The following is a 72089-nucleotide window of genomic DNA, read 5'->3' as shown; positions in this document are numbered from 1 at the left end:
GAATTCCAGTCACCCATTACTATTAAATTTTGGTCTCCCTTCACTATCTGAATAATTTCTTTTATTTCATCATACATTTCTTCAATTTCTTCATCATCTGCAGAGCTAGTTGGCATATAAACTTGTACTACTGTAGTAGGTGTGGGCTTCGTATCTATCTTGGCCACAATAATGCGTTCACTATGCTGTTTGTAGTAGCTTACCCGCATTCCTATTTTCCTATTCATAATTAAACCTACTCCTGCATTACCCCTATTTGATTTTGTGTTTATAACCCTGTAGTCACCTGACCAGAAGTCTTGTTCCTCCTGCCACCAGACTTCACTAATTCCCACTATATCTAACTTTAACCTATCTATTTCCCTTTTTAAATTTTCTAACCTACCTGTCCGGTTAAGGGATCTGACATTCCACGCTCCGACCCGTAGAACGCCAGTTTTCTTTCTCCTGATAACGATATCCTCTTGAGTAGTCCCCGCCCGGAGATCCGAATGGGGGACTATTTTACCTCCGGAATATTTTACCCAAGAGGATGCCATCATCATTTAATCATACAGTAAAGCTGCATGTCCTCGGGAAATATTACGGCTGTAGTTTCCCCTTGCTTTCAGCCGTTCGCAGTACCAGCACAGCAAGGCCGTTTTGGTTAATGTTGCAAGGCCAGATCAGTCAATCATCCAGACTGTTGCCCCTGCAACTACTGAAAAGGCTGCTGCCCCTCTTCAGGAACCACACGTTTGTCTGGCCTCTCAACAGATACCCCTCCGTTGTGGTTGCACCTACGGTACGGCCATCTGTATCGCTGAGGCACGCAAGCCTCCCCACCAACGGCAAGGTCCATGGTTCATGGGGGGGGGAAGAAACATGTACATTACCATTATTTCCACGACGATTCTGATGGTGTAATCAGGTGTATCTTTATTAGTTTAATGTTTAGTATCTGACAATGAATTATACAAGTAATACCCAGAAACGAATTTCCAAAATCTAACCAGCTCATCCGGTTTTGTCGATCGGCGTGTCTTTAGAAAGCTATTACTGTAGACAAAAAGTGGTACAAATGTAGGAATTTAACTTGAATATCGACCGCGTCAGGCCATAAGTACTTCACAGTTAGATGAAAACTCGGTAGCAGCATCCTTATAAACATGTTTATTCATCTATGTTTTTGTTTATATCCCATATATACTATGCATGAAGCAGTTGGTTAAATATTTACTGTGTTTTAGAAAGGACGGAGACTTTCGGCTACTACCCTACCTTTTGCTTGCTATTCCTAGGATATATGTTTATTTGATTTGTTTATTTATTTAATAATGTGTGTTAGAGCCTGTTTATGGTCCAGCCGTAGGAATATTTATTTAATTTAAAGTTGTTTAAAAGTAAATCCAGTATTTCGAATGTGTTTCAAAATGTTTGTGAGTGTACTTTGGCTTGGAGGCATGGAGCGAGCGGTCTAGTCAATCACAGCGCTCGTTACTAAGGGAGGCGAATACCGAAGTGAATGGAGGGGAGTCTGAGACAATACGGCGCAAGAGACGGACAGTCGTGAGAGAGACTTGGAGAGTGTGTAGCGGTTTGCGTGTAATCATGGGTGATAGAAATACTTCGGAGTGCCGAATTGTGAACTTGTGAGATTTCGGTGCTTACTACAGTGAAGACGTAGTATGCGTTTAGAAGTGAATATCTCGCGAACTATGTTGTTGCTCATAACTGATTACATGAAGTAGGAATCGATTGTTTCCCCGTTATTCAACTTATGTTTCATTTAATTGCTGGACCATCGACATCAATATGTGTTTGCATAAATATTCCGAATTCTCAAAAGTACTTCTACTATCACACTCATCATCTAAAGTCGTTAAGACAGAACCTGCAGATTTTATTAATTTGCAGAATTTCTACATTACATTCGCAATTGCAAGGTGATAGAACCTTCGACCATTCAATTCATGTGCCTATTCATATTGTATAATATAGACTCAGCAGTATTTGGCTTGTAATGTGGCAACTATGTACCCAGCCCCTAGACAACGAAACCAGCCAAAACATTTAATATTTCAACACAGAGTCAGAGAGTGCGTAGTTAAGGGCCACCATTCATTATATACGAAAGCCTGCAACAAATCAACACTGACAAAGACAGATGAAGTATACATGCCGACGTCTCAAGCCGAAGGCGAAGTGGTAGAGGAAGTATATGAGGTTATTAAAGGGGTAAGTCAGTGCACAAAGGGAGATGAAAAATGTAATAGTCATGGGGGATTGGAAATTGAAAGCCAAGTAAAGCAGAAAGGATGTTACAATGCCCCATCAGGATTTCAAAAATCGTTGGACGAAGTGGCAACACAGCGATTGTTCACCACGGTATGTAGCATGTATAAGACTGGAGATATGCCATCAGACTTTCGGAGAAACACCTTCCACGCAATTCCCAGGATAACAATAGCCGACAAGTGCGAGAATTATAACAAAATCTGCTTATATATTGAGATTAACCGAAGAGAGACGAAAGTAATGACAATCAATTTAGGAATTCCGCTAACTAGGCAGCTAAAAAATGATTCAAATGGCTCTAAGCACTATGGGACTTAACTTCTGAGGTCGTCAGTCCCCTAACTAACCTAAGGACATCACACACATCCATGCCCGAGGCAGGATTCGAACCTGCGACCATAGTGGTCTTGCGGTTCAGGACTGCAGCTAAATACCCATGACGGACGCAGAATGGGGGACATAAAAACAAGGCTAGCATTGGCACAATAGGCATAAAGATATTCATGGGGAAGAGAAGTGTACTAGTATCAAACATAAGCCTCCATTTGAGGAAGAAATATCTGAGAATATGCCCTTGAAGTTCAGCAATATACGGCAGTGTGACATGGTCTGTGGGAAGACAGAATAGTACCTAAGCATTTGTGATGTGGTGCTACTGCATTATGCTGAAAATTACATGGACTAATAACATAAGCAGTATGCGGTTCTCCGAAGAATAGGCGAGGAAGGGAATATACAGAAAACAAAACGAATATACGAGAAACACTGGCATAAAAAAGGTGCAGGTTGATACGACATATGTTTATACATCAGGGAGTAACTTCCATGGCACTACAGACAGCTCTAGAGGGTGATGGGGACTGGCATGCATCCAGAAATCAACTGAGGAGATACGTTTCAATTACTGCTCAAGGATGAAAAGTTTGGCACAGGTAAGAAATTTGTGGTCCAGTCAAATCTATCAGATGACTGATGACTCAAAAAAAAAATTCACAACCTATCACAATAAACTAAGATATGAAAACCTTGATGAATTCGCTAGCTTAATTTTTTGATATGAAGGTAGACGTGGACGGGCAAACAATATTGTCCTCAAGTCAACGTACATTTTTGTTCTTTATAAATGAACTTAAACAGATCTAGAATAAATGCAGCCACGTTGTTTTCGATTTTCTAACACTTACTTCTCCTTTCGCAAATCTTCATTACCTACGTCTCATTGTTGCGCGCCGGGGAACATCGAACCTTAGACCAGTGTCGTAGCTTACATTAGTCCTGTGTACACTTGTGCCGACTTTGAGTACGCCTCTTTATTGTGGCGCATCCACGTGCAAGTCCCCTGCGGCCCTAGTACGTGTAATTGTAGTTGTATGAGAGATAGATGATCCACACGTGGCACCATGGTTCCGCTACCCCTGCGTACCATGGGTGTAGCGACAGCAGCACCGCGTTCCACCTGGCTGATATGCCGAACGAATATGTAGATGAGAGATTCGAATCAAACGCGGCGTTGCCATACACAAACTTCCATACGTATGTGAAGAAAACCTGCGGCCTTTATTAAAATAAAATGTTCGGAAAAAGTTTTTCATGAAATGTTAAAAAATCTCGTTTACTAGTAAAATGTGTTTTCCTCACTGACAAGTTGGTATATATTTTGTAGACGCCTTTCGCTATTTATGTGAAACAGATGCTCAGTGGATTTATCTGAAACCAGGGGATCCGTGCGAAATTTTCGCACTTTTAAAGTTTCAAATAATGAGAGAACTTGGAATAATTGCAGCTGTCGGAAAAACTTTAATTCTGGGAATGAAGAATAAACATATTTAAAAATGAACTGAGCGACATGAAATAATATTTATAAATTTTATGATACATCCTTGTATTTACATTTCCATGTGTTCCAAAACATGTTTTGCATTCAAGATATTTATCCCGGCATCTACGGAAGGCAGAAACCTGTGTCTGGCAGTAGGGCTACATAAACTATAACTAGACAGTTTTTTTTTTCATTTACGGTAAGCACGTTAGGCCGCAGAAGCAGTAAGTAATTCAGAATTCCAGACGACAGTGAAAAATAGGTTTATCGTTTCGGAACGTATATTCGTTTAGTAAAGTTACCTTGTGCCACGGAAATAGACAATGGACTACTGCAATGGTTATGGCTATTATCTATATCAATCTATATACAAATTATGTTACACCGTGCATATATTAACAACGCAGTAAATAAAAGAAATTACGTTCGATGATATTTTATGGACGTATCTCCATCCAGACGAACATCTGAAAATGGCGTACAGTTAATATGTGTTGAGAGAAAGGGATGTTTACCTGAGAAATAATAATGTGAATGGTAGCACACGGTTCTTTATTTACGTATGTTGTTTAAAACAGTTTCAGTCCTAACATTTTTACTGTATTTACAATTTCTGGATCACTTCTTAATTCCACTCAGTTACGAAAATTTGACAATCCACGAGTCGGAACAATGTGTGTCGATACGTTGTCAACTATTTCTCTGCTATGTTTTGTGATATCCCTCTACTTGTCATTGTGAGTAGCATTACTAAAGCATGATAGGGTAGTGGGAGAGCTCTGTTATGGTGACAGAGAAGGGATTCGTTGCTAGGTATTGGATTTTGCTACAGTACTGTAAGGAAAGGTGTAACAGTAAGGGGGTTACATGTGTAGTCGACTGGGTTAGGGAAACAGTTATTCAGAGAGGATTAGGGAAGACTGAGGGGAGTGATACTATGTGTCATTATTGCGATGTTAACTCTTTGAGATAAAGTTCCACTAGTTTTCTCCTGAGTCATACTGTGAGTGATTATAAGAAGATCACTGACCGTTAAAATGAGTTTTATTTTCTGCTTTGGTGTTGAGTATACAATATTTCTCTTGTCAAGTCTGAAGGTGGCTTCTGGTCTTCTTTATCTACATCATCTTATGGCATAACTTTACGGAAGGATTCCCACCATCAATTGGAACTACAACTGCTAAGAACTTTTTATGATCAAGAAGGTCTCAAACTCTAGTTTCACTGTTCACAGAATCACTTTCCGACATTCGGTTCACACACTCATTATTATCTTTCTGGCAGTCACAATCACAGTTATGTTACACAATCAACAGTTCTGCATGCCAAAAGCTGAAGATTTATATCTCCTTATTTCAGTAATTATGTAGTTTGTGTCCATAGCTCAAACCTTGGATCCTGTGTGTACCCCACGAAACAACCGAAAAAACAGGCCATGAAGGCCCCACGGCACCGATCGGCCGCCGTGTGATCCTCAGCCCACAGGCGTCAGTGGAAGCGAATATGGAGGAGCATGTGGTCAGCACACCGCTTTCTCGGCCGTATTTCAGCTCCCGAGACCGAAGCCGCTACATGTCAATCAAGTAGCTCCTCAGTTTTCCTCACAGGGGTTGAGTGCACCCCGCTTGACAAAAGCGCTCGGCAGACCGGATGGTCACCCATCCAAGTGCTAGCTTAGCCCGATAGCGCGTAACTTTGGTGATCTTACGGGAAGCGGTAATACAACTGGGGCATGGCCGTTGGCTGTTTCATAAATATCACTCTTAAATATTATTGAGTAATGGTCTTCCAAGTATCTTTACGGTTTCTCCTCATTAGGAAGCTAGGAAAATTATAACTTGTAAATTCTTTACACTATTCACTTTCTTTCAGAGTCTACTACACTGCGAAGTGCTGAGCGCTCAATCAACCTTGAAACATCACAAGACGTATAACACATAATAACCGTAAACAGTTTGATTTTACAGTTCACGAAAACGTAAAATGAAGTTACGATGATGAAAATAATTTCCTCCAAAGCTCTACCTTCAAACCATTTTGTTGATAATTCAGTATGTTTAAAATTTAGGACGAATTATGAATGTAAGTATGGTTGTTTGTTGACGGTAAGGCGTAACGTAATAGTGTGAAATGAATATTATAGTTCAACGAGAGCCGATTAAGAAGGGATGAAATCGTATCTGCAGAGAGGGACAAACTAACTACGACATTTGGAACCGCTGCCTCGATGGGAGTTTGCTGATGTGCTGCAACACCCAACGACAGAAACTGGCGATTGGTTTCTCTGCTGGTTCAGGCTCACAAATTTTCAGACTACACTTCGGAGCGCTGATTAGTGGGGAACTGCCCCAGGAAAGCGACCCCAGGATTTCGTAAGACGTCAAAAGCGTTTATTCGCCTATTACGAACTATTAGGATGTTGAAGGACAAAACGTGTTCGATTTGAACCTATTTTAAAGGACTATTACACCCATTAAAGTAAAAGATCGCAAATGAGGGTAAAGTTATTGGGAGTCGTCCAACATAGAAACAAAGGGATGCCAAGTCCCTGCTCTGTAGTGACAGATACAAAGTTACTTCTATTATTTACTATTGTTACAAAATATTTACTACAAACGACCATCGTACAATAACTACACGTATTTCAAAACGAAAAGGCTTTGTACCGAGTCACTCCAAAAAGTTTCCAGTAAGGATAAATGAAAAGTAGAGAAAAGTTAAGATGATGGCTTTAGTGTTCCCCCCCCCCCCCCCAACTCCCCTCACACCTCACACCATAAACACACTCCCGCTTGAGTCCAACGCTCAGAACGTACATACAATTATGTGAAACCGTTATGAAAGTCTTTTTTAGGATATTGCTTAACTCGCACATCACATGGCCTTCATCGTAGCTTATGTCATCAAGACGTTGGTCCTTGATGTAAAATCCAGGGCACTATCGTATTTTGGTAACTTAGTATTGGAAACAGCAAGTATCGACACACTACTGATTTTTTCCAGAAAAGAAATGTCCGCGCTTTGTATTTCAGGCAACTCGCGTAGAGTATCCACGCACAGTTGTCTTTCTTGTTGGTTGGTTGATTTGGGGGAGGTGACTAAACAGCGAGGTCATCGATCCCAACGGGTTAGGAAAGGATGGGGAACGAAATCAGCAGTGTCCTTTCAAAGAAACAATCTTGGCATTTGCCTGAAGTAGTTAGGGAAATCATGGAAAACATAAATCAGGATGACTGAATGTGGGTTTGAGCCGTATTCCTCTCGAATTTGGGTCCAGAATGCTAACCACTGCGCCACCTCGCTCGGTGTGATTTGTCTGACAAGAGGAGGCCACGACGTTGGTATTACATATTTATTTCAAACTTTGTATACCTTCAATAGGACATTAAAACAACATAATGTGGAGGCAGTAAGGTTCAATACTTAAGCAGTTCCTAGAAAATCTCAAGAGAAGTTTTACGTGTATATTATGTAGCTAATGTTTGTTTGCGTAGCTGGTGCACGTCACAGCTCATGATGATGAAGTGGTAAATCGATACTTAAGTCATACAACAAATAACTGGGAAAATAATAGTTTTGTGATTAGTGGGTATGACAAGACATCCTGTGAAACTTTGCTCAATGTCTTCTCTGAAAACTACCTGGAACAGATAGTTAAGAACCTACCTCATGATGGAAATATATTGGATCTAATGGCGACAAATAGACAGGACCTCTTTGAGGATGTGCACATCAAAACTTATATGGGTGACCATGATGCGGTTGTGGCAACGATAATTACCAAAAATCAAAGGATTTTTAAAAAGCTGAAAGATCTATATATATGTTCAGTCAGCAACATAAAAAGTCAGTAAAACTCCGGCTCGATAGCTCAGGGCCAATTGTCCTCTGTAATAAAAAAAAGCGAGTAAAGGGATTAGTGATCAACGTGGATGGATGTCATGAGACGTCCACACAGACCAAGTGAAACGAACAGTACAGAAAAAAATTAAAAAATAAGAAATAAAAAAGTGGTTGACCTTCGAGCTTCTTAAAACGAACGTATATGAGGTGACGGTTCTGTTCCCACTCTAACATAACTTTCATTTTATGTTTTTCTCATCTCTGGTCGTATTATTTAATTTATATGACATTTTAAAAAACACGTATATTTGCATGAAGTTGTTGTGAATTTTAGTATATGGCTACCTAATATTTTAACTAAATTTATTTATTAGAACAAACACATTTATGCCAAGCCGGGTAGCCGCGTGGTCTAGGCCGCTTTGTCGCGGTTCCCACCCCGTCGGTGGTTTCAGTCCAGTCCTCTCTCGGTCATGGCCATGTGTGTTGTCCTTGCCGTTACTTTAAGTTAGAGTAAGTAATGTGTAAGCCTAGGGATCGATGATCTCAGCGGTATGATCTCATAGGAACTTACCACCAATCTCCAATTTCTAAACATATTTATAAGTATCGACAAGTACAAGGTTAAACGCATCAAACTTTCCCAAAAATGAATGCTGGTGCCGATTTAAGAAATCCCTTATACATGCAATCTGGTAAGGTAGCCGGAACTACTTTGCATCTCGACGCGAAGCTGCAGACGCAGAGGAAGGCCACACTTGGCAGTTAACCTGCTTAGCGATGAGACGTTGCTAATGTAGCAAGAACGTATAGTGTCTTAAGAATTTCTTTTGTATCACAAAATTTACCGTTGTACTACAAAAATGAAGGTGAACGGTGACTACCCTGTTCTTCAACTAATGCAGATAACAAATGTCATAACGATTCGCCTGATGCACGACTCCCTTGCGAAGTGCGAACGCTAACCACCTAACCAGACGAACTTCTTAAAGCTGGCGCCTTCGCACAGATACATCATTTACGTAACAGACGCGTACAACTTCTGTTGTGATTTTCTCGGAATTGTACATTATGTCTTTTTAATGGCCTACTAAAGATGTACAGAGCAGGAAATAAATTCGTGATATTCGTGGCCTCCACTTGTAAGAGTTAACGAGTGGGAGGCGATCTTTGTACGCATTTTCTTCTTCATAACATGCTGGATAATGTCTTCAACACTCGATTTAGAGTGTTGCTCCACTGTGATTTGTGAAACGGTACCTTGACACACTATTGCCACGCGGCCACTACTTAGCACTTCCTGCCCAGTGCTGAATGATCGAATGCACATCTGTTGTTCACAATTGTTAGTTCAAGCTGCAAACATAGTTACTGCACATCTGTTGTTTACAGTTGTTAGTTCAAGATGCCACCATAGGTACCGCACATCTGTTGTTTACAGTTGTTAGTTCAAGCTGTCACCGTAGTTACTGCGCTACGTCACTTATACAAGGAATTAAATAAGTTGTGGAACGTTTGGACTGTCGATGTATGTATTTTTCAGCATATGGCCGTAAATGTGTTCCTTACTCTTGATGCAGGACAGACATAGAACCAGCGTTGGGTTTTTTTAAGTTTTTTTTTTAAATTAACTGTTCTTTCTTTATTAGTTACATGGTAAGACTACTGAATCACCAGAAAGTATTGCGAAAGCATTAAAGCTAGTTTTGTAAGTATAATCAGCTTTTAAGTTCAAGTTAGACCTACAAGGTAGTAGGAGCTGTGGTTCGACTGACTGCTTATATCTAAAGGGGATAGCAGTTAGGAAAAGAAGGCAGACATCCCAATACAGTGACATAAAATTAATGCTCGAGTAAAAAAATCATATTCGGTCTTTATTTTCTCGGCTTTAGGCATTCTCCCTTCAGTCGATACAATTAATTAAAATCACATGAAACCATTACCTTCAATTTGTTTTTATATTTACAGTGTCATTCTTTCTTATGCTCGTGTTTTGACGAGTATGTCATCAGAACAAAAGGCTACACAGCCTCGTGCTGCGATGTTTGATGTGTGTTGTAATAAATGAGGGCGCCGAGTGAAGAGACAAGAGCATGTGAAACTGACGGCAACAGCTTAATGACAGGAGCAAGGCACATGACAGCGGCCCACACAGTAACACTGACGCAGCGCAGAGACAAAAGATGACCGCGTCCCGTCCCACGCATATTCAGCAGCCGGCGAAAGGATCGCGCAGCGGGAGGCCTTTGCAAGCAGGGCTGGCGGCCACCCCCGTGCGGTGAATGGGGGTTATCGCTGGGGTGACAGGGCGGTGGGAAACACGGGAAAGAGCTGGCCTCCAACCGAGTTTTCAAATGAAAAATCAGTAACCCGAAATGGAGTTAATCCTCTATCACTTTTGTATAAAGCTTTGTCGGACTTCTTGCCGCGTCAATACAGAGTTACACCTCGAGTTTCCGACGGTTACCTCTACTGTCTTCGGCCGGACCAACAGACTGTAAAAAACTGCTGCTATCGTGACCTCATATTGCCCTTAGAAGGCTACTTACTGATTGGCAATAACGCAATGCTGTCTCAGATGATGTTAACAACAGCGCTCTAGGCGCCACCACCTCCATAGTAGCGTGTACATTGTCTCTCTGCTTAGAGTGCTTGCTTCCATGCACCTTTGATGTTCCATCCGCTGTAACCGTTGAAGTTCTTTCGGACATTTTTAGTTTCACAGTTTCTTTAATTGCAGAATCCCAGTAGGTGATGCTTCGGACAAAGATTTTGTTTCATCAAACAGTATTTTGAATTTGTTTGCGAGGTTGTACTCGGCAACTGCAGATTTCTCCAATTCTCTATTTTCAATATTCTGTCGGTGTTCTAAATAGCGGTAAGAAGCAGTTCGATTAAACTGACCGATATAATTGCTTCCGCACAAACGATGTATGTTATAAATACCAAGGATCTTGAGACCAAGATGCTCTTTAACAAGGCGTACCACATCCTTCATCATCTTAGTGGCTCCGAAAGTTGATCTTATACCTCACCTTCTCAGAGCTGTTCCCGTTTTGTAGGATGTAGCACCGCAGAAAGGAAGGAATAGAACCGGTGGATAGTCACGTGAATTGTCAACATTTTCACGTGAACTGTAACCATTCTTTTGGAATAAGTACTTCACATGATTAATTTCGAAATCCCTACCGTTCACAACGCTTCCGACCGCTGTGCAGAACATCAATGACACATTAAAATTCTAAACTAGAGACAACTACAGTCACTGAGCACAGCCTCACAGACGAACAAAATATTGTATGACGAAATAGAAGTTCCATTGTCCCAGGCTCGTACATATTGAGGGTCTGTAATTAAAGAAGTTCTGGAAATAAGAATTCTAACATTCTGCGTGGTGTCTGTTTGTTCTATATCGTGTCTCCCTACCATTTTCGTGCAACGACGCTCTGAGCGTGTTTTTTAGGGAATTGACTAGTTTGAACCTGGGACATGTTGCTGGTAAGGAGACGCCAGACCACACATGACATGTAGAGTTCAGAAGAGTTCAGTGAGACTAGGGATGATATAACCAAATACTTAATGATTTCAGCGTCAGCTCCACTGCACTCCCTGTAAAATAATCTTAATACTAACTAAATTTAGTGGAAGGAGTTCAATGCTTTCCTATTTTTAGTTAGCTGGTGAAATAACGTCGGAAAAGCAGCTAAGTTTACCATTGTAAATTTTATTCTACTCACAAAACATTGTTTATAAATTGCACTACTGATAAAAGGAAATGTTGTAATGCATCATGGTAAAAACCAACTGCGTTCAACAAAAGCGTGAACGAATATTCCCTGAATGGGTTTCCACGTTCTACAATGGATCGAAGGATGACCTATGCCATGTCACATCTATAATCTAGATTTAAATTAAGTTTCACAAAAGGGAAAACTATCAAAATGGTCTACAGTGACCCTCAATAATCTTTAATTACTTATCTAACTTGTCGTAAATTACAATGGCTGATGTGGCTTCTCAATAACTATAGAATAGAAAAATCATCGTGTTTCAGATTTTTACTTGAAGTGGCAAATGTGAAAACCATGAGCTTTAATTGACGATCGACACTAGTATTTCGCAAAAAGGAGGTGTAACAGATGAGACTTCTGCAGTTCTGAGTGAATCTTTATGCGCTGTTATGCCGCATCGCGTGCTTTCATTACCTTGTCGGTGTTCGTCAGGGGGCGGCGGACAGCACAGCTCCGCTCACCTCGCCGTCTCGGAAGCAACTCTCACCTAAATTCTCGTTACTACAAGTTTCCGAATTGTGTTTTCATCTGACAAACCAGGGTCTCAATGTTAACCTTAAGCTCCGCCTACAAAAAATTCTGTCCATCCAATGAGGACCATTATACTTTTTGTGGTGGGGCAATGTTTTTAAGGTTCGCAACATAACAGAAACGCGAAAAAGTCTCACGCTAAAACTTGCTGCTGGTGTGGTCCTTTTAGTATAATCGTAAGATGTATACTGTTCTTCTGGAGGGCTCTATCTTTTACCATGGGCTGGGGGGTGGTCCTGACGTAACAGAGACGCGAAAAAGTCCCACATTAAAACTTGCGGCTTGGGTGGCCCTTTTAGTATTATCGTAAGATCTATACTGTTCTTCTGGATGGCTCAAGCTTTTAACGTGTGCTGGGGGTGGTCCTAGCGGTTAACTGGCGACGTGGGTGTCCGTCCCTTATCGTAGGACCTTCTAGCTTAACATTGTTCTGCTCTCGGCTTCTGTTTTCGTTTCTCCCCTCGGAAGTGCGTCTGTCTCACAGTGGGAAGATGTTACTTGCATTTAGGCATTCTTGTGTTAGTCTGTGGTATTCCATTTGCTCACTCGTTACTCGTATTACTTTGGTTAATTTAATGTCACGATTTATTCGGAGCTATGTGACATACTACTGGATTTGATTATCATGTTAGGTTTTTCATGGAAGGTGTTGGATTTGCCAGACACCCTACAGAATGTGCAAGAAGTTGCTAGCTCTCGACAAAGAGAAGAGGCAGAGCCAATAGCCACAACGTACATTCTACTAAGGGAACGGTGGCGCCACCAGCGTAGAAGTCGACACCTTCTGTGGCAGCATTACGTAATTGTCGACCAATCAGAAGCCGCCTATGGGATTTATAAGGCCACCACAGGAGCAGTTTTGACAGTCAGTTGCTCCTCATAAAAACGATGAACACAACCATTCAAAGCTAAGGGCTTTAACCTGAACTAACGCGGCAAGAAGTCGGAGAATGTTTCGTACAACAATGCTGTCGCAGAAGACATCTTTCCCACTGTTAGTCTGTTATCTTTTCTTCATCATACATTTTCCTAGTTGGATATGATTAATTCAGAAAGAGCAAGCAACATGTACTAACTGCTCCAGATGCTGTGCAGAGTGGCTCGTATAAAGCCAGATCCTTACGACCACCTATTTCATATATTGTTGGTACACCTTAGAAACATAATAAAGCAGCAGCTATGCTTGACATGAATTCTCTAACACGCTTGAGATATTTGGTGATACGTTTCAGCAGATTTTTACTGACTGGTGACAGAATTACTGTAAATTATGCCCCAGTTGTTTGATAGCACGATGCTGGAGCCTGATGACAACCCACATGTGTTTCATAGTATTGAGATCAAGGGAAATTGTTGACCAAGGTAACAACGTGAGTTTACTATCACGTTTCCCTAACTACATCAGCAGAATCCTGGGCTTCTAACAAGGGCAAATATCCTACTGGAAGATGCCATGGCCATTGGGGAAGACATTAAATACGTGATCTGCAGTGATGTTCATGCAGTCTTCAAGCTGCGCTTGGTTCCTGCCACAGATCCAATGGAAACCCAGGTGTATATACTTTAAAGGAAAATACTTTCCTCACCTGTGCCCATGGTGCAGTGCATGTTACGAACTTCCACTCACTTGGATGATAGCGTATCCGTATCGAAGAATACCTGGTGTAGTAAGAAACGTGATTTTGTGGGCAGATGACACATTTCCGTAGATTTATAGCCCAGTGTCGATGATCGTGTCTCCACTCCAATCGTAATTGACAACAAGGAATCTCTTAGAAGTAGCTACGGCGGAGCCCCATGCTCAACAACGTACTCGAAACCGTCTTGTGCCTGCACCATGTCGTCTTCAAATCTCCTGCAGATCCTTCACAGGATGGACAAGCTTCCGATCCCTTACTGTGATATCAGGACCGTGCTGAGGTAGATACGCCGATTCCCGTTAGATTACCTAAGTTTAGCACCGCTGGGCGTGGGCAATACTTGGATGGGTGACAGTCCGGATGTGATGAGCGCTGTTGATAGTTTTCCCTTTGCCTTTACTGCACAGGGCCGGAGATATGGTGACATTATATCACCGATAACCAGTCATTGTGTGTGTCCTGGGCTTATTTCGAAATCTCTACACAGTGTCTCTAAAACTGAGGGCATGGGATGCTATTGAAGGTGTTCCGTCCAATGGATGGGCAGGTTAATTCCTTAGCAGTCTCCGAGAACAGAAGCTATGGTCCACACTGGGTTCCCCTTCTCCCTTGTACAGTCACATGTAATAGATACACATACGTGCACAGGTCTCATACTTCACAAAGGAAAGCTGGCTGCGCTCATAGAGGGTGAACCTGCACTTCGGGGTCTCCCGCCACTCATTCCACACCACTTTACTTACGTTTAAAGCATTCTGCATGGCTGTTTCGTCAAAAAGTAGAGCATATTTATCATTATGAGTCTGACTGTGGTGAAAATCTGTATGTGAATGTTATAGACATTATAAACCACGGTTACTGGCAGTAGGGCGCCCAGTGTGATTTGCAAGGTCTCATTTTATTAACTCGGTGACCGGTTTTAACGGATTATGAACATCTCTGGGGCACGTGTGAATGAGACAGAGCAACAAGAAACACTTTGGTCAAGCAGGTAATTGAGCGATGGACGAGACCGACGCCTGGGTTCTGTAAGATTCTTGGAAGTGAGGTCTGTCGTAATCCACAGGGGGCGGCAGGCATAGCCCTAACACATGATTACTTGTAGCTAATGTTCAGCAGGGGAGCAGTACTATGCCATGTGAGAGTCAGCGACAACTTTCCACGTCTTTATGACTTTTTTTTTAGATTAATATTCTGCCACCTGTAGAAAGTGAGGACCAGAGGAAACAAACTCTAGCCTCGTAGCGGTCCTCTCTGAATTTTTGGAACCCAGTTTCGAGGCTGAGGCTAATAGCGGGAGAATATGCGGTTGGCATAAGGACGTGTATCGTCAGGTCGCAGTGCTGAAATAAATGCTTTTTGGTAATATGGGAGAGTTTCATGATATCACTGAAGGCTAAGTAAGAAGTACTATATCTGGCGGAGTTCTCTGTTAGAGGGAATCCCCGTGACTGCACTGCAGTAGCTCGTAATTTTGCGATTGGCAACCGACGCCTTTTCGCAGCAAGGAATAGGCAAGGCGTAAGTGAGCTCCACAAGGGAAGCAGTTCAGGCTAGGATGCAAGAGTGTCCACATCGCATTAGATTTAAGATCCCACGGTTTCCTGATCGACTTGGTGCCGCTGCGTGGTAGACCCTGCCACATGTCGGAGTTCCACAAAGGTGCCGACGACTCCATCTTCGCAAAGCACACTGCTCGGCGCCTCTGTCATCCTTAAGGTGAGCATAATTCGGAGCACTGGCAGAGCAGATGAGTTACATATCCTATTTGTGGAATCCAGGACGATCGTCTGTCCCATCTCCTTTTCGACAGGTGATAAATGTGTGGGCTTCTGGGATTTACTCACCAACTTTCAGTCGTTGTTCCCACTAAGAATTACAAGATGATATAGTTGTCAGTTATCGTTCAACTTCAGTAGAGAGTAAACTCTTTAAAGGACAAGAAGAGAGTTAACTACAGGGTAGTGACAGTGTATTCTGTTTAACCTTCACGCAAATGTCACAGGTTATGGATTATCCATTTTATATGTCTATTTCGGAAATGTGATTACTAATAAATTTGAGTACTGAATTTAATCATTGTTTCTGTACGTTATTTCACTTACTCTAAGTTGTAGGCTTTTAATTTGTACCCTGGAAGATATTAGGAACCAGTTCAGGAACATAAATGAACGCACTAGTCCAGTCGGATATCGTTACACAAATTTCTTGCAAATTCTCCACTTTAAGGGCTACGTCTACGGCGTTAGTTTCCGGATTATCCTTTTAACTCTGGGCACAAGAATTTAGAGGTTAATTCTTAAAGAGACGGCCTCCACGCAGTTAGTTTTGGAGGGTAAAGGGAAATTCTATACCGTGGGGTTTTGCAACTTATTTACCGTGAAGAGGTACGGACATCCACCGCCTCGTTGCTTATTCCCACAGCACCTTCCATAGAGACTCACAGCAGCACAAGAACAGCTGATCAGCTTCATCATTTGCGAGATACTCGTTCACTGGTGTCGGATCACAGCAATCTATCCCTTGTCAAAGTCTCTTATGCCAGTAGATTTCCTCATTTGTAACCGCACCGTTGCCAGAATGATTTCTTATTGTTCCCACCTCTCAGCATGTAAAGGAACATTATTGATCATGATCGTTTCGGTTGTCCATGTGTCATGGCGTGGGGAGGGCATAATCTTGCATGGGCTTACTGTTCTCCAAATCTCTGAACACGGTGAAGTCATCGATCAACTGTACACCTTCACCACGTGAATCTTTTCAGGAATGCATTCGCTCCGGACTTTTTTCTTATGGATTACAATGCATGACCACATCCGACAGCGAAAGTGTAAGAGCTCTTGCAACGAGAAGATATTCGGTGAACTGACTGACTTACCCGTTACCCCGACTTAAATCCCGAAGATCAGGTATGGGATGCTTCTGAAGGTCGTATTGGAGCACGTCCATACGCACCATCGACCACACAGCAGTTGTGAACCACGCTGGTGGTGGAATGGAACTCTCTATCACAAGGACATCTCACCAACCTGGCTTCCAGTAGGGGAGAAAGTTGCAGAGTATGCACTGCTCTCCTTGGTGATCATCCACCCTATTATCAACCGTCACTTGCTTGTTGTTATGACCAGGGACCACCATAAGTCACGGTGACTGCAGCATAATTATTGTCTTTGAATAAAAATGTCATTTCTGTTCGTCTCATTGCGTACTCGTTTCAGCTACCTTCTGTGCCTAACCGTGACGGTTCTTTCTATGTATGGTCCAAGTTTCATCGAGCTATGCTACTTGGGAGCGACAAATCATGCGAAAGTCACTTATGGCCTAATATCTTGCACAGCGGTGTAATTACCTGCACAATATTAATGACCAATACTATATTTTTTGGATGCTGTGCTCTCAACAGCCTTACATATAATAGATTAAAACAACAATAAATACCAAAGCCAAATATCAACCACAACTAAACGAAATGAAACGAATTTAAAGTACAATATTGACCAATACAAGGCCATAAAAACTTATAACTCAAAAACTAGAAATAAAAAACCGGTACAACTGTGTATGATATTTTTTTATCGGTCTACTGACTGGTTTGATGCGGCCTGCCACAAATTCCTTTCCTGTGCCAACCTCTTCATCTCAGAGTAGCACTTGCAACCTACGTCCTGAATTATTTGCTTGACGTATTCCAATCTCTGTCTTTCTCTACAGTTTTTGCTCCCTATAGCTCCCTCTGGTACCATGGAAGTCATTCCATCATGTCTTAGCAGAAGTCCTATCATCCTGTCCCTTCTCCTTATCAGTGTTTTCCACATATTCCTTTCCTCTCCGATTCTGCGTAGAACCTCCTCATTCCTTACCTTCTCAGTCCACCTAATTTTCAACATTCGTCTATAGCACCACATCTCAAATGCTTCGATTCTCTTCTGTTCCGCTTTTCCCACAGTCCATGTTTCACTACCATACAATGCTGTACTCCAGACGTACAAACTCAGAAATTTCTTCCTCAAATTAAGGCCGGTATTTGATGTTAGTAGACTTCTCTTGACCAGAAATGCCTTTTTTGCCATAGCGAGTCTACTTTTGATGTCCTCCTTGCTCCGTCCGTCGTTGGTTATTTTACTGCCTAGGTAGCAGAATTCCTTAACTTCACTGACTTCGTGACCATAAATCCTGATGTTAAGTTTCCCGCTGTTCTCATTTCTACTACTTCTCATTACCTTCGTCTTTCTCCGATTTACTCTCAAACCATACTGTGTACTCATTAGACTGTTCATTCGGTTCAGCAGATCATTTAATTCTTCTTCACTTTCACTCAGAATAGCAATGTCATCAGCGAATCGTATCATTGATATCCTTTCACCTTGTATTTTAATTCCACTCCTGAACCTTTCTTTTATTTACATCATTGCTTCCTCGATGTACAGATTGAAAATAGGGGCGAAAGGCTACAGCCTTGTCTTACTTTGTAAATGACCCGTCTCTCCCTATAGCTTACCACTACTTTTTTTCAGAATCTTGAACAGTTTGCACCATTTTATATCGTCGAACGCTTTCTCCAGGTCGACAAATCCTATGAACGTGTCTTGATTTTTCTTTAGCCTTGCTTCCATTATTAGCCGTAACGTCAGAATTGCCTCTCTCGTGCCCTTACTTTTCCTATAGCCAAACTGATCGTCACGTAGCGCATTCTCAATTTTCTTTTCCATTCTTCTGTATATTATTCTTGTAAGCAGCTTCGATGCATGATCTGTCAAGCTGATTGTGCGATAATTCTCGCACTTGTCAGCTCTTGCTGTTTCGGAATTGTGTGGATGATGCTTTTCCGAAAGTCGGATGGCATGTCGCCAGACTCATCTATTCTGCAGATTGCTAACGTGGCCATGTTTAGTGACGCTGAAGATAACACATTGCGTTTCTCACGACTAGACTCGTCTTATTATCTCCCATACAAGTAAATAAAACTATTAAATGTGACCATAGGGTGTTGTGTACTTTAATGAAATAAAAACGTACTCACCAAACATACGTAAAATAAGGAATGTGTGTCAACGTAACTGCCAACGTAACATCTTCCCTTACCCGATAACTAATATTCATAAAGCAGAATGATCTGATTTGCGCTTCTTAAAGTTGACTCGCCTTCAACTGTGACTTTAAAGGGGTACCATTATCAATCCTACTGTGACCAACACGACTGACAGTGACCGTGAACTCAATTTTCAAACAAGAGAATGTATCATTGTCTGCCTACATTTGCTGATTCCGTGGGTGACACCTAAAGTGGAAGAATTTGTTCTGGAGATTTCTACTGCCAGTGCTGCGCAAAGCTCGTCACACATATAGATTACTCGAGATACGAAGCATAATGCCTAACAAAAATACATTAATACTGAATATGTACACGAAATTACTCTTACAAACACTGGAAGGATTTTCCCCCAACAGCCTAACCACTGAAATAAAAATTATTAACTGCGAATATCATATACTTAGTACATCCAAATATCTCAATCCACGGAGTGTCCAGAAGGCACATCCATTCTCAGGAGGTCTCATGGTCGAATTTCCCACAGCGGATGTACCATAACCACTCTCACTTTCTATTCGGAGAGGATGTAGCTACCAAGGAAGACCACAGTACAAACTACCAATTTAACTGTGTTTATCGGACCAAGTATCTGACCTAACAGTGAAGTTAAACCTCCCTATCTTGTTAAGTTGTCAAATCTGTTCTAGCGAACTATAGCTAGCAGGCATCCTTATGAAACTCGCAGTCACACATTTCAGTTACGCATATTGTATTAAATTATGGGTTAGGGATCAGGTACACAAATATCAACGTAAAAACTGAGAATAAAACGAGTCAGTTCCTGCTGAAGACCTACTACCACTGCCTGCAGGTAGTGAGTGGTAAGAAAAAACAGAAATGACTCAACACAATCGCAAAATATATGAGAAGGATATGGATTAGATTAGTTTAGATTAGATTAGATTAATACTTGTTCCATAGATCATGAATACGACACTTCGTAATGATGTGGAACGTGTTAGGTTAATGAAAGATGTCTGTACAAGATATTACATAACACAAAATATTGCATGACACTAACGCTTAAGTTAGTTTTTTTCCCTCCCTTAATTTATATCTAAAAATTCTGCCAATGAGTAGAAGGAGTTGTCATCTAGAAATTCTTTTTATTTATTTTTAAATGTTGGTTGACTATCTGTCAGGCTTTTGATGCTGTTTGGTAGGTGACCAAAGACTTTTGTGGCAGCATAATTTACCCCCTTCTGTGCCAAAGTCAGATTTAACCCAGCATGGTGAAGATCATCCTTTCTCCTGGTGTTATAGCTATGCACACTGCTATTACTTTTGAACTGGGCTAGATTGTTAACAACAAATTTCATAAGTGAATATATATACTGTGAGGTAATTGTGAGGATCCATAGATCCTTAAATATATGTCTGCAAGGTGACCGTGGTTGGGCTCCAGCAATTATTCTGATTACACGTTTTTGAGCAATGAATACTATTCTACTCAACGATGAATTACCCCAGAATATGATACCATACGAAAGCAGTGAATGAAAGTAGGCATAGTAAGCTAATTTACTGAGATTCTTATCACCAAAATATGCAATAACCCTAATAGCATACGTAGCCCAACTCAGACGTTTCAGCATACCATCAATGTGTTGCTTCCAGTTTAACCTCCCATCAATGGACTCACCTAAAAATTTTGAAAATTCTACCTTAGCTACAGACTTCTGTTCAAAGTCTATATTTATTACTGGAGTTGTGCCATTTACTGTATGGAACTGTATATACTGTGTTTTATCAAAATTTAAAGAGAGTCCGTTTGCTGAGAACCACTTAATAATTTTGTGAAAAACATCATTTACAATTACATCACTTAGTTCTTGGTTTTTGGATGTTATTACTATACTTGTATCATCAGCATATCCATCTCATCCGTAACAAATAAAAACAGTACACGTAGTATATGAAATGTTTTATTCGAATTAGTCCATACTACCACCTTCTAAATATTGGTACTGCTCCGGAAACACCCTCCATATCATACAAAAATTTGTATTTGTATCATACACTAAAACAAAATTACGTAGTACCCTTACTGACGTGCAAATTGAACACGTTTTATTCTCATATGCATGTACGAAATATTGTATAACATGTAACATACGTAAACAAAAGAGGATACAGTAATCTCATATAAACATATGTATAAGCAAAACTACAGACATGAAACACACAAAAGTAGCAAGCACATATACAAATACGAACTATTTATTCCCTATTGAAAGAGGAAGATTATGTTTTAACGTCCTGGAGCGAGCGCGGTCATTAAAGACGGAGCGCAGTCTCCGATTACGAAACGATGAAAAGGGAAATCGCACGTGACATTTTCAAAGGAACTATCCCAGCATTCTCTGTACTGCTTTAGGAAAATGACGGGAAATTTAAATCTAGAAGGCCAGAGAGGAATTTGAATCGTCATCGTCTTCTCTAAAGTATACAGTGTTCTAACCAATGCACTATATTCTCGATCTGGGTATTAAAGGTTGTAGTTGAGTAGTGGTTACCGACACGCTATAGAAGCCTGTCATGTTTCGTGTGAAAGTGTAGCATATAGATTAAAGAATGAGACTACAAATGATCATTAACATTCGTTTAATCCTGAACATAAAGCAGAAAATGTTGACAGTTGTACTTAGTTGGTACAAAATGATGATAGCGTTTCCCGATTACATCAAATGGAAAGAATGTACTGCGGTAGCATATTTACATCTACATCAGTATTCCACAAATTCCCTGTTTTGCTAGTAATCGACGAGTGGGAGGATGAATGTCGGTAAGCCTACGTATTAGCTCTAATTTCTCGAATTTTCTCGTAGTGGGCAGTTCACAATATGCATGTGGGCGGAAGTAATATCTTGTCCGACTTTTTCCAGAGAGTAATGTTGAAATTTCTAAAGTAAACCTCTCCGTGAAGCACAATGGTTCTTGTAGTGTCTGCCAAGTGAATGTTTTGGGCATTACTGTAACGGTCCTGCGCTGACGAAACGGTCCTGTCTCGAAACGTGCGGCTCTTTGTTGGAAATTCTTCCTTCTATCAGTCCTCTTTCGTAAAGGTCTCAGATTAATGAAAAATACTCGAGTATCTGCGGAACAAATGCCTTGTAAGACACTTACTACGTGGATGAGTTAGATTTCTTGAGATCCTTCCTTCGGCTCCTCCTGTTAATTGTTTTATGCAGTCACCCCACTAAGCTCGTCTGGGCAGTTACTACTGGATATTTTACGGTACTTACTGTTCATAGCAATTTGATATCAATAACGAGTTTGTTCAGTAGTGCGTCTCTTTTCCTGTGAATGCATAATATGTCACACACGTTGAGGATCCACTGCCAGATCTGACATCAATCATCCATCCTCTGCTGCTCATTCTTCAAATCGATACCCTTTTCTCTTGATGCTTTTTTCTTATAGGCAACCACATCTGTGAGCTATAAGTAAGAGCTTCCGGCGCTTTCTGCTACAACATTTATATTCACTATAAAGAATATAGCGCCCTATCACACTTCCTTGGGGTACTCCGGAAAATACCTTTCACAGACGTTATCGTGTGAATTTTTGATGAAAGTTAAAATGTACGGTGTGTAGCTTTAGATGAATTTCTTCCTTAGCTTGCACCTGATACTTGAATTTGCTAGTGAATGCCATTCGTCTACCGGAACTAAAATTTTCAGGTTCGTAATCGCAAAGTGAGTTATTGATTATTGCTATCTCACTACGGTGTGTAATACATGCTCCGCTCTTATGACTATGTCAGACATTGTGTGTTCTAAAATATGCTTCTATACGTGAGATCAGTTTTCTAAACTGCATAACCTTCCCGAATTTATTTTTACAATAAATTTGGCATAATCAGCGATACTAGATAGTCTCTAGGTGTTCAACTTTATTATTTAAATTACACCTGCGCTAAGGAACCTAGAGTGACAGTCAGCACAGCAACGCCAAAACCGGAATAAAACTCTATCGCACCATGAAATGTAGAATTTACTTGATGTTTTGCTGTAACCGTTAATAAATATTCCTGAACTAAATAACGTGCGAGGCTAATTTGCGGTTACTCTGTCGATTGGGTACAGCATATTACATTTCAGAGCGGCTTTATTACACACCGCGGTATTGGACGAAATTAACAGACCTTGAAAGGACGCACAGACCCGACGGAACTTCGAGGTTTCACTGACAAGTCTGTTAAACGTTTAGAAAAGAGAGACAATTCTTCGTTGCTCAATTTTGGTGAACGTTATCTTCGAAACAGTTTTGTTAAAATTCTGAAACAGGTATCCATGTTGTATGTTGTCTTCGATAAGATTTCAATATGTAGAAGAAGACTGTCATTGTGATAAATCATTGTTATTTTAAACAAAGGACTGTCTACCAGTTGAATGCAATTCTTAGCGATTATACATAAGCACGTTATCTTGATAAAAACTCCACCTATTATAAGTCATTAGGATTCATGAAACTCTTAAGATGGAAGGAATCTCATCTGAACGAATGGATAATGCCACAAGTGTCTCTTTAACTGTGAAGGAATCAGTCCTTGATTGGTGCAACGTTTTGTCCATAAGATAAATTATTGAGTACTAACGTTTCAAAAACTTCTTAACAAAATTTGAGCTATTAGCATATGACGTTTAATATGTTTTACGCGTGAATATTGTTACGTCACAGAGGCAAAGCAACAATTTGTGCAAGGTGGAAGTGTTGGTAACTTGAGCTCTTGATGTTCCTACTGGGGCTTCTCTTCTCTTCAACGCTTGCAATTAATTTACTTAGAAGCATAATTCCTCTCTGTTCATGCACGTTTGCACTAATGAGTATTCCCCATCCCCTAGCTAATCATGCTTAGCCAGTTTCTACATTTTCCATTCTCACATTTTAGATGCCTCCATGCCCTTTTGCCTCTTTCATTTATTATTGTCCATAATTTCTCCTCTTGTAACTGTATCATGTCTTTTACTATCGAGGTATTTCATCTGGGCCTCGTCCTATTTTCTTCTGTGTCGTTTGTTGCTTTCATTATTCGATTCCCAAGAACTTCTTATCCATATTCGTTTCGGTTCGCTCTATTTTATTTAATCATCACCTGATGCTCCATCTGAAGTCCTGTAAAATCTGTGATTAGCTCAGTGATTCATGTCGCATTTCTCTGTTTGCTACCCTTTTGCAGTCTACAAAGTCGCTGCTCTCTTCCTGCATGGAGGTAATTGGATGTTCGGTACTATCCATGTGCTCATGTATATTCTGTTTAGTACAAGTCTACTTGTCTGACTGGACCCCTCTTTTTCAGTTTCCCGAACCGTTGTACACTGCAGAATCGTGATTATATATTCAAGTGCATCTCCTTCCCCCATTCGTGTATTGGAGTGAAGTGGATACGATTAAATTTTTCACTGACATTGTGACATCGTTTCCAGAATATTGTAACAGTGATTTGACTGTACTGCAGAATGACTGGATCTCCCGAAATAATCTGGTCCTTATTTAAACAGTACTTTTTGGGAAAATTTCTAGTGGAATATATGAGCGGTTTCAATCAAATACTTTTAAAATTGAATTAAAACCATTCTTGACCGGAATAAAATACTTATTAGTAATGCTAACAGGTTTCGGTCAAAATGTGACCTCCTTCAGACCATAAACACTAAAATATATAAATAGAATGGATTTAGAGGACACACTGTCAATAAAAGTAAAATATGAACTAAATAAGATATAACAAGTACCTAACGAAAAAATAGTTCCAGTAATAGCAGGCGGTGGTGGTGAACGGAGCAGGTATCGTAGATCTACAAATGTTAACTGTCGAACTAGGCAGCGGAGTTGTTGCTTCGGTACACGATACTGTGTCCACCGCCTACCACATTCCGTCAGTAACAGCCAATCAGACACACAAGGAGTAAAAGTGTTATTACGATAAGGTAGACAGAGAACAGTTTTACGAAAGTTACTAACAAATGAAGAAACATATACATTACATAACAGTGTGACAACAAATTAAGAAATAGATAGATTACGATTTATAATGTAATGTAATTTCAATGCGTAATGTAATGTCTCTATTTCTGAATTTGTTATTAAATTTCGTATAACTTTTGTATAGCTGTTATTACAGTAAGATATATATAGGATAGTTATACAAAAGTTTATGACAAATAAAGATATAGGTACGGTACATAATATAACATAATTTAATTTCATTGTATAATGTAATTTATCTATTTGTTTATTAGTTTTTAACTTTTGAATAATTATTCTATGTGCACCTTATTCCAAAAACTCTTTTACTTCTTGTATGCCTGACTGGCTGTTGCTGACATGATGTAGTATGTGGTGAGCGCAGTATCTAATTACTGAAGTAAGAGATCCGTTGACCTCATCAGCTGTTGATGTTCGTGTATCCACGATACCGCCACAGTCCGCAATCATAGGTGTGAATTTTTTATTTAATATTTATTACAATTTATGTAATTTTTTCTTCAATGTCATTGTCAGTCAACCCTCCAAACCTAATCCATATTTATATTTCAGCGTTTATGGTCTGAAGACGAGCACCTATTGGCCGAAACAGTTTACTATTAGCATTAAAAGTTTTATCGCGCTCAAGACTTTTCAGTTGTTTTAAATAATCTTTCAAATGGTTTTGTAATGACTATCATACATTAAGAGTGCAACGGGAATTCCACTGTTAAATGCAGAGGAGAGAGCAGATAGATGGAAAGAATACATTGAAAGCCTCTATGAGGGTGAAGATTTGTCTGATGTGATAGAAGAAGAAACAGGAGTCGATTTAGAAGAGGCAGGGGATCCAATATTAGAATCTGAATTTAAAAGAGCTTTACGGTCAAATAAGGCAGAAGGGATAGATAACATTCCATCAGAATTTCTAAAATCATTAGGGGAAGTAGCAACAAAACGACTATTCACGTTGATGCATGGTTTCATAGTAGTTTCACTGAAGTGGTGGCTCTGTGTCATATAGTTACTAAGAGGAAGAGGTTGAACAGAGATATCCACATGTCTGCCCACTAGAGAGACAATTGATAATACCATCTGAGTATTTTGGTATGAGAGACCCACAGTCTCCGACGGCTAGTTGCAGAGAATAATATAATTATGTTTTATTCGGTTTGTTACAGCAGTCTCACTTCTTTCTGTGAAAATACCTTAATAACAGTAAGTGAGCCTGTAATACGCAGTAACCAAAGCGTATAAAGAAAAATCAGAGTAATAAAACAACTCTCAGACAGATCCTAATGCCCTATGACTTGGTTGCCTTCGCTGTGGAAACAGCTCAAAATAGCATTGTTCTGACGTTTATCCTTTGCATTTAGTGAAACAATGCACAAGCTTTTCATCAGTGCAGCGGTCCATGTCCACAGTACTGCTGGATGTCACTGTTAATGAGCAACTAACACTGCCGGAAAACAAAAGCGAGCAGTATTGAATGCAGACTTGTGGGCAACAGGGTGAGGAGGACATTACTGTTGTCAACAGTATGTGCCGTGAGCGAATGGAAACAAGGCAACAGCCCGTACAGTCGACATTTGCCCTACTGTGCACTATTTTCACTGCAGTACTGATACATAGCTGAATGAGACAAGCAAGCAAACGAAATACAAAAACTTCGTAGTGAGCCACCAAAGACCGTGGGTTTATGCCAAAATAATCAGAAGCTATCCAACAACAACATTTGGAAGTTTGTCGTATGGAAGTAAGTTGTGTGACCGTAGGCATGGTGGCACAATTGACTAACTTTGTTACGTGATTGGCTATAGCTACGTTCCAGCTCCAAGTGGTCCGTACCCTGCTGTAGAAGCGTGGAATGCGAACCCGGAAAACACCTACACTGTGTACCTGTGACATGGTGTTGTTCATGTCGTTGAATTTATTGATGAAGAATGACAGACAGGAGTAAGACGTAGTACGGGCAGTTCGACTAAAAGCTTCACAGCTCTCTTGACACAGAATCAGAGTTCAAGAATACCAAGGAAAGTCTCAGAGAGATGCTTCTAGCATTATTAGTTTTTAAAATGCCAGAAAAATTCATTCACCGTATGTGTGAACGAGACAACAGTTTCAGAAAGACCAAATTGGAGTTTTATTAAGAGACTAAGCATTCCTATGAAAGATGCCACTCGTGCCTTTTGATCGAATAAATGCAGCCGAAACATGCGAATAGTATAGTGACACAAAAATTCAGGTCATTATTTAGTTGTTGTACTATGCATGTCGTTAAATTATAATCATGTTGGTGGAGACAGCGGTAGACATTCAAGCTTACTGCAGCTAACACATCCCAAGTAAATTGCTGAAAACTTAATATTAACTTATGGAGGAGGACCTTCGGTAATTTCTAGAATACCGCTCTGTTAATTCCTTGAGCAGTGTTGGGTATTTGACTTCCTGAATTAAGTATAAGTTTCAAGTACAGTGGGTTTTTTATCGTACTGATGTGATCTGTTATCCTTTCCATGAACAGATATTCTGCCTGTTAACTGATGTCGATAAAACGGCAGTCAAGTGCACTGGAGCCGTGGAATTTGTCCCAGTATGTTTCCTACCACATTGCTTCTTTCAGTCCTGTTACTAGTTCTCGTATTTGCCACGTATTAGAAAATTCGACCATCGAAACATGTACTCATGTGAAACTTAAGTTTGAACATAAATATGATAGCAGTTGAAGCATTTAAGTAAGCGCTGCTTCTCATGTGCTGTAAACAACTCAGGATGCTGGATTACTTTGCCTGCCTATCTGCATATGTAGACTTTAATGTCGCTTGATGAGATATCTTTCGCTGATCATTTCTTTCCATTTGGTAATGTATTGGTTTCTTAGATTCTGTTATGAAGTATGATATTTATGTGACACAATCGGATTACGGCAGTCTGCTGAAATGCTTGGCAAAACGTGATATGGTAAGTATATTGGGATCTAAAAGGTTTTTTCACTAAATAAATACACCATGACCATCAATCCCTTGACAATCTTGTCTTATCTATGCGGGCAGTTGGCATCAGAAAATCAATTGATGTTTGACATGAAATATCGTCAAGTTACAGCCAGATTTACAAACTAAGCACTGGTGCCAATATCAAGGAACATCTTCCGTGCAACCAGTTCCTGATATGCAGGAACTTGTGAGGTTTGGCATTAGAACGGATTTCGATGTCATTTATTATTTAATTAGTTATTTCACAGATATTCCAAGGATCATTTGAACTGTTCTTTTCTCAATACGATGTAGAACAAGAAAGTTTACAGGATTTCTGTACACGATTTATATATATATATGGAAATGGAAAAAAGAACACATTGACACCGGTGTGTCAGACCCACCATACTTGCTCCGGACACTGCGAGAAGGCTGTACAAGCACTGATCACACGCACGGCACAGCGGACACACCAGGAACCGCGGTGTTGGCCGTCGAAAGGCGCTAGCTGCGCAGCATTTGTGCACCGCCGCCGTCAGTGTCAGCCAGTTTGCCGTGGCATACGGAGCTCCATCGCAGTCTTTAACACTGGTAGCATGCCGCGACAGCGTGGACGTGAACCGTATGTGCAGTTGACGGACTTTGAGCGAGGGCGTATAGTGGGCATGCGCGAGGCCGGGTGGACGTACCGCCGAATTGCTCAACGCGTGGGGCGTGAGTTCTCTCCACAGTGCATTGATGTTGTCGCCAGTGGTCGGCGGAAGGTGCACGTGCCCGTCGACCTGGGACAGGACCGCAGCGACACACGGATGCACGCCAAGACCGTAGGATCCTACGCAGTGCCGTAGGGGACCGCACCACCACTTCCCAGCAAATTAGGGACACTGTTGCTCCTGGGGTATCGGCGAGGATCATTCGCAACCGTCTCCATGAAGCTGGGCTACGGTCCCGCACACCGTTAGGCCGTCTTCCGCTCACGCCCCAACATCGTGCAGCCCGCCTCCAGTGGTGTCGCGACAGGCGTGAATGGAGGGACGAATGGAGACGTGTCGTCTTCAGTGATGAGAGTCGCTTCTGCCTTGGTGCCAATGATGGTCGTATGCGTGTTTGGCGCCGTGCAGGTGAGCGCCACAATCAGGACTGCATACGACCGAGGCACACAGGGCCAACACCCGGCATCATGGTGTGGGGAGCGATGTCTTATACTGGCCGTACACCTCTGGTGATCGTCGAGGGGACACTGAATAGTGCACGGTACATCCAAACCGTCATCGAACCCATCGTTCTACCATTCCTAGACCGGCAAGGGAACTTGCTGTTCCAACAGGACAATGCACGTCCGCATGTATCCCGTGCCACCCAACGTGCTCTAGAAGGTGTAAGTCAACTACCCTGGCCAGCAAGATCTCCGGATCCGTCCCCCATTGAACATGTTTGGGACTGGATGAAGCGTCGTCTCACGCGGTGTGCACGTCCAGCACGAACGCTGGTCCAACTGAGGCGCCAGGTGGAAATGGCATGGCAAGCCGTTCCACAGGACTACATCCAGCATCTCTACGATCGTCTCCATGGGAGAATAGCAGCCTGCATTGCTGCGAAAGGTGGATATACACTGTACTAGTGCCGACATTGTGCATGCTCTGTTGCCTGTGTCTATGTGCCTGTGGTTCTGTCAGTGTGATCATGTGATGTATCTGACCCCAGGAATGTGTCAATAAAGTTTCCCCTTCCTGGGATATTGAATTCACGGTGTTCTTATTTCAATTTCCAGGAGTATATATATGTGTCCTTCTCGTACTAGTTTTTTCAGGGTAATAGTTATGTAAAAGAAATTCGTTTATGGAGAAGAACGGAGTTTCCTGGACAATTGATTTTATGTCAGATGTAAAATTTGCTCTGCTTCCTATTAGGCGTTTTATGTTTCTCGGGAAAAGGATCAAAAATTTTCTTCCCTGTCTTCCGAACGCCTTTCTGAGTTTCTGACAGTTTTACTAAGGGGTAGTAACGGTCAATTTTCGCTCTAGTGTTCTTGGTACGTATAGTCGTGCTCAAAAGTATCCGAACGACATGAATTGCATTTCGCCTGATTCGAATGCAACCCACAAAGCGGAGCTGTCTAGCAGGTCCTCTAATCGCCCCTCGGTACAGTCGTTTGACTATTGAAAATGGTTGCAACAAGTCACCACTAGAAAACAAGATGTAAACTAATACCAAGGTACTACAAATATAAGGGAACATCTTATCAGAGATAAGACGGGTCTTCAAGCTTGTAAGTCCACATTTATTACAATAAATGACAGACACGAAATGTTACCACTCTCATTATTACGTCAGATAGGTAATTCACGTAGCAAGTTCGTCATATTTATGATTTCCTCTTCAAAATAACATACCGTACGTATTATTCAACACAAAATGACATTAAAAATTTAAGTTATTCAAGAGCAGCTAGCTGAGGATAAGTATGAAATTCAAATGACAGCGACATTTGAGCATGTTTGAACTATAAACAATATGACGAAGAGTTCAGTGGTGACTGGGAATCGAGCGCCACAACTATCGTTGTTGACTGCACACAAAGAGACGACAGCTACCGAATTTTTCTCCACCAGCAGCTCGGAATAACATACTTGAATTAACAATGATTTCGCAAACAGTTCTGTGTCTCACTGGGACTCAAAATCGTCAGATACCGTTATTGTTGACAACGAAAGAAAGTACATTAACCGAGGGGCGGTTAGAGGACCTGCTAGACAGCTGCGCTATGTGGGTTGCATTCGAATCAGGCGAAATGCAATTCAGGTCGTTCGGATACGTTTGAGCACGACTGTACATCACTATTCATCTCAAACTGTGATAAATTACTTATAAGATGAATTTCATTAGGGAATATATATTGCTTTGTTCAGCTACATAGATCATAGGTCAACACCACACATCATTATACTAACTTTTCTATTGTGTACAACACATGCTTTTCTAAGTGATGAGTTGATGAGTTACAGCATAAAATTATTCCATAAGACATCACTGACTGAAAATATGCAGACCATGTCTGGAGACAGATGAATTTATTTCCAAGACTGGGTACTTGAACTTAATTGTTAAAAGAAGCTCAGTAATATGTTTCTTACATTCCAAGTTTTACTCAATAAATACATCGAAAAATTTAGTGCACTTTAGCACATTTACTAATTCCTGTGTGTGTGCTACATCAGTTATTGGTTTTAATCTATTTGTTTCACAGAATTACAAAATGAATCTGAGCACTATGGGACTTAACATCCGAGGTCATCAGTTCCAGAGAACTTAGAACTACTTAAACCTAACTAACCTAAGGACAACACACACATCCATGTCCGAGGCACGATTAGAACCTGCGACTGTAGCAGTCATGCGGTTCCAGGCTGAAGTGCCTAGAACCGCTCGGCCACAAAGGCTGGCTGCACAGAATTAAATACAGCGTGTTTTCTTTAAAAATTCAGGGAGACTAAATTTTATTGGAATCATTAATTCTTATACAAATAATATTAAAAACCTTGAGAGATCGCAGTGCACTCTCACCTCTGAACAGTGTCGTGCCACTTAATGTTGATAGGGAAGATGATCTTCGTTACTATCTGATTTCATACATCATGAGGAAATTGTGAGCAGTAGTAAACGTTCTTGCATCTTTCCTCTAATGAAGGGATAACGGTAGGCTTTACCTGCGTTTAAAGGAATAGGGTGCCGATTTAAAGAACTGCAGTAAAAACCTACGGCGTCTGAGGGCCAAGTGAAGCGCGTTTTTTCTGCGGGATATGGGTGAAAAGATTTCTGGACTGCCAAGATCCGCGGTCTCTCAATGTTTTCTCCATCTCTTCTCACAATATGGCAAAGACCCAGAGAATTTCTTGGTTGACACAAGAAGAAAGACGCTTGTGCATACACATTTGTGTTGGGCCCAGGTAGGCTGACTAACACCGAGGAGACCCCGCTGGAATGGCCAAATCATAGAAGACCGGAAATAAAACAGAGGATGGGTGCTTAGTAGTTAGGAAGTAGATGAGACAACTGTGGGCGTTCTGCGAATTTCCGTGAGACGAGTGACTGGTGCCCAGTCGTCCAGACACTGTTACAAAAACATTTTTGTGAAGACACGAGGTTTCTGGATAGTTTATGGCCGTTCTTTGGAAACTTCGAAATGGGCGCAACAGGGAAGATAACAATCTATTTATGGAGGGGTGTGGTTCCATTCAGTGTTAGAAAAAGAGACGACATAAACACGTGGGAAAAAGGCCATCAAGCTGAATCTTTTTCCCTTTCCTCCCAATTAACTTTAAAATCTCTGATTGGTCACGTTGGTGTATGCAGAGCAAGGAGCAGTCTATCATCTTCGACTGTGACGCCCCAGATAGTGATTAGCTTGTGCTTAAGTGTGAGTAGTTTAAGATGTAAACGTGCTTTGGTACCGAGCTGGCGAGGAAAGCCGAGAGAATGAGACGAGGTCTCTCTTGTACTGGCGCTTCGTTAGTAAATAACTGCAGGTCTGTACCTAAACGGTGAGACTAGAGTCCTATACTAGTGTGCCACCTACAGCCTGCGCCAGTCACCTACTGAACCGTCGGAGATACTGCTTCTAGCATCAAGCACACAATGACTGATGGGTAGGTGTACTTATTTGTCTACAGTCCGCCATCTAAACATTGGACACAATCCGTCACGCATAGCCGTGAGACGGAGTCAAATTTGTTGGCCAGGCCAGCAAACGGGTCTACCTGCGCGCTGGAACTCACGAAGGTTTCTGTGGCTCATAGGCAAGTATCTTGTTGTTGTGGTCTTCAGTCCTGTGACTGGTTTGATGCAGCTCTCCATGCTACTCTATCCTGTGCAAGCTTCTTCATCTCCCAGTAACAACCGCAACCTACATCGTTCTGAATCTGCTTACTGTATTCATCTCTTGGTCTCCCTCTACGATATTTACCCTCCACGCTGCCCTCCAGTACTAAATTGGTGATCCCTTGATGCCTCACATGTCCTACCAACCGATCCCTTCTTCTAGTCAAGTTGTGCCACGAACTTCTCTTCTCCCCAGCCCTATTCAGTACCTCTTCATTAGTTATGTGATCTACCCATGTAATCTTCAGCATTCTTCTGTAGCACCACATTTCGAAAGCTTCTATTCTATTCTTGTCCAAACTAGTTATCGTCCATATTTCAATTCCACACTTGGCTACGCTCCATACAAATAGTTTCAGAAACGACTTCCTGACACTTAAATCTATACTCGATGCTAACAAGTTTCTCTTCTTCAGAAATGCCTTCCTTGCCAGCAAAGTAGGGAATTATATGCGTTCCGAATTAGCCGAACGCAAGACCGCATACTTGCATTTTTCACGCTCACGCAATTAATTACTGACAGCTGCCGTCCGTGACTTCAGTCGCCGAACGCATCATTGTGTGCCGCCCTGACCAGGAGAAAGGTAAAGTGTACAATGGGCTTGAATATATGTTTCTCACCACCCTGTTCTTTCAAGCCATATTTTTCTCTTTTGGTATAGTGGAGAATAAATGCTTGATTGTGGGGTAGTTTTTGTGCAATACCCCGGATTCAGATGTATGAAGTCAGATAGAGTGATTAGTGGTCTGGTTAGTGTCGTGTGTCGATCCCCAACTGATCACTTTGTACACCCTAGACACCACATTAGTGAAAGCGTTTGTTAAACGAAAATGTTTGTGTCATGTTTCTTTAGTCATATTTTGGTCTTGTGATGTTAAGAATCAATAAATCTATTGTTATTTAGATCACAACTCCTCCCTGTAGTCTGATTAACATTACCTTTGCCATTTTTATTAATATACAGATTATAAAAGAAAGTAGCAAGCTTGCAAACTTTCCTGTTGCTTTTGTCTAATGGTATTTGCTATACCACTGGAATCACTTACAAGACGTACCACATCTTCTTGTTGAATGTTAAGTGCAAAGTCACTTACATTATACGAAATGGAAGTGGATCTAAAATTAAACACTGTGGAACTCCATGTATGACTCCTCGCCAGTCACTAAACGTTTGTACTCGTCCAGCATTGTCCAAACTACTCATCACAACATTTTGTTTATTAACTATGATTTAACCAGCTTTTTTAACCTATCACTTCTAATAAAATTTATGCTTTTCTAAGGGGGTTCCATGATATACAGAAACAAACGCCTTGGAAGGAATATAAAACATGTTAACTGGCTATATTTTATCATCTAAGGCTCCTAATAACTCATTTGTCAATGTATAACCACACTTCTCAGCCGACCAACCCTTCCGGAAACTAATTTTTTGTATCCTAAGTAAACTGCTGCTAATAAAATGTGAAATGCTCTTTTCCGAACATCTTGGGGAAAGATATCAGCAAGGGGATTGTATGTTAATTGTTGAAGTAATTCATGTAATATTTCTTATAAAGATGTTTAACAACTGAATATTTTAATTTGGGAGAAATCCCTATGCCTGTGATGCGTTACATATATCACCAAGGACTTATTAAGTAAGAAACACGTTACAGAATTCTGTTTGAAATTCTATCGACGGCACATATACACTCCTGGAAATGGAAAAAAGAAGACATTGATACCGGTGTGTCAGACCCACCATACTAGCTCCGGACACTGCGAGAGGGCTGTACAAGCAATGATCACACGCACGGCACAGCGGACACACCAGGAACCGCGGTGTTGGCCGTCGAATGGCGCTAACTGCGCAGCATTTGTGCACCGCCGCCGTCAGTTTCAGCCAGTTTGCCGTGGCATACGGAGCTACATCGCAGTCTTTAACACTGGTAGCATGCCGCGACAGCGTGGACGTGAACCGTATGTGCAGTTGACGGACTATGAGCGAGGGCGTATAGTGGGCCTGCGGGAGGCCGGGTGGACGTAGCGCCGATTTGCTCAACACGTGGGGCGTGAGGTCTCCACAGTACATCGATGTTGTCGCCAGTGGTCGGCGGAAAGTGCACGTGCCCGTCGACCTGGGACCGGACCGCAGCGACGCATGGATGCACGCCAAGACCATAGGTTCCTACGCAGTGCCGTAGGGGACCGCACCGCCACTTCCCAGCAAATTAGAGACACTGTTGCTCCTGGGGTACCGGCGAGGACCATTCGCAACCGTCTCCATGAGAGTCGCTTCTGCCTTGGTGCCAATGATGGTCGTATGCGTGTTTGGCGCCGTGCAGGTGAGCGCCACAGTCAGGACTGCATACGACCGAGGCACACAGGGCCAACACCCGGCATCATGGTGTGGGGAGCGGTCTCCTAAACTGGCTGTACACCTCTGGTGATCGTCGAGGGGACACTGAATAGTGCACGGTACATCCAAACCGTCATCGAACCCATCGTTCTACCATTCCTAGACCGGGAAGGGAACGTGCTGCTCCAACAGGAGAATGCACGTCCGCATGTATCCCGTGCCACCCAACGTGCTCTAGAAGGTGTAAGTCAACTACCCTGGCCGGCAACATCTCCGGATCTGTCCCCCATTGAGCATGTTTGGGACTGGATGAAGCGTCGTCTCACGCGGTCTGCACGTCCAACACGAACGCTGGTCCAACTGAGGCAGCAGGTGGAAATGGCATGGCACGCCGTTCCACAGGACTACATCCAGCATCTCTACGATCGTCTCCATGGGAGAATAGCACCCTGCATTGCTGCGAAAGGTGTATATACACTGTACTAGTGCCGACATTGTGCATGCTCTATTGCCTGTGTCTATGTGCCTGTGGTTCTGTCAGTGTGATCATGTGATGTATCTGACCCCAGGAATGTGTCAATAAAGTTTCCCCTTCCTGGGACTATGAAGTCACGGTGTTCTTATTTCAATTTCCAGAAGGGTATTTCGGTTTTCAGAATTTCTATAATTCTGCAAATTTCAGTGAAGGACGCTTCTAGTTGGTTAATGTTTTGAGCAGCGACATTCTTAATGTATTCTCTAGCTTTTTCATTTCGACCATTTATTCCTATCTTTGCTGCTACATTTATAAAATGATGGTTATAAGTACTCACAACTTGTGAATTATATGGTATATTGTACACTGACTGACTGACCTTTCCTTCTTCGACAACACTGCATATAGTTTTACTCTTCCCATTAGCATTAGCTATTTCTCTCAGGACATGAATACTTCAGAACGTTTTAGTGACTTACCTTAAAATATTACTTTATTTTTCTTACTATGAAAGTAATGCCAGATACTGAGTTTCCTTGGCATTTATATAAATCTCTCTTGTCGTGTGAACTGTGCATGACGATCAGATATTCCATTAATATTTGGGTTCAAATTAATTGTTTCATACTCAGCACTATCTGTAGAAACGCTATCAATCAGTTTCCTACTATCTTACAGCACATACACTGGAAAATTGACGACTGAAATCAGATTTCCACACCCAAATAATGATTCGATTTCAGTCTTGTTCTCAGTATCTTAGAAAAGCTCCGCATTTGATTCTCAATGAACACTAAGATGATTCTTCTTCTCTGGCAGGTAGCTCAGTAATGCATATAGCTTTCTCACAAATAACTGAACGCTTCTAGAGGCGATCGGTGGATTGTTACAGTTACGGGAGAAGTATTCTGCAACAAGAAATCACATTGACGTGCTTCTTCTGTTTCATCTATCCAAAACTTGGTTGAGTCAATATTTTTTACTTTACATCCCGTTTCTACATATGTGACCACTCTTTTTCCGTGTTGTCAGTGAACAAAAATGATGCTAGTCTATAGTCACGTATATTTATGTTCCCAATCTCTATACTTAAATGGCGCTCAGAGAGGCACACAACATCTGTCACTTCTACTTCTTGTAGACTTACAAGAAGCTCATCTGTGTTGTTTCTCAGCTCCCTTACGTTCCTATGAAACAAATCTTTTTTATTTTTCTGTAAGCTGTTACATGTCTTTTGGTACTATTACACTCCTGGAAATTGAAATACGAACACCGTGAATTCATTATCCCAGGAAGGGGAAACTTTATTGACACATTCCTGGGGTCAGATACATCACATGATCACACTGACAGAACCACAGGCACATAGACACAGGCAACAGAGCATGCACAATGTCGGCACTAGTACAGTGTATATACACCTTTCGCAGCAATGCAGGCTGCTATTCTCCCATGAAGACGATCGTAGAGATGCTGGATGTAGTCCTGTGGAACGGCTTGCCATGCCATTTCCACCTGGCGCCTCAGTTGGACCAGCGTTCGTGCTGAACGTGCAGACCGCGTGAGACGACGCTTCATCCAATCCCAAACATGCTCAATGGGGAACAGATCCGGAGATGTTGCTGGCCAGGGTAGCTGACGTACACCTTCTAGAGCACGTTGGGTGGCACGGGATACATGCGGACGTTCATAGTCCTGTTGGAACAGCAAGTTCCCTTGCCGGTCTAGGAATGGTAGAACGATGGGTTCGATGACGGTTTGGATGTACCGTGCACTATTCAGTGTACCCTCCACGATCGCCAGAGGTGTACGGCCAGTGTAGGAGATCGCTCCCCACACCATGATGACGGGTGTTGGCCCTGTGTGCCTCGGTCGTATGCAGTCCTGATTGTGGCGCTCACCTGCACGGCGCCAAACACGCATACGACCATCATTGGCACCAAGGCAGAAGCGACTCTCATCGCTGAAGACGTCACGTCTCCATTCGTCCCTTTATTCACGCCTGTCGTGACACCACTGGAGGCGGGCTGCACGATGTTGGGGCGTGAGCGGAAGACGGCCTAATGGTGTGCGGGATCGTAGCCCAGCTTCATGGAGACGGTTGCGAATGGTCGTCGCCGATACCCCAGGAGCAACAGTGTCCCTAATTAGCTGGGAAGTGGCGGTGCGGTCCCCTACGGCACTGCGTAGGATCCTACGGTCTTGGCGTGCATCCGTGCGTCGCTGCGGTCCGGTCCCAGGTCGACGGGCACGTGCACATTCCGCCGACCACTGGCGACAACATCGATGTAATGTGGAGACCTCACGCCCTACGTTTTGAGCAATTCGGCGGTACGTCCACCCGGCCTCCCGCATGCCCACTATACGCCCTCGCTCAAAGTCCGTCAACTGCACATACGGTTCACGTCCACGCTGTCGCGGCATGCTACCAGTGTTAAAGACTGCGATGGAGTTCCGTATGCCACGGCAAACTGGCTGACACTGACGGCGGCGGTGCACAAATGCTGCGCAGCTAGCGCCATTCGACGGCCAACACCGCGGTTCCTGGTGTGTCCGCTGTGCCGTGCGTGTGATCATTGCTTGTACAGCCCTCTCGCAGTGTCCGGAGCAAGTGTGGTGGGTCTGACACACCGGTGTGAATGTGTTCTTTTTTCCATTTCCAGGAGTGTAGATTCTAATTTTTTTCAAGGCAGTGTGTTTATAACACGATACTTACCTAAAAATGTATCCGTTTAATTCAGTAACAATAGGGATTTTGCTTTGTGTGCTTGTGCTCCCCTGCCCTTACATTTTCAGCAAGAAGCTCATCTACTTTGCCCTCCCTCCTCCTATTCAGGTACAAGCCGTGATTTGTATATCGCTATCTCCAAATTCTAGGAACAGGTATAGCAGAGATTCGAGACTTTGTTTCATTCAAAATCAGTCCACTCACCTCTTTGTTTGCACAGCTGATAGCTGTATTAACTCAAGGCTGTTCATGGCGATGCAAAATGACCACAAACCTCTGATAATGTGTGCTGTTGCTGCTCCTATTTCTCCCAGGTCACCTTTAATGCCGTGGTAGTCAGATTCTTTCCAGCGACAACTGCTAGAAGTACCTGATCGTGTCCGTCAAAATCTCTACACAAGGCACCCATGTTCTCCATCACTGCCTAAGTTAGTTACCAAGTTTCACGATGTATATGGCCTGGTATTCTGCAGTTATCCTTTCCTGCAGCATTTGGCCTACAACTTTATCATGACTGCTATGTCGCTGCAGTATTGTTTTCTTTTTTTGACTTTTCTACTGCGAATCTGCTGCACCCTATATTGCTCTAAAACTCGAAAAACCGGACATTCTAATTCCAGTAACAGTCAAACTAATTGTTAACTGGAATTAGAAATGTCGTGCCCTAAGGCATTTTCTTTTGCTTATCATCATCATCATCATCATCATCATTTAAGACTGATTATGCCTTTCATCCCCCCCATGAACCATGGATCTTGCCGTTCGTGGGGAGGCTTGCGTGCCTCAGCGATACAGATAGCCGTACCGTAGGTGCAACCACAACGGAGGGGTATCTGTTGAGAGGCCAGACAAACGTGCGGTTCCTGAAGAGGGGCAGCAGCCTTTTCAGTAGTTGCAGGGGCAACAGTCTGGATAAAGGACTGATCTGGCCTTGTAACATAACCAAAACGGCCTTGCTGTGCTGGTACTGCGAACGGCTGAAAGTAAGGGGTAACTACGGCAGTAAATTTCGCGACGGCATGCAGCTTTACTGTATGGTTAATTTATGATGGCGTCCTCTTGGGTAAAATATTTCGGAGGTAAAATGGTCCCCCATTCGGATCGCCGGAAGGGGGGGGGGGTGGGGGCTACTCAGATGGACGTCATTATCAGGAGAAAGAAACTGGCGTTCTACGGATCGGAGCGTGGAATGTCAGATCCCTTAACCGGGTAGGTAGGTCAGAAAATTTAAAAAGGGAAATGGATAGGTTAAAGTGAGATATAGAGGGAATTAGTGAAGTTCGGTGGCAGGAGGAACACCACGTTTGATCAGGCGAATACAGGGTTATAAACACAAAATCAAATAGGGGTAATGCAGGAGTTGGTTTAATAATGAATAGTAAAATAGGAATGTGGGTAAGCTACTACAAACAGCATAGCGAACGCATTATTGTGGCCAAGATAGACACAAAACCCACACCTACTACAGTAGTACGTTTATATGCCAACTAGCTCTGCAGATGACGAAGAAATTGAAGAAATATATGATTGAATAAAAGAAATTATTCAGATAGTGAAGGGAGACCAAAATTTAATAGTCATGGTTGACTGGAATTCGGTAGTAGGAAAAGGGAGAGAAGGATACGTAGTAGGTGAATATGGATTGGGGGAAGAAATGGAAGAGGAAGTCGGCTGGTAGAATTTTGCACAGAGCACAACTTGATCATAGATAACACTTGGTTCAAGAATCATAAAAGAAGGTTGTGTACATGGAAGAACCCTGGAGATACAAAAAGGTATAAAAGGTATCAAATAGATTATATAATGGTAAGACAGAGATTTAGGAACCAGGTCTTAAATTGTAAGGCTTTTCCGGGAGCAGATGTGGACTCTGACCACAATCTATTGGTTATGAACTGTAGATTAAAACTGAAGAAACTGCAAAAGGGTGGGAATTTAAGAAAATGGGACCAGGATAAACTGAAGGAACCAAAGGTTGTAGAGAGTTTCAAGGAGAGCATAAGGGAACAATCGACAGGAATGGGGGAAAGAAACACAGTAGAAGAAGTATGGGTAGCTTTGAGGGATGAAGTAGTGAAGGCAGCAGAGGATAAAGTACGTATAAAGAGGAGGTCTGCTAGAAATCCTTGGGTAACAAAAGAAATATTGTATTTAATTGATGAAAGGAGAAAATATAAAAATGAAGTAAATGAAGCAGGCAAGAAGGAAAACAAACGACTCAATAATGAGATCGACAGGAAAGGCAAAATGGCTAAGCAGGGGTGGATAGAGGATAAATGTAAGGATGTAGAGGTTTATCTCACTAGGGGCAAGATAGATACTACCTACACGAAAAATAAAGAGACCTATGGAGAAAAGAGATCCACTTGTATGAATATCAAGAGCTCAGATGGAAACCCAGTTCTAAGCAAAGAAGGGAAGCTGAAAGGTGAAAGGAGTATATAGAGGGTCTATACAAGGGCGATGTACATGAGGACAATATTATGGAAATGAAAGAGGATGTAGATGATGAACTGGGAGATATTATACTGCGTGAAGAGTCTGGCAGAGCACTGAAAGACCTGAGTCGAAACAAGGCTCCGGGAGTGGACATCATTTCATGAGACTACTGGCAGAATTGAGAGAGCCAGTCCTGACAAAACTCTACCATCTGGTGAGGTGAAATACCCTCAGACATCAAGAAGAATATAATAATTCCTATCCCAAAGAAAGCAGGTATTCACAGATGTGAAAATTACCGAACTATAAAAAAATTGGTTCAAATTGCTCTGAGCACTATGGGACTTAACATCTGTGGTCGGCAGTCCCCTAGAACTTGGATCTACTTAAACTTAACAGCCCGAGGCAGGATTCGAATCTTCGACCATAGCAGTCGCGCGGTTCCGGACTGCGCGCCTAGAACCACTACACTACCGCGGCCGGCACCGAACTATTAGTTTAATAAGTCACGGCTGAAATATACTAACACGAATTCTTTACAGGCGAATGGAAAAACTAGTAGAAGCCGACCTTGGTGAAGATCAGTTTGGATTCCGTAGAAATATTGGAACACGTGAGGCAATACTGACCCTACGACGTATCTTAGAAGCTAGATTAAGGAAAAGCAAACCTACGTTTCTAGCATTTGTAGACTTACAGAAAGCTTTTGATAATGTTGAGTGGAATACTCTCAAATTCGGATGGTGGCAGGGGTAAAATACAGGGTGCGAAAGGCTATTTACAATTTGTACAGAAACCAGATGGCAGTTATAAGAGTTGAGGGACATGAAAGGGAAGCAGTGGTTGGGAAGAGCGTGAGACAGGGTAGCAGCCTCTCCCCGATGTTATTCAATCTGTATATTGAGCAAGCAGTGAAGGAAACAAAAAGAAAAATTCGGAGTAGGTATTAAAATCTATGGAGAAAAAATAAAAACTTTGAGGTTTGCCGATGACATTGCAATTCTGTCAGAGACAGCAAAGGACTTGGAAGAGCAGTTCAATGCAATGGACAGTGTCTTGAAAGGAGGATATAAGATGAACATCAACAAAAGCCAAACGAGGATAACGGAATGTAGTCGAATTAAGTCGGGTGATGCTGAGGGAATTAGATTAGGAAATGAGATTCTTAAAGAGCTAAAAGAGTTTTGCTATTTGGGGAGCAAAATAACTGATGATGGTCGAAGTAGAGAGGATATAAAATGTAGACTGGCAATGGCAAAGAATGCGTTTCTGAAGAAGAGAAATTTGTGAACATCGAGTATAGATTTAAGTCTCAGGAAGTCGTTTCTGAAAGTATTTGTATGGAGTGTCGCCATGTATGGAAGTGAAACATGGACGATAAATAGTTTAGACAAGAAGAGAATAGAAGCTTTCGAAATGTGGTGCTACAGAAGAATGCTGAAGATTAGATGGGTACATCACATAACTAACGAGGAGGTATTGAATAGGATTGGCGAGAAGAGAAAGTTGTGGCACAACGTGACTAGAAGAAGGGATCGGTTGGTAGGACATGTTCTGAGGCATCAAGGGATCACCAATTTAGAACTGGAGGGCAGCATGGAGGGTAAAAATCATAGAAGGAGACCAAGATATGAATACAGTAAGCAGATTTAGAAGGATGTAGGTTGCAATAGTTACTGGGAGATGAAGAAGCTTTCCCAGGATAGAGTAGCATGGAGAGCTGCATCAAACCAGTCTCAGGACCGAAGACCACAATAACAACACCAACATTCCTTTCAGCGTTCAGTCTGGAGCATAGCCCCCTTTATAATATTCCTCCATGATCCCCTATTCAGTGCTAACATTGGTGCCTCTTCCGATGTGAAACCTATTACTTCAAAATTATTATTAACCGAATCCAGGTAGCTTCTCCTTTGTCTGCCCCGACTCATCCTACCCTCTACTGCTGAACACATTAGTCTCTTGGGTAACCGTGCTTCTCAGAAGCGTGTACCATGACCGCACCATCTAAGGATGTTCGCCTTGACTGCTACATGTACAGAGTTCATTCCCAGTTTTTCTTTGATTTCCTTATTGTGGACACCCACCTGCCATTGTTCCCATCTACTAGTACCAGCAATCATCCTATCTACTTTCATATCCGTAACCTCAACCTTGTTGATAACGTAACCTGAATCCACCCAGCTTTCGTTCCCATACAACAAAGTTCGTCGAAAGACTGATCGGTGCACAGATAACAGTCTTGGTGCTGACTTCCTTTTTGGAGAAGAGAGTAGATCGTAGCTGAGCGATCACTGCATTAGGTTTGCTACACCTCGCTTCCAGTTCTTTCACTATGTTGCCATCCTGTGAGAATATGCATCCTAAGTACTTGAAACCGTCCACCTGTTCTAACTTTGTTCCTCGTATTTGGCACTCAACCGGTTTATATTTCTTTCCCACTGACATTACTTTCGTTATGGAGATGCTAATCTTCATACCATAGTCCTTACATTCCTGATCTAGCTCTGAAATATTACTTTGCAAACTTTCAATCGAATCTGCCAACACAACAAAGTCATCCGCATATGCAAGACTGCTTATTTTGTGTTCACATATCTTAATCTCACCCAGCCAGTCTATTGTTCTCAACATACGATCCATAAATAACATGAACAACAGTGGAGACAGGTTGCAGCCTTGTCTTACACCTGAAACTACTCTGAACCATGAACTCAATTTACAATGAACTCGAACTGCTGCCTGACTATCCATGTAAAGACCTTTAATTGCTTGCAAAAGTTTGCCTCCTATTCCATAATCTCGTAGAACAGACAATAACTCCCTCCTAGGAACCCGGTCATATGCCTTTTCCAGATCTATGAAGGATAGATACAATTCCCTGTTCCACTCATAACCTTTCTCCATTATTTGCCATAACCTAGAGATCTGGTCCTGACAACCTCTAAGAGGCCTAAACCCACACTGATTTTCATCCAATTGGTCCTCAACTAATACTCGCACTTTCTCGCACTTTCCTTTCAACAATATCTAAGTAGATTTTACCCACAACGCTGATTAAAGAGATACCTCCGTAGTTGTTACAATCTTTTCTGTTTCCATGTTTAAAGATTGGTGTGATTACTGCTTTTGTCCAGTCTGCTGGAACCTGTCCCGACTCCCAGGCCATTTCAGTTATCCTGTGTAGCCATTTCAGACCTGACATTCCACTGTGTTTGATGGGTTCCGACTTAATTTTATCCATCTCAGCTGCTTTATTGGACTGCAATCTATTGACCATTTTATCCACTTCCTCAAATGTGATCCTATTTCCATCATCATTCCTATCCCATTCTACTTCGAAATCTGAAACATTACTGAACGCATTTTCACCTACATTGAGCAACTCTTCAAAATATTCCCTCCATCTGCCCAAGGCATCCACAAGATTCACCAGGAGTTTTCCTGACCTGTCCAAAATACTTGTCATTTCATTCTTATCTCCCTTTCGAAGACTGCTAATTACACTCCAGAATGGTTTTCCAGCAGCTTGACCCATAGTCTCCAACCTGTTTCCAAAGTCTTCCCAAGATTTCTTCTTGGATGCTGCAATTAACTGTTTGGCTTTGTTTCCTTCTTCAACATAACTTTCTCTGTCTACCTGAGTTCTAGTATGTAGCCATTTTTGATACCCCTTCTTTTTCCTTTTACATTCTGCCTTGACTGCGTCATTCCACCAAGCTGTTTGCTTCATCCTACATTTACACACTACTGTTCCAAGACATTCTTTAGCCACTTCTAGTACTGTGTCCCTGCACCTTGTCCATTCCTTTTCCAGTGACTGTAATTGACCACATTCAACTACTGCTACCTTTATGAGATCGCTGTTATGAACTTGTGCCTGATTTCCTTATCCTGAAGTTTCTCCACTCATATCCTCCTACATATGGACCTGACCTCCTGCACTTTCGGCCTCACAATCCCAATTTCACTGCAGATTAAATAATGATCAGTGTCATCAAAGAATCCCCTGAATACACATGTGTCCCTCACAGCCTTCCTGAATTCCTGATCTGTTATTATATAGCCAATGACAGATCTGGTTCCCCTGCCCTCCCAAGTATACCGGTGAATGTTATTATGTTTAAAAAAGGAGTATGTGATTACTAAGCCCATCCAAGAGTTGTTTCCCATTCCTGTTGGCCTCCATATCCTCCCAAAATTTACCCATAACCTTTTCATACTGTTCTGTCACATTTCCAATCCTGGCGTTAAAATCACCCACGAGCAGAACACAGTCCTTGTCCTTTACTCTAACAATTACATCAATGAGTGCCTCATAAAAGCTATCCATCTTATCTTGATATGTCCCTTCACAATACAAATACACTGACACAATCCTAATTTTCTTGCTAGACACTGTCAAATCTATCCACATCAGTCGTTCTTTTTCATACCTTATTGCAACTACGCTGGGTTCCATTTCATTCCTGATGTAAAGCCCTACACCCCATTGTGCTATTGCTGCTTTGACTCCTGACAGGTAGACCTTGTATTCTCCCACTTCCTCTTCTTTCTCACCCCTTACCTGAATGTCACTAACAGCTAAAACGTCCAGTCCCCTCTTACGTGCAGCCTCTGCCAGCTCTACCTTCTTCCCAGAGTAGCCCCCATTGAAATTAATAGCTCCCCATCTCACTGCCACTTGTTTTCCAAGTCGTATCGTAGGAGTCCCTGGTTTGTCAGTTAGAGGTGGGACTCCGTCACCTCCAAAGGTCCGAGGCATATTGCTCTGATTGTTGGCAGCATCATATTTAAAGTACCAGGGAAGCAGGCTGCTAGCCTTACTTGCCCAGAGTCCCATTGGGTTCTACCCCTAACAGCTGAGAGACTAACCGGTGGATTTGGTAGTCTTTGCCGTATGAGCACAAAGGTGACCACGACTCAGAATATGTCCGAGATGCCCAACCTTATTCCAAAGTAACTAGTATCCCGACCGTCGGGACCACTTACTTGACCACTCATACGTTGCCCGTGGTTCATGAACTAGGACATGACGAGAGAAACCCTCACCATGAACCTTAACAAGATGTTTAAAATGCTTTAGTATTAATTCAAATATGTAGAATGTGAATATTGGAAAACTAAATAACTAAATGCATTTATATGAAATCATTTTTATGTACCTGAAAGTAGCCTTTGGTGCTTTACACTGTTTTCTCCTTTATGTGCTATTTTATGTAGCTTTTCAGAAGTGAAGATGGTTGGTTATTCAAACGAGGCTAGTAGTGAATGGTTGTTAACATAGTGATCTATAGAATTATACACCGAAGAACCAAAGAAACTGATACACCTGCCTAGTATCATGTACAGCCCCCGCGAGCACGTACAAATGCCGCAACACGACGTGACATGGACTCGACTCATGCCTGAAGCAATGCTGGAGGAAAATGACACCATGAATCTGCAGGGCTATCCGTAAATCCGTAAAAGTATGAGGAGACGGAGATTTCTTCTGAACTTCATTTCGCGAGGTATCTCAGATATACTCAGTAATGTTCACGTATGAGGATTTTCGTGACCAGCGGAAGTGTTTAAAGTCAGGAGAGTGTTCCTGGAGCCACTCTGTAGTAATTCCGGACTGCTGAAACTGCCCAAGTCCGTCGGAATGCCAAATGGACATGAATGAATGCAGATGATCAAACAGGAAGCCTACGGACGTGCCACCCGTCATAGTCATATCTAGACGCATCAGAGCTCCCACATCACTCCAACTGCACACATCCCTCAGAATTACAGAGCCTCCATCAGCTTGAAAGTCACCTGCTTCCGTGAACGCTCGATGGATTCATATGGTTGACTCCAGGGCTGTTCACGTCCATCCACTCGATATAATTCGAAGCGAGACTCGTCCGACCGGGCTACATGTTTCCAGTCATCAACAGTTCATTGTCGATGTTGACAGGCCCAGGCGAGGCACTGAGCTTCGTGTCGTGGTCATCAATGGTACAGTAGTGGACCTTTGGCTCCGAAAGCCTATGATGATGGTGGTTTGTTGAATGCTTCGCCCCCTGACACTTGGTGATAGCCCAATATTAAAATTTGCAGGAATTTGCTGAAGTGTTGCACTTTTGGCACCTTGAACGATTCTCCTCAGTCTTCGTTGGTCCGTTTGTTGCAGGATTTTTATCCGGTGGAAGCGAGACATCGCTCGTGCGCCCACCATAACAGCACGTTCAAACTCACTCGAAACTTCATATCCTACAATTGTAGCAGAAGTACCAGATATATCGACTGCATCTCACACTTGTCGAGTTCTGCCTGTTTACATATTTCTGTATTTGAATACGCATGTTTATATCAGTTTCTTTGGCACTTCAGTGTATATAAAAAGGTTTAAAGTGTAACATTATCACCACACCGAGAACGTCTGGAAATAATATCCGCACGGAGCGCTGTAAGGGTGGACAGAGGCCAGTGATCCTGACCAGGACAATGGCCCCGATTCGTCTCCGCTCGATCTGTGGAGAGGCGGTGTCGTGTCGAGCGGGAGTAATCGAAGACCGAAAGGGGATCTGGGACCCTGCCTGGAAGCGAGCCGGCCGGCCAGACAGTGGAGGATTACACAGGCGACGGGGTGCACGAGCGCGCCGTGCTAAGCCCTTTCCCCCTCCCCCCCCACCCAACCTGCCCACCCCGAGCCACGTAGAACAGGAAGCGGCGGCATCGGCGGCGGCTCGCCAGCATCATATTTTACCTTGAGGAATAGCAGCGCGGCTTAAATTGATGCCCAGCTATCTGGACCGCTACTGTGCCCCTTTCGCTAACACCTCACATACCCATTTACCGGCGACCGTGACTCCGGTAGGCGAAAGCTTAGCACGGCACAGGAACGTGAATAAATCGGCTGGCCGATGGCCGGAGAGAGGTTGTTTTGCTGTTTTACATCCCTCAGCTTCTTCCGCTATATAAATTAGCAGCCACGAATTTTTTGCTACGTGAGGCTTCACTGTTTCCTCCCTCATTTAATCTTACCTTTAAATTGCATTTAAAGTCTTATCAATCGATTGATTCCGCCACTTAACGTGATAACCTAGTGTTTCACCTTCTCCAGGCTACGCTGTGTCATACGAAAAATTTCCTTGGGGTTACTATTCACTTTTTTTCACCTCGTTCTCTTTGTGGTATTAAAGGTGTCGAAGATTTGGTTTTGGGACTAATTGGACCCTTTGTTTCCAGTATTTTGTATGTGATGTGTTAATCTTAACTTCCTTATTTTCATCTCTTCTAGGGGATCGCCGTTTTCTCAAGGAGATGGCTGTTTTCATTTACTTCTCTTGGAAGTTCCAGATTAGGTTTCTGTTAGATGTGGTGCTTATTCAACTTTGTTGACCTCTGCTACATCACATCAACTGCATCGGATTATTATGTCAGTTATTTTTCCGATATCTTTCGACCTCTGCCTTTTCTTCAGGAGACAGCCATTCGTATCTGTAATAAAGAGACATCTCACTCGTTAACTTATATTCCTGCTCTAACTTCTGGAGAACTATTTTGGGGATGTCCTCATTTCATTTTATACTCCGTGTGCCGCAAATTTAAGTGTTATCATTTTGTACAATGCGACGGACAATCTATATCAGGAAGACGTACACAGTCGAGAGTCAGTACCTAGTTTCTCATAGCAAGAAATATATGTACAAATGCCAGGAATAAATGACGCTTTGATCATATCATACCTCTCAGTGTATCAAACACCAGGCTTCCCTCATACCAGTCCACTTAGACCACTTCACTAGCCGCATGGTTATTCGTGCTTCGGCCTCTTCACATCTGCTGGTGTGTGTATAACTGTTATACAGAAAATATCTAACAAAATATTGGGGAGCAGAAACATCTTTACGTAAAAGGCCGCACACACACTCCAGATTTCATTATATGTGCTAACAATCCCGAAGGATTCTTACCATCTACCTTTCGTTCAATAATTCCACATGTGTTTTACGTTTCATTGGTGATGTGACCACGCTCTACCAAAGTTATGTAAGACGATTAACATTTGTTACAGTTCCAGAAGTAATACTGTTTGCATATAACCCAACATTCTGCCACATCGAGATAGACAAAGCAGACGATAGTAACCACTGCAAACATATTTTTTACGTTACGTGGATGATACGCACATGAGGCATATATTCCTAGATTTCTCAGTCACTGCTGGACTCCATACACAGGCATTCGCGGAGTAATCCACCTCTATTTGAAAGCAACTGCCGGTTCAGTTATTTCACTGTCTTCGTGATACTCTCCAGTGCGTGAGACTAACTTTTGATTAGCGGTTCCTCGCCTTTGTACACATTTAAAGCGGATTAATCTGTTTAAGATTTGATTGGTATTGTAAGTAAATCTTAAAATGCCATGATTTGGACACTTATGTCCTTTACCGCACAGCGTTTTGACCCTTGTGTGAAGCTTAGGAATGCAATAGGACTAAAACGTGATAATTGAAAGTTTCCTGAGCAATACACACTTACTTTAAGCCCACAACATTTAATAACAGGCAAACCAAGAAGAAATTGAATATAAGTGAATAGGATATACCATGTACATTTTTAGCAACGTGGCTTGTAGCCACCTGACACTTATTGTGAATGTTAGCCTCAGTCTGCAACAGTAACAGTTAAATAAAATGCATTTAACTTACACACTTCTGCTGAACAGGGTAAAACGTGTCTGCAATCTAAGAAAGCGTCAAGACTTACCTTCTCTGCCCTTAAATCACAGAAAGAACGGAGTATATAATATTCAGTGTTGGATCCTGCCCTCTCGTCTCCTACAGAGCGCCTAGGAAGCTGCTTCCTCGAATAGCTAGAAAAGACACAAGGAAATGATATTAATGGAGTTTATTACAGTAACTGAACTGACAATACTTAGCTTGCGAATGTACACGATTGTGTCTCAAGCAGTTGGCGATATGCAAATAATCAGCGTCCTCCGAAATATATAGCTTCCATGCAATTGATTTGGATCACAAGTCACGGTTCTTCTAGTTAGCCTGAGGCTAGGAGGCGCGTGACTTTTATTCTCTTCGTGTAGAGGCCGCTCCTGTCGTGGTGACGTCGTAGTCAGCGTGCTATTGGCTGACGTCGTCTCACAGCCCTCTCTCCAGTATCGTTCTTGATCTTGGTGCCGGCACTTGTCGTTACGCCGGAACATTCAGAATAGGGAATGTTAACTTCGACGTAAAGTACCATTCGACAATTTTGCAATTCATTAATTACTGAAGGCAAATGTTGCGTTTTAAACTGTGCGATTCTAAAAAGGATTTAAATAAAACATAAGTGAACACTGTAACTGGACTGAGAAAATATTTAAATAATGTCTTATACAATTTCACCTAGAATAACAAGTAAACATAGAGTCACACATCCTATCAGAGCACGAGCAACACGTGGCACATAAGGTTCAAATATATAATCAGTATATAAACAGAAATCAGTACAAGTGGCAAACCGTTTAGAAAGTGTAACTCATGGTACGAGTGACTAAATTGTTGGTGATACCCCACGGATTAACTGGCTAAGGAAAACTTCTGTACCAAACCTCTTAACGCCTACCCTCACAAGGAACCACGAAGCCGATAAAGACACGTGGAATATGATTCATAGCAGTTTTGCAGCATTGATCAGTGAAAACCTAACCGTGAAATGCAAGTACATCACGAATGGTTAGCAAAACGATGTGGTAGGTGTTTATTGCCTACAAACAACCAAATTGCATGAAACCACCTTACCGAACAGTACCTCAGTGACGCCACATTCAACGCTGAACTACCTCTTGTCTTTCTCACATTACACACAAGAGTATGTACTCGAAATCAGGCTAAAACATCCTTGTTCAGCGGAAAGAGCTTTCATTAGCCCGTTCATCCTCAAGTACACAGCATAATTTCCGTAAACCGTCACTGACTAAACTCCAAAGATAATAAATATTTCTACTCGACGCTGGATAAAACTTCATCTTCGCAGTAATCCTATGACAACCAGTGTACGGAATAGCTGGGGCACAGGAAATGAAAATTAAATATTGAAATTTGCTCTTTAAAAACAAATATCACGTTCCATATATTCTGTTAGTTCTGCCTGGTATTGCTCTAATAGATTTTAGCAATATTAATGGATGGTTAGCTCGAGTACAATTTCAAACATTTCCTTCGTAGACCGGATACATTTTCCCAGTACCTTGTTTAATACTCCACAATTCACAGTTAAGTGCTTGACAATTTGTCGACCATTTCACCAATACGACGTGGTAAAAATGAACATCTACATCTTCCCCTGAGACTGCGGTTTCCTTGATTTTATTACGATGGTAATTTGGCTCTGTGTAAGTAGCAGTCCACGGTTTACTTATATATTCGGGAGAGATATTAAGCGATTCAAATTTCGTGGGAGATTTCACCGCAACATAAACCGCTTGCAGTTTAGTGACTGCAGTGTCAACTTATGTGTCATATCCGTTACATTCTCCTCCTTATCTCGTGATAATGAAAAACGATGTGCCTTTCTTTCAACTTTTTCAATGAAACTTTCTGGCAGATTAAAACATTGTGCCGGACAGAGACTCGAACTCGGGAACTTTGCCTTTCGCCGGAAAGTGTTCTCCCTGGAAACATTTTCGGTGTCCTCCGTTCATCCATATGGCAACGACCCCACAGCATGCAGTCATACTCAAAAGAGGACGGCTACGCGTAATGTAGACAGTCTCTTAACAATTACTAGGGTCTGATACAGCCTATGTCTCCATTCCATTTCGTATCCCACGTAGTGTAACCTCCTGGTTTTCCTTCGCATTAACTGCTTCCAATTTGACTCACTGAAATTGTGCTCCAAGAATTCTACGTCATTATATTATGTGAAGTGAAACGTTGCACATTTCTAAACATTTCATTAAAGTTGTCAATCATTGTAATATCTTAAAATGTGAACCCATATAGTTGTACATTTGTGCAACTTTATTCAGAAAGTGCTACGGTCCAGATAACTGCGCCATCTACTAAGAGTCCGATATTACTATTATTATTGTTTGCCCGACTGTTGATATACAACGTGAACAGCAAGCCGCTTCCCTGCAACAAGCCTGAAGTTAGTCTACATCTGTCGTTGACTATTCACCAACATAAGCTTCTTACGGGATCATCAATCCTATCACAAAACTTATTTGAGACCGTAATCATTGTACTTTCATTAACAAATGCTGGAGTGTTACTATGTCAAATGCTTTTCGGGAGTCAAGAATTATTGTATCCACTTGATTGAGTGAACCGTCGCCTTCGGGATCCATCGAGAAGTGATTAATCTGTGTATCACATAATCGATGCTTACGGAATCACTGCTGCTTATGATGGAGGCTGTCATACCATTCAAGATAACTTATTTACAAACCTCATACTAGAATATGTCTACAAATTCTACGATAGTGGACGTAGCTCCACATTCTGTGCTTTCTGCCAACTAGTGAGTACAGTTTTTGTTCCAGGAAATTGCCAAGTCCTATGGTGAAAAGTGGTTTTAAACCAGATGAAGTTTTCATATTGTATCTGACAAGTATCCCATTGGAATCTGGGTATTTTTCGTAATTTAGAGATTTTAGTTCTTCCACAACGCCATTCATAACCACATCATCCATCTTCGTAACGACGTAAAAAATTATCTCCAGCAGGACTCCAGGACCTTCAATTGCAAGGAACATTTGGAAATCGGTCTCACCACTATTTTTGAAACAGTGTTGGAGAGAGTTAGCGATCACAATGTAGAATTAATTATAAAAAAGTCTATCATTCTAGATCGCAACGTGCCCTTCTGGATAGAGAATGACTGTGCATGGAGCAATAACTGCTGGATGACGATGTCAGCTGCTGAAGAGAACAGAGCAGCTGTTTCTTAAATATTGGAGGCTCCGCCTACAGCTGACCGCATGAGGTCAGCGTTACCAATCAGGTATAAATCGAGAGAATTTTGCGCAAAAAGACGTACCTAATAGGAAACAGACCGTCAAAATTACGTAGTATAGCCGTATGATAAGGAGGAAACAGCTTGTTCATACAACTATTGTCAAATAAATATACTGAAACTTTTAAAAAGGAAACACATAAATGTCACATTCGTTATGGATAGGTTGCCCGCTAGGGGAATGTTGGAGAAAGAATTACGATGGTGTTGGCTTCTACAGAGATGGTGCAATTCCTCCAAAGACGTAGCATCTTGGCTGTTTCCCAAGCGATGTCGTGGAGCACCGATAGGTTATGTCCGGAAGACGAACTTCCATAAATGTACGAACTAAACGCATGCTCATAAATTAAGTATAATGGTGATACATGGTGAAATAACGCTCAGGTGGGTGGTTTGCCGGTTTAAATCACTTTGCGGCATGACCATGCGGTGCATTTGACCTGCGGCCGTCGCACGGTGGTGCGGTGAGTAAGTGTGCAGACGTTTTAATACGTGCTAATGGTGACTGTGGGTTGAAAATGGCTCAAAAGCCACATATTAATGACGTTATGAGGGGTATAATACTAGGGTGACTAGAGGCTGGTCAAACACAGCAGGTCGTAGCACGGGCTCTCCATGTGCCACAAAGTGTGATCTAAAGATAATGGCAACGATGCCAGCAGGCAGGAAACGTTTCCAGGCGCTACACTACGGGACGTCCACATTGTGCAACACCACAAGAAGACCGATATCTGACCATCAGTGCCCACAGACGGCCACGGAATGCTGCAGGTAGCCTTGCTCGGTACCTTACTTCAGCCATTGGAACACATTCTACAGACGACTGAACAGACATAGTTTATTCGCCAGGAGACCAGCAACGTGCATTCTACTTACCTCTGGTCACAGGAGAGCCTGTAAAGTCTGGTGCCAAGACTACAGTACATTATCATTGGAACAGTGGTCCCAGGTTGTGTTCACGTACGAGTCCAGGTATAGTCTGAACAGTGATCCTCGCGGGGTGCTCATCTAGCGTGAACTAGGAACCAGATTCCAATCCTTTAATGTCCTTGAAAGTGACCTGTGTGGAGGTCGTGGTTTGATGGTGTCGGGTGGGATTACGGTTGGTGCACGTACACTGTTGCATGTCTTTGACAGAGGAACTGTAACAGGAGTATCGGGATGTCATTTTGCACCAGTATTTCCACCTTTTCAGGGGTGCAGTGGGTCCCATCTTCCTACTGATGGATGATAACGCACGGCCCCACCGAGCTGCCATTGTGGAGGAGTACCTTGAAATAGAAGATACCAGGCGAATGGAGTGGCCTACCTGTTCTCCAGACCTAAACCTCATCGAGCGCATCTGGGATGCTCTCGGTCAACGTATCGCTGCGCGTCTTCAAACCCCTACAACACTTCAGGTTCTCCGACAGGCACTGGTGCAAGAATGGGAGGCTATACACCATCAGCTGCTCGCCCACTTGATCCAGAGCTTATCAACCCGTTTTGTGGCCTGTGTACGTGTGCATGGTGATTATATCCCATATTGATTTCGGGGTACATGCGCAGGAAACAGTGGCATTTTGTAGCACATGTGTTTCAGGACGGTTTTTGCAACTTATCACCAATACTGTGGACTTACAGATCTGGGTAATGTGTGTTCCCTATGTGCCTGTGCTATTAGCCGCAGTTTTGTGCAATGCCACATTGTGTGACACCACATTCTGCAATTATAATTAATTGATGAGCATGAGTGTAGTTTGTTACTATGGAGATGGTGGATGCTGATACTAGGCTGTTCCCATTGAAGCAGCCACAAATATCGATAAAGGAAGTGGAGAATCCTCCATAGATGTAGCCCGGGATGTAGATAAGCAGTATTGTTAATGTATGTATCGATGTATAGTAAAACAGGAGCGGTATGAGTAGCTATCAATATTGAAGAAAAATACGTTCCCTTATTTCTAAAATATACCACGTGTTAACTTGTGAAAATAAATAATGTCGATAAGCAATAAATTACAACGATTCAATGAAGAACATGCACAAATTAAAAATCCAGCTCTAAGACTAACAAAATGTGCCAGCTTTTTTATACAAGCCATAACATTATATAAAATGTAAGAAAATATATGAAATTAAAAAAAACTATGATTAGCCACTATATTGAAATGAAATAACAAATAAGCACAATAATATGGGTCACAATGAAAAGGATGTGAAGAAGGATTTGAAACAGATTTATGCTGTTATAAAATCAGTACATTGGATTAGGAATTCTAAAGCACATTGTCAAAAAGCTCAAAGAAATGTTGGTCTTTGATGTAGCTCCTCGTTTATAACAAATGAAGGTTAAATATTGTAACGTGAATAAAATTCTATTTCTTCTAATGTATTAAGGAATAGCATTTAAGTTGCAATATGTTAAATTTTTGTATTGTTAGAAATGCATTCATCAGAATGGTTATTTCATCAACAAGCTGACCAAACAAGAATTTGGTATGTTCAGCGCCTTAGTATGCTCTGTGAGACGTATGAAAAATGTACCGTCGGTGTGTCCAACGACTTATTTATCATTATCGTTGCACAGTACTTCGTACATGCCAGAATTTTGGCAATTATTAAATTTTTTAATTGTGTGAATCACTTGATTTTACTAGTAGGTTGTTAGTTTTGAAGGCTGTCGCCAGATTCGTGTTATTTTAATAATTTGGTTATTGTCTGAAAAGTCCCATATCAGTCACTTTAAAACTTCCTGTTGGTTTTGGTAACAATGTGGGTATATCTATGTCTTCTAACAGTATAGCTTAGTTTTTTCTTTTTCGGCATCCTTCTAGTTTATATTCTTAATTATATTACAGTTCAAGGTCTGAAGATGATCATGTAATAATGGAAACCGATCACCTTTCAATAAATGTGCCTTGCGATCTAGACTGTTTTATAGTTAGTTTTAAGGATTTCAGGAGATCTGCTTTTAACACATTACCCTTACTTTCAGTTCCTTGGTCATTCTCGACCGTGTGGACATTGTCTATTGTGCTATTGACAGCAAATACGTACGAGAAAGGTTAATTTATGTTCTGTGATAGATAATGCGATAAGATTCCGCTATGGTAATTTACCACTTTTCATTTAGGATCTTTCTATCCGACGTATCGGTTGCTGGTTTCTGTCTCGTGGTTTTGGGCCGAAGTTCGTTTAATAGTTAAACAATCGACGGCCGAAGATCACGAGAAAGACGCTAAGAAGGAATAAGTCAACAAGTAGGTACCAAAGCCTCAAAAATTTTCTATCTTTCTACGTCTATTCCAACGCACTTTTGTAGTTGCTTTAAGAAGTTTCTTCACAGGGACTACATACCATGGAAGGTCACATCGTGAACATATCTACCGGGTACGGTAGAAATCTGTCTAGTGATTGGAAAACTGTTCTCCTAAACTACAGCCAGCGTTGCTTTCCACGCTCTTGACTAGAGTTAAATGTTTCGAGGTCATCGTTGAGATATGATGCTACAGCCCCTCCATCTCGTTTATTGAACATATTAATATTTTAGCTGCCCTTTGCACTTCGGTAATCACTGCTTTTGAGTTTTGTTTCAGCACTTCTAATCTGCATTCAGCCAACTTACAATTGTTTTTGAACCAATTTCTTTACCTATTTCAATAGATTTTTTTACTTTTACTTTTACTTTTTCATTTAAACCGTAAGTCAATCTCTTTGTGTCTAGGAATAGAAGGACTGGTAAATCGCGTTCACTCTCTGCGGAATTCGTCCTACAGCATCTAGTTAGCTCAAAATTCTACATAAACAGCGTTAGGAATGGTTGTCCAACTTTAAAAACTGCTGTGCTCTGCTGACAACTGCGATTCTTGCCAAGCAATCATGGACGGCGGCAGGGGAGGGAGCGAGAGAGACAAACTTTGGCTCTACTGCCCGCAGCTGAAAACCAGCAGCGCCCTAGATTCATCAGGGAGGCAACGGGCGTAGCTGCGTTGTAATCAGGTTGCCGCTACAGGGAAATCCCGTCGGCTGCCAGCAGCACAAAACAGGAGACGTGGACTTGCGAGCCGGCACACACACACAAACACACACACACACACACACACACACACACACACACACAACGAAGTTTAACAGCGTATCGCCAATGTAGCTTCGATTTGCGTCCTAGTGCCAGTTTCTCTTCTGATAGGATTTGGTTCGATCAATGGCGGATGCGAGAAAGGTGAAAAAAAAAACCTAGCACCTTGTCACAGTGCATCCTGTTCATTCCCACGTTCATCCTAGCTCGTGACCTGTAACGACAATATCATTGTTTGTAACAAATGAGTGAAGCACGAAATTCTACAAGTCTTTCAGCTCTATCAACTCCGAATATTAAACGAAGATGAACTGAATAACATTTAAGAGTGAATGAGACGACCCCCTGAGTAATGAAGTACTGAGTCGACTCAAGATGAGAAGAAATTTATGCCGCTATTTGAGTAAAAGAAAGAACAAGTCAACAGGACACATCGTACGGCTTCAAAAAATTAGTTAATTTGTAAAGGCAGGGAGGTGAGGGAGACGACTAAATGTATTTGACAAACCAACGGCTAAGTACATGTGCAGGTTGAGGCAAATGAATCTGAGATAAGCAGTCCCCTAGACATAGAACTAATTAAACATAACTAACTTAAGGACATCACACACATCAAAGCCCGAAGCAAAATTCGAGCTTGCGACCGTAGCAACCGCGTGGTTCCGGACTGAAGCGCCTAGAACCGCTCGGCCACAGCGGCCGGCGCAGTAATTAAGACCGAGCTTGGTGCCACATTTGTTAGATCACTAGATCAGTTCCGACCGTCTCATTTAGGCTTCACCGTATTTCCCCACGTCGTCCCAGGTGAATGTTTGAATGGTTCCTTTGAAATAGCCCCGGCCGCGTTGGTCTCGCCGTTGTAGGCACTGAGTCCGGAACCACGCGACTGTTACGGTCGCAGGTTCGAATCCTGCCTCAGGCATGGATGTGTGTGATGTCCTTAGGTCAGTTAGGTTTAAGTAGTTCTATGTTCTAGGGGACTGAAGACCACAGGTGTTGAGTCCCATAGTGCTCAGAGCCATTTTGTGAAACCATTCGAGCTTGTACTTCGCCTCCAAAGATCTCGCTCTCGACGGGACCCTGAAAACCCTTCATGTGTTCATTGGTTATACAAACAAGACGAGACTGTGTAAGTCGTCAGCTGTTAGACTTATTTCATGCCATCTATTCTACATGTACATCCATACTCCGCAAGCCACCTGACGGTGTGTGGCGGAGGCTAACCTGAGTACCTCTACCTAAATTTACAGTACGCGTTTCTCCAAATTTTGGACCATTAGATTTCCTTACGGGATATACTTTCAAGTCTTATTTAATTTGAGCAGCGTTAGGTCTCTGTTCAAGTTTACAGTCTTGTTAGAATTCATGGGAATAAATGTCCAATTTTTTTTTCACTCATCCGAGAGAATTGCAAGTGGCTATGAAACGTTAGATTTTTTATTCAACCGACGAACAATGCATTAAAATGAATGTAATTCGGGATTAACTTATTTATCACTCACATTGGTTTATGCGACATACTCCATTCCCCTGCTGCATCTACGGCATCAAATCCAGTCTTGAGTTTCATAACATATGTTGGTGTGGTACTCAAATCTCCGTGAATACATCTGCTTAACATATGTCCTGTTTACGGAGCTAGTGGAGGAAGGAAGTGTAATATGACATGTCAAACACCAACAGCGCTGCTATGCATTCCCCGGTAATAACGATCATTTTATATTGGACTGATACCAGCTTAGTGTAATTTCTGAATGGTGATCAGATGTGAATAGTGCTGGCCATACACCTCGGGGAAGCTATATTGTACGTATATTACATGAAATAGATGTTTAAGGAAGTAGTTTCACATTTTACAGTTTATCACCACAGTTTATCGTACACAAACCTGCAAAGAGAATGTAGCAACAGCGTAGCGTTTCATACGACTACTAGGTCAGAAACCGCCACGATCTAACATTATAGTGTGTTTTAAGGGCAGAACATTGTAGCCTTAGGAGTGCATGTGTTTGTGATCTCTCTTACTAATACCATCTTGGTAATAACCCAAGACACTACAACAAACCTTTAGAATTGCTGACGCAGTTGATTGACATAATGTTTGTTTTAAGATCGCAAATTCGGTCCGTCTGGAGCTCCATAATGCATAATAACCACCCGTTTCTTGTTGTTAACCGTCTATTATATGCACACAACAGTTTCATATCTACTGTACACCGATAAGAGGTGCTAATCTTCTCGACATTCGCGCATCTGGAGAGATCTTGTGCTCTTGGATGTGTGCGGGACAGCAGTTACAGCCTCGATTCGTACTGTTCCTACAGGAAACGTGGAAAGTAGCATTCTACGTCTGGTCAGGTGCAGGGAGCGTTGGTCAAAGACAATTTCGAGGTGATCTTTCGAACTTTATGTTAAGAATGCGAGAATTCCCTGTGACTCCGATCTACTTAGAGAAACATCAAAAGTTAGACACTATGATCGAAATGCTAGAGATGTGTAGGTCGCTGTCTGTTATACTTTGGAGTATATGTTCGAGAAATAACAAAGAACGAACATGTTTCACAGTAATTTACTTACATTCGCAATGGTACTCGCAAAGCAGTGGAGGGGCTGTTTAGCGACGTTGCAGAAATTGGTAAGAATGCTTCAGCTTCAATGGTTGGTGATAAAATTGCTATAATTGATCGCACTATCAACTAAGAGGCCTATTATTAAAGTACACTGACGGTGTCTTTTCCATCCCAACAGTCCACAAGTATGCTTTTGATTATCACATAATGTGACTGACACCTTGCGATGTTTAGCTTCCTGGGGAAGCCAGTTGAAGAACGTGTTAATGTCAGTTTAGTATCTGACACAGACGTCGATATCGTGGCAGAAAAAATGTATGGCAGTGCACAAAGCGTGGTACAGAAGAAAAAGTGGTCTATCGTATCAAACAGCGAAACAGGGTCCCTCTCCAGTGACTGATAATATGTGGTAGAAGGCTCTCGTACGGCACAGGAAATGAAACTTTACATCTATCTGTGCAAGAGACGTCGATCACTGGCCAATTGTTCCAATGGTTAAATACCTGTTTAACTTATAAATGTTCGTTTTATATACACTCCTGGAAATTGAAATAAGAACACCGTGAATTCATTGTCCCAGGAAGGGGAAACTTTATTGACACATTCCTGGGGTCAGATACATCACATGATCACACTGACAGAACCACAGGCACATAGACACAGGCAACAGAGCATGCACCATGGCGGCACTAGTACAGTGTATATCCACCTTTCGCAGCAATGCAGGCTGCTATTCTCCCATAGAGACGATCGTAGAGATACTGGATGTAGTCCTGTGGAACGGCTTGCCATGCCATTTCCACCTGGCGCCTCAGTTGGACCAGCGTTCGTGCTGGACATGCAGACCGCGTGAGACGACGCTTCATCCAGTCCCAAACATGCTCAATGGGGCACAGATCCGGAGATCTTGCTGGCCAGGGTACTTGACTTACACCTTCTAGAGCACGTTGGGTGGCACGGGATACATGCGGACGTGCATTGTCCTGTTGGAACAGCATGTTCCCTTGCCGGTCTAGGAATGGTAGAACGATGGGTTCGATGACGGTTTGGATGTACCGTGCTCTATTCAGTGTCCCCTCGACGATCACCAGAGGTGTACAGCCAGTGTAGGAGATCGCTCCCCACACCATGATGCCGGGTGTTGGCCCTGTGTGCCTCGGTCGTATGCAGTCCTGATTGTGGCGCTCACCTGCACGGCGCCAAACACGCATACGACCATCATTGGCTCCAAGGCAGAAGCGACTCTCATCGCTGAAGACGACACGTCTCCATTCGTCCCTCCATTCACGCCTGTCGCGACACCACTGGAGGCGGGCTGCACGATGTTGGGGCGTGAGCGGAAGACGGCCTAACGGTGTACGGGACCGTAGCCCAGCTTCATGGAGACGGTTGCGAATGGTCCTCGCCTATACCCCAGGAGCAACAGTGTCCCTAATTTGCTGGGAAGTGGCGGTGCGGTCCCCTAAGGCACTGCGTATGATCCTATGGTCTTGGCGTGTATCCGTGCGTCGCTGCGGTCCGGTCCCAGGTCGACGGACACGTGCACCTTCCGCCGACCACTGGCGACAACATCGATGTACTGTGGAGACCACACGTCCCACGTGTTGAGCAATTCGGCGGTACGTCCACCCGGCCTCCCGCATGCCCACTATACGCCCTCGCTCAAAGTCCGTCAACTGCACATACGGTTCAGGTCCACGCTGTCGCGGCATGCTACCAGTGTTAAAGACTGCGATGGAGCTCCGTATCCCACGGCAAAATGGCTGACACTGACGGCGGCGGTGCACAAATGCTGAGCAGCTAGCGCCATTCGACGGCCAACACCGCGCTTCCTGGTGTGTCCGCTGTGCCGTGCGTGTGATCATTGCTTGTACAGCCCTCTCGCAGAGTCCGGAGCAAGTATGGTGGGTCTGACACACCGGTGTCAATGTGTTCTTTTTTCCATTTCCAGGAGTGTATATTAGAAGAGAGATAGATATGCGGATAAAGTCTATCGGATGAAATTAACGGACCTTTTATAGTCCGTAATTTTTTTTCTACTGGACAGTACAGAATAAAGATGATACAATGTTTGGTTGATATACATGAATGGATCCTGAGGGATGCGGGTCTGCTTCGATGTGTGTTAGGTCTTCCTAATTTTCCCTGTAAGACTGCCACGACCCCTAGCGTATCTCAGCACGCTTCCAAGCCTGAATCAAATTTTCACAGCCGCTTATATTCCACGTATGATTTGTAAAGAGCAATAACGGAATTATTCGCACGGATTGCACGGGAATAGTACCACTGCCGGAAAGGGTGGGTGAAGGCTTGACACAAGACATGCTCTTCTTTCTTTCTTACATTTTTTTTCCTTGAGTGATGAATCTTACGACTGATGTGATGTGGTCTTCCTCCAAATCTTCTCCTTTGCCAAGCTTTTCATCTCAGAGTAGCACTTGCAACCTACGTCATCTCTTATTTGGTGACTGTATCACTGTCTCTCTACTGAGCTACTCAGCGTCTCTCCTGCTGAATCTTCCACTGGAGTTTATCTATCATCGCCGTAACGCTTTCGCGATTACTACATGATCCTGTAACGAAGCGCGCTGCTCTCCGTTGGATCTTCTCTATCTCTTCTATCTACCCTATTAACGTACTTCCTTTGTTTTCGGATAGCATTTCCTTAGGATTCTTCCAATGAATCTCAGTCTGGCATCTGCTTTACCGACGATCAACTTTATATGATCATTCCACTTTAAATCACTCCTAATGCGTACTCCCAGATAATTTATGGAATTAACTGCTTCCAGTTGCTGACCTGCTATTTTGTAGCTAAATGATAAGGGATCTATCTTTCTATGTGTTCGCAGCACATTAAACTTGTCTACATTAAGAATCAATTGCCATTCCCAGCACCATGCGTCTATTATCTGCAGATCCTTCTGCATTTTAGTACAATTTTCCATTTTTAAAACCTCTCGATACACCACAGCATCATCTGCAGAAAGCCTCAGTGAACTTCAGATGTCATCCACAAGGTCATTTATGTATATTGCGAATAGCAACGGTCTTAAGACACTGCCCTGCTGTACCCCTGAAATCACTCTTACTTCGGGAGACTTCTCTCCGTTGAGAATGACGTGCTGCGTTCTGTTATCTAGGAACTCTTCAATCCAATAACACAATTGGTCTGATAGTCCACATGCTCTTACTTTGTTCATTAAACGACTATGGGGAACTGTATCGAACGCCTCGCGGAAGTCAAGAAACACGGCATCTACCTGCAAACCCGTGTCTGTGGCCTTCTGAGTCTCGTGGACGAATAGCGTGAGCTGGGTTTCACACGACCGTCTTATCCGAAATCCATGCTGATTCCTACGGAATAGATTTCTACTCTCCAGAAAAGTCATTATACTCGAACAAAATACGTGTTCCAAAATTCTAAAACTGATCGACGTTAGAGATATAGGTCTATAGTTCTGCACATCTGTTCGACGTCCCTTCTTGAAAACCGGGATGACCTGTGCCCTTTTCCAATCCTTTGGAACGCTACGCTCTTCTAGAGACCAACGGTACACGTCTGCAAGAATGGGGGCAAGGACCTTAGCGTACTCTGTGTAAAATCGAACTGGTATCCCATCAGGTCCAGCGGCCTTTCCTCTTTTGACCGATTTTAATTGTTTCTCTATCCTTCTGTCGTCTATTTCGATATGTACCATTTTGTCATCTGTGCGACAATCTAGAGAAGGAACTACAGTGGAGTCTTCCTCTGTGAAACAGCTTGGGAAAAAGGCATTTAGTATTTCGGCCATTAGTCTGTCATCCTCTGTTTCAGTACCATTTTGCTCACAGTGTGTCAGGACATATTGATTTGATCCACCTATCGCTTTGACATAAGACCAAAATTTCTTAGGATTTTCTGCCAAGTCAGTGCATAGAACTTTACTTTCGAATTCATTGAACGCTTCTCGCATAGCCCTCCCCACACTACATTTCGCTTCTCGTAATTTTTGTTTGTCAGCAAGGCTTTGGCTATGTTTATGTTTGCTGTGAAGTTCCCTTTGCTTCCGCAGCAGTTTTCTAACTCGGTTGTTTTACCACGGTGGCTCTTTGCCATCTATTACGATCTTGCTTGGCACATACTCATCTAACGCATATTGTACGATGGTTTTGAACTTTGACCCACTGATCCTTAACACTATCTGTACTTGAGAGAAAACTTTTGTGTTGAGCCGTCATGTACTCTGTAATCTGCTTTTTGACAGTTTTGCTAAACAGACAAATCTTCCTACCTTTCCTTTTTTAATATCTCTTTTTACGGCTGAAATCATCGATGCAGTAACCGCTTTATGATCGCTGATTCCCTGTTCTGAGTTAACTGTTTCAAATAGTTCGGATCTGTTTGCCACCAGAAGATCTAATATGTTATCGCCACGAGTCGGTTCTCTGTTTAACTGCTCAAGGTAGTTTTCAGATAAAGCACTTAAAAAAATTTCACTGGATTCTTTGTTCCTGCCACCCGTTATGAACGTTTGAGTCTCCCAGTCTATATCCGGCAAATTAAAATCTCCACTCAGAACTATAACATGGTGGGGAAATCTACTCGAAATATTTTCCAAATTATCCTTCAGGTGCTCAGCCACAACAGCTCTTCAAGAGTATCTCTTCATACATTAGTGCTTTCGTATCCCACATCTTTGCGCACTGATTCTTCTTGTCGACTAGTGTCTCAAACTTAAACCTATTCACCATCATTACCAAATTGTAACCTGAGTCTATATTTGCCCCTGGTTACGTCTTACAATCCAATATCTGATTTCACTATCTCCGCTGACCACAATGTAATCTAACTGAAATCTTCCGGTATCACCCGGTCTTTTCCAAGTATACCTCCTCCCCGTGTGATTCTTGAACATTATATTCGCTGTTACCGAGTTAAGGTTATTGCTGAACTCAATTAGTCTTTTTACTCTCTCGTTCCTACTATGAAGCCCATATTGACCCCTAACCCTTTCTTCCACTCATTCTCATAGAACCATCTTTCATTCTCCATGAGAACTAAATTTTCATCCATCCTTACACACTGAATTACTATTTCAGTATTCTCATATACTCACTCTATCACTTCATCTTCTGATTGCGACGTCGGCGTCTGTATCTGAACTATTGTTTTCGATGTCGGTTTGCTGTCAAATCTGATGAGAATAACCCTATAGCGAAAATGTTCAGAGTAATTCGCTCTCTGCCCTACAATAACGAATTGTACTCCCGCTATAAAACATTTTAAGCTGCTGTTGATCTTACTGTATAGTCTTCTGACCAGAAGATCCTGTCTTCTTTCCAGTTCGTTCCACTGACGCCCACTGTATGTAGATTGAGCCTTACCACTTACATTTTCAGCGTTTCTATCTTCTCTACCACGCTCAGACTCCTTACATTCCATACCTTGACTCGTACAACGTTACCGTTTCATTAATTATTTAATGCTTTACTCATGGTAAGTTTCACTTTGGCAGTCCCCTCCGGGTGATCGGGATGGGGGTCTATTCCGGAATAGAAGATCATAACATATGCTGTGGATACACGTTATGTATCTTTAATGCAGTAGTTCTCATTGCCTTCTGCACGCATCCTGATTACGTTTGTCATTGCTGATTCTTCCGCTCTTTAGGGAGACTTTCCCACCCGAGTGGCGGGGGAGCGTCCTGAAACTGTGTCCGCTCCTCCACTCTCATTGACGAGGCCGTTGGCAGTATGTTCTCAGGTGCCATTGCTTATTATTTTTATTCAAAATTTAACTAGCGCAGCGGTTCGAACCAGGCGATGAAGACATTGTGTTTAATAATTACAAGTTGCTACCCCTAGACCAATGGTCTCAGTATTTAGCAGAGTCACTTGTAATCTTACCCTAACACCGATCAGCATTAGTTTTTCCCGTCTCTTCAAAGCTTCGAGAGGCGAAAGGTACACAAAAGAAAAACTTTTTACTTATCTTCATTTTCTCCTCTTGTTGACTGCAGTTCCCTCGGCTAGTGCCTTGAGGCTAAAATTTTGATTTCTATGCGTTCCATGTGATCCGAATAATTGGTAAAGTACTTTCTGTTCAATATATTCTTTTTTATTTTATCCGATTCTTCTGTATCACGCCGAATTTACAATTTCTACTTCAGAACAAAACTTCACATTGTTGTTAAGAAGATAAGAATTAAGTCTCCTTCTACCAGAGGCATGCTGACTACTCCCTACATTCTGCACCGCCAACAATATTCCAAAGAGTTCACAAAGCAAAAGAATTTACAAACTTTCTTGACAAAAGAGGAATCTTTACTAAGTTATATACATATTTCATAAATGAGTCCAGAAAGAAATTTAATAATTAGCGTTATATTTAGCTGTTAATAATATGAATTTTAAATATGCTACAAATTTCTTCATTTAAAATATTTGTAAAGGAAGAAAAATTTTTGCTGTACATATAGATTGTAACACATAAATTTCTTTTTGTACATTTTAACTTGAAATAAAATACATCGTATACAATATGATATGAAGTTCTTTTAGTGAATGAGTTTAAATAAGTTTAACCTATACAAGATTTAAAATACCTTTTAGTATCGCATATTTATATAGCGATATAAAATGGCATTGCTAGAGGAGGGTGTCCCATTACGCACTGCCATCTCAGCGGTTGCCCCGATATTCCTTCAAAACATAGTATCTTTATTAATTGCATCCACATTAATTCTTTTCATTTGATTTCATTCAGTTTCATTTTATTATTTACACTTGCACATTCATGCAAGTCAGTCATCTGACTACTACGTTCCCACAGTGATGTCATGCCTGTACGCAGTACCGCGTCCTGGGCCTCAGTTGTTTTCCGCGGCCGGCCGGTGTAGCCGATCGGTTCAAGGCGCTTCAGTCTGGAACCGCGCGACCGCTACGTTCGCAGGTTCGAATCATGCCTGGGGCATGGATGTGTGTTATGTCCTTAGGTTAGTTAGGTTTAAGTAGTTCTACGTTCTAGGGGACTGATGACCTCAGAAGTTGAGTCCCATCGTGCTCAGAGCCATTTGAACCATTCGTTTTCCGCGCTGCTAGGAATCTACAATAGCGTTGCGTCGAGCTGGCACCGTGACAGGGCGGACGGCGAGGGTTAGTGAGTGCTGCACCGCCGCCTTGGCTGCGCTGCACGCGAGAACAGACGACGTACTGGTCAGTTGCTGGACGGAGAGGAAACGGCCAGCTCTGGCAGATCCAAGAGGGAGAGGCCCGGCAAGCTGGTACGCTGCGGTGCTGTCGACCGGACGTCACCTGCTGTCAGGGCACGTTGTGGCTTCTGTGTACACAACAGCCTGGGGAGCGATCGATATACCTAACCGTGAAGACAGCGATTGCAGGGGAGACGGAGAAGGCGGCTTCTGCATGAGAAGTACAGCACTACGTGATTGCTTAAGCAGCTGATGGCTGCAGCCAGGTGGTTTACTGTACCGATGCAGAGCAATTCGTTGTGCATGATTCGTACAACGGGCGCATTAGCAAGCAAACAAAATTACGCACGACAGTCGGCATTTATCGTGTTGAATGTTGTGGTTGTTTACTGATGATACGCTGGGAATGCGGATGTATGTGAAAGAGAGTCATTTTACACATTGTATTATACACCGTGAGTGTGATTATTAGTATGAAACAAAATATAATTTTGTTAGAAATACGCCATTGAATTCTTGACGCAATTTGTACCAAGAAAAATCAACTTATTATTGGTTTTATGTGACTGTTCAATTTGTAGTTGTGTACGAGTTGTTGCCATATATGTATAGTTACTTTGGCAGGGCATTCCTGGTAACTTTTTGTAGCAGTCAGTAGACGATGGCACTATAGTAGACCAGTTTGTGCTATGTAGGTTACCTCAGTTAAATCTGAGTATTGTTTTGGAATTTTATTTTTAGCTACAGCTGTTACGTTTCCTGTGTGGTCGAGGGCCATATGTTGTATGTAACCATTAATGTTTTTACCCAGTAATGAGTGAAAGGTTTGATTTTGATAGTGCTTCTTGACTGCATGCCATTTCAGTTATATGTCATTGTTGGAGACTTCTATCAGGCGTTTTAGGCCAAAGAGTTGGCGAGCAGCCACTGTGTTACCTTCTGCCATGTGCCATGTGGTGTCATGCAGATCCAGTACGGGGGGGGGGGGGGGGGGGGGAAGGGAGTGGCATGTGGTTAGCACGCAGCGGTCACTGGGAATTTTATCAGCTTTTAAGACCTTGGAGCCGCTGCTTCTTAGTCAGGCAGCTCCTCAACAGGTGCGACGTAACTCATTGCACCTCACACAGATCTTCCCATGAGGAGAAAACCCATGGCATTACTGCAATGAAACTTGTGTCCTACATCTGGCAGCCATCTATGCAAGCTACTGAGCTACAAAGGTGGATGAAGGAACTACAAGTGTTTCAGAATTACGTTCTGTTTCTTGTGATTAGATTCGATTTCATAGGGAAGGAGTTGTGCCCAGCGATTTTATTCACTTCAAGTAGTAAAGGGTACAGTAATCAGACGCAAATAATGTTTATTGCATGACTAGATTTCAGTCACTGTGTGGTCTCTTCAGTACAGTAAATGTGTGTTACAACATTAAAAATACTCTTATCTACATATACACTGATACTCCGCAAGCTACCATACGGTGCTTGGTGAAGGGTACCCTTTACCATTACCTTCTTTCCTATTCCACAGGCAAATAGAGCGATGGATTAGGGAGTGTCTATTTGTCTCAGTTTAAGCACTAATTTCTCGTATCTTATTTTCGTCGTCCTTACGCGTAATGTATGTTGGCGACAGTTGAATCGTTGGCACTCAGCTTCCAGGCCAGTTCTCTAAATTTTCTCAATAGTGTTTTCCGTGAAGAACGTCGTCTTTTCCTGCAGCGATTCCCATTTCAGTTCCCGAAGCATCACCGCAAAGTGTTGTTCGAAACTACTGGTAACAAATGTAGGTGCCTGCCTCTGAACTGCTGCTACGTCTTCCATCAATCCGACCTGGTACGGATCCCAACACTCGAGCAGTATTCAAGAATAGGTCGTACCAACGTGCTACATGCGGTGTCATTTACAGGAGAACCACTCTTTAATAAATGTTTCCCAATAAACCGAAGTCCACCATTCACCTTCGCTTCCACGGTTCTGTAATCCTCATACCATCTACTATCGCTTTGCTTAAACGACTTGACAGCATCAAGCAGAACACTACTAATACTGTATCTGAACATTAGCGGTTTATTCTTCCTAATCATCCGCATTAACTTACCTTCTTCTATATGTATAGCTAACTGCTATTCATCACACCAACTGGAAATCTTGTGTAAGCCTTCTTGTATCTTCCTACAGTCAGTCAACTTTGACACCTTACCGTATGTACACCACACCATCAGCGAACAACCGTAGATTGATGCCCACGCACATAGTCTAAGTGGACCTGATACGAATAGTCCAATTGGCACTATCTGCTCGTACAAGTGTTTCTAATGTTTTAATTTACATTTCCTGCATAGGATATGACTGCACACGGACCGAAATCTAGATATGCAAGAAACGTAACTTGCTAGTGATTGCTGTACCCTTTACCACTAGAAACAAACTGTATGCTAAGTTGAGTTCCACTTCTGTACTGCTAGAAATTAGAAACACAGCATGGTAGTGCATTGTGTCAGCGCGGGGACGCAGTCTGGTAGCATTAGAATTTGGTTCACGGATTGTTTCATGTTTCCTTGATTGATGTTACAATCATGTCTGCTAGGGCGTGAGGGTCACAGGTTGTATTCGCAGGAAGGAGTTCGCTTATGAGGTGATGGTAAACAGCCAGGTTCCTGCCGCCAGTACAGGGGCGGAGCTCCCCCAGCAGACTCAGCAGGTCATGGGTTAGACGTTGCACAAGGTACAGTGCGAGGAAGTAAGTAGCAGTGTCAACTTTACCAGGACGTCCCTCTCGGACTTCGAACAAGAAATACAATTCTCTCAGTGTCAGTCACTAGGTACGTACGCTACAGGCAACAACGACGCATTATAGGAATGGAATCAATGATTTGTTAGTAATAGAGAGCAAAGAGAATATTTCTGTGTTGATTGACTTATACGTGAGGGTGCAAAGGCTAGAAATAATGATTTGTTAACAATAGTCTCCATGCAAGGTAGGCAGGCGGACCATAACATAGGAGTAGAAGATAATGAAACACAATAGGACAAGGCTGAGCAGCCGGAAGGTACGGTAAGCGTGTAAAAAGCAGTTTGTTACGGTTATCCACCCTTTAGCAGCAAGTAACGGGTAAAGCGAACTCTAGATTGCGGCTTATTGGTAGAATCCTGAAGCGATGCAGTCCTTCAACAAAGGAAATATCTTACAATACGTTAGCTCGTCCAGTCTTAGAGTACGGGACCCTTACCAGTTGGATCTAATTCAAGAGATTGAGAAGGTCCAAAGAAGAGCGGCAAGATTCGTGACTGGTACATTTAGCCATCGCGAGAGCGTTAAAAATCTCATAGAAAGTTTGAACTGGGACACACTTCCAGATAGACGACGCGCTAAACAGAAGGAACTGCTCACTAAATTCCGAAATCCAATCTTCGCCGAGGATGTAGAGCATATATTATTATCACCAACTTTCAAATCGCTTAATGATCATCATTCAAAGATAAGGGAAATAAGAGCTCGTACTGAGGCGTTCAGACAGAGAGGGGGAGATATGATTTTAACGCAAATTGTGCCTTCCGCCACACATCGTTTGGTCGCTAGCGGAGTATTAACGTAGATATAGATGTAGAATGTTTACTAACAAGCAATTCCTTGTTGATTCGATATCGATACAGTGAAATTATAATATTGTACGGTAGACACAGAAGAAGGACGTATCTCGGTTGTAAGACAAGGAACTTCTGCAGTTAATTTACTCTCGCGTTGGAAATATCTAGACAAGTACGATAATGAAGGCCATAATAGAAGGAGACACCGTAGTGAGAGATCACCGGTGGCTATGTAAAAGAGTACATCCTGTGCCGACAGTGCGGAAATAGATTGAATTACATTAGGATTGTGAACAAGAGTTGAATTTGTGAGCAAATTTTTGTGAACGGAAACTGATTCTTACGTTTCCTCAAAGTTTTTTTGAGGCCCTGCAGTTGTTTCTTACCTTGGCTACGGATAATTCAGCTTCGCTCAGTCTCCACTGCAAAAATGATGAACTGCGTTATGAGCTGTAATGAATCACTGCCCAGCAATTTGCCTGTTATCTTATTACACAAGCTGTTGTAGTAAATGGCTTATTTGTCATTTTTAAAATTACTAATCACTATTCACACAATGGCGCAAGGGGCGACAGTGCTACATTTTTACCAAACACATGTTTCACTTAAGCAGTGAGGATAAACTTCAATGAAAGATTTATAAAGAAATGGGAAAGTATTCTGAAATTATATTCCGTCCTTTTAATGACACAAAAGAAACCTCGAAGTAAAATGAACACTTACTGTTTCTCCGCCATGCCATCATTTCTACACACCCTAATATAGCTTTTACATAATATTTTGTTTGGTTAACATTTACTCTCTTGAATTTCAATAGAAATACTTTTAAATAACAGTGGTGGGAGGAAGGTAAATAGAATACTGAATGGACGACTGATAATTCACCCTACATACCAACACGTAGGTAGTGTTAGTCAGAATGAAATCTTTACATTACATGCATGTTACTTTCTTCCAGAAGTGTCGTTTCCCTACAAAGTCATGTCAGGTACATGTTATATGCCCAATCACATCAAAGGGCATCTGAAAAAAATTTCCTTTCTGTGGGGCACCTCCCACATCCAGCTTCCTCATTCTTCATTGACACAACAACCTTCTCTCACTCTTTGGCCGAGAATAGCATTTTACTCCTTTGCTCACGTGACTTTCACTCAATAATGTTACAGCTTCTGGTAGCCAAAGAATACGTATCACTCTTGTATTTGGCTTGCAAGGATGCTTAAAGTGGTAAACATTACAAATGAACTACCTAGTATACCAAACAAACTGAAGTATCGAGAATATCATTTGCCTGCTGTGAAATTAGAGATATGTGGGTTACTAGGTGAAGGAAAGTTAGTCACTCATACAAGTTACGAGTATTTCCGTACTCACCAAGCAGTGTGAGGGTGGTCGAGTTTCATTTCGGATGACATCCCATATGTAACTACCAATTCTAGTACCTTGCGGATGTGGTATGGGTTCTGGCTAAGTTGAGAATTCTCGAGTTTTCATAGAAATCAAAGTTAACGGTAGTGTAGTGGTTACTGACTGAATTGATTCTGGTGTCAGACGTGATTAGGAAAACTGAACTGATCCCAGGTTGGTTTGCATTCATTTGGAAGCGCCGGTCGCAGTATTACGGCAGAGGGAAGGGGAAAGGTGATGCACAGATAGATCATCTGCAACCACATGAGAGGGAGCGAGTACTGATATTGTGCAGTGATTTTAGTAATGTTTTAATGGATAGTTTAGGGCAGGCTTGCTTAATTAAGTACCCGTTTGAGTTAACCGTCACTGGGAAGGTCTAGTGGAAGCTAGGTGTTATATCTCTCTTCGAAATCATATACGGCTCCTGCATTTCTTGCGCTTTAACCATCCGGCAAGCGAGGACTTATAATTGATTA

This window comes from Schistocerca gregaria, chromosome 6 (assembly GCF_023897955.1).
Source record: "Schistocerca gregaria isolate iqSchGreg1 chromosome 6, iqSchGreg1.2, whole genome shotgun sequence".
Taxonomy (NCBI): domain Eukaryota; kingdom Metazoa; phylum Arthropoda; class Insecta; order Orthoptera; family Acrididae; genus Schistocerca; species Schistocerca gregaria.
Note: the sequence above shows the minus strand (reverse complement) of the source record.